The sequence below is a fragment of the Zingiber officinale genome, chromosome 3B (assembly GCF_018446385.1).
Source record: "Zingiber officinale cultivar Zhangliang chromosome 3B, Zo_v1.1, whole genome shotgun sequence".
Lineage (NCBI taxonomy): Eukaryota > Viridiplantae > Streptophyta > Magnoliopsida > Zingiberales > Zingiberaceae > Zingiber > Zingiber officinale.
In genome coordinates this window covers 119219406-119291494 of record NC_055991.1, presented here as the reverse complement: position 1 = coordinate 119291494, position 72089 = coordinate 119219406, and the positions used below count along the sequence as shown (strand labels likewise).

Here is a 72089-nt window from a genome sequence, read left to right as displayed (position 1 = left end):
CTAGCATCCCTTGGAGCTTGGTTGGTGACCGAAGTTCTTCATCTCTAGGAGATTGTTGGTGGCCGAAACTTGCAAGGAGAAGAAGGAGGCTTGGGTGGATTCTCATCTCGATAGATCGTCGCCCACACAACGTCCGAGATAAGAAGAGGAATACGATAGAAGATCGTGAGATCTATAAGCTACAAAAGGTATAGCTAGTTATTAGTTTCCGCATCATAACTAGTTCATCTTTTTGTTTATATCTTGAAATACCAAACACAAGAGGCTAACGTTTCAGATTTATGATTTGAATTTGTGTTTCTTTTGTTCTTTCAATTTTGTGATTTGATTGTTCTTATTGGTTAAACCTAGGGTTACTATAAGGAGATTAAATATTGAGTTTCGTTGAAATGCTTTGTCTAGGAAGTGGTGGATGCTCCCATAACCAAGAAGGTCTAGTGTCTCGCCATGTTTAACTTGGAAGTCGATCTCTAAAATAAATATTTAATCAAATTTGTAACATAGGTGGATTTGGATTAATAATGTTAAGTATCGTTTGTGATCCAAGTCTAAACTTTTAAGAACAAATAAATTGAATTTGGAATAAATAATGTTAAGTTCTGTTTGCGATTCCAAATTTAATTTCTAAGGAACACAATAGGTTGTTAGGAATGGTTTAGGACTTGTACAAAATTTTTGTACAGGGAAACCAGTACGATATTCCGAGTAGCAACCAACATCTTTCATATCGACATATCTTCCAAGATTAGAGACATACCCATCTGGAAATTTCAAAGATTTCAACCATTCACATAGGACGTGTCGCTGATCCTTATTTAATGTATAAACTACCTTTGGCTTTGGTCCCCTACTATTTTCATCGACAATCAAGAGTGGGTCTTTTACAAATGAGTTACATATCTTTTCGTGCATTAAGATTGTCTTTTGTTTTTCCATTGATATCCATGACTGTATTTATTAGATTATCAAAAACATTCTTCTCAATATGCATTACATCGAGATTATGATGTATCAAATGACTAAACCAATATGGCAAATCCCAAAATATATTTCGTTTAGTCCATTTATGTGTACTCTCATATTCATATGTTGTACCATGTGACTTTTCAATAACAGATGGAAAGTGAAACATTCTGTACCAAATATCTAGACCTATCAATCTCAATGGCGGAAGTGTTCTTTCAATCTTATTTTTAGTGAATTCATCTTTATTCTTTCTGAAATTATGATATATTGGTAAAAATTATCTATGACAATCAAAATAACTCGGCTTCTTCCCATGTTTCAATCTGATTGACTTTGATCTCTCCATACATATGGGGCATCCGAAGATCCCAGCAATACTCCAACCTGATAGCATATCGTAAGCTAGAAAGTCATTTATGATCCAAAGAAGAGCTGCCTTGATTACAAACATCTTATTAGTATGAACATCGTATGTAGGAACACCTTCATCCCATAGTTGTTTCAATTCTGCTATCAGGGGTTGCATATAAATATCTATTAACTTCTTCAGATTTTGTGGACCAGACACAACCAATGTTAAAAACATATAAGGTGTTTTCATGCACATCCCAGGTGGAAGATTATACAGAGTTAAAATAATTAGCTAATAAGAATAAGCTCTTCTTGATTTACTAAATGGCGCAAATCCATCAGCACATAAACATAATCTAATATTTTGAATCTCCTTTGTAAAATCCGGATAAGTTCTATCAAAAATTTTCCATGCATCTGCATCTGATGAATGATACATTAGCCCTTCTTCTATTTGATGAGTTGCATGCCAAGTCATGTGTTCAGCAGTTGCCTTTAATACATAAAGTCTTTATAACCTAGGAGTTAAAGGCAAATAAAACAATTAACTGTATGATTTACATCGTTGTTGACTTCTTCTGGTAGGCTTGTACCTATCTTGATTACAAAATTTACAAACATCTAGATCTGCATCATCTCCCCAATATAACATACAACCATCTCTGCAAACATTAATTCTTTCCACCGGAAGACCTAATTCTTTCACCAATTTTTTCATACTGTAAAAATTAGGAGGCAAAATTTGATCACGTGGCAATGAGTCGTCAAAAGCTTGAACAAAAGCATCAAAGCAATCTTGAGCACATTATGATCTGCCTTTATATTTAATAGTCTTGTGGTGAGAGATAATCTAGTTTGACTGTCACAACCGGTCCATAATGGTTTATCTGCAACACTTAACACTTCTTGAAATTTGTGATAAGTTTCATCAACACCTAGTACTTCTAACTCCTCCAATGATGATGTATAAGTAGTAAACAATTGTTCATCTGTTAGAGGGAAACTAGAACTTGCACCAATTATTTCGGGAATGAAATTCTGACCTGTTGCATCAATTACCATCCTCTGATATGGATTTAATTGTTCATAATAACTCTAATTCCCACTAACAGAGAATTAGATATTCTGTCCATAATCCTCATCAGATATAAATGGTTCACCATGACATGTCCAATTATAGTAATTTAGGGTAAAGTCAAATCTACAAAGATGTTCTTCAACTTTATCAGTGGCTAAAAATTTATCATTATGACACTTTCTACATGGACACCTTGTCTTATTGACATCCATATACTTAACTTGACTAGATGCAAAATTCAAAAATTGCTGCAAGCCAGTGATAAACTCATCAGTTAAACCCTGACGATTAGACAAATTCTTGTTATACATCCAACTTCTTTCATTTTGTATTTTGCCTGTATTTATATATTTAAATATGATTAAAACTTACTACATATAAATCTTACCAATGAAGACAAATTAACAAAGAACACCATATCAAAATAAAGGAACACACACATATATAAAATATTACTGGAAGACATTTTGAATGAATTAATACCAGTACTGTTGGTTGCTACTCGGAAAACCTATAGGTTCCACTGTACAAAAATTTTGTACAAAGGTCTGAACCTTTTCCTAGCTACCATGTGTTCTTTTAAATTAAATTTTGGATCGCCTGCGGAACTTAACACGTTTGATCCAAAACTTAACCTATTTGTTCTTTTAGGTTTTGACTTGGATCTCCTGCGGAACTTAACACGTTCGACCCAAGTCTCCTTAAGTTATTAATTCCATTAAATATTAATTTCCATAATTGGTTCCCAGTACTGAATTGGCGAGGCACATGGCCTTCTTGGATATGGGAGCAACAACCACCGACTAGACAAAACCTTTTATAGAAATCTAATATTTAATTTCCTAAAATAACTTTAGGTTAACCAAAGAGAATAATCAAATCACAAGGAAAAAAAAACAAAAGAACACAATATCGAAAAACATATTCGAAATTCTAGAACGTAAGCCTCTTGTATTTGGTATTATTTTCATAAATAACTAGCATGATGCGGAAAGAAAAATTACTAGTTATACCTTGTAGAAAAACCTCTTGATCTTCTACCGTATTCCTCTTCTAACCTCAGACGTTGTGTGGGCAACGATCTTCCGAGATGAGAAACCACCAACCACCTTCTCCTCCTATCTAGGTTCGGCCACAAAGGAAAAGCTTCACCAAGGAAGAAAATTAAAACACTAACCAAGCTCCAAGAGATGCTAGCTTTCTCTCCTTCTTCTTCTTCTTCTCCGAGTAGTATCCGGCCACCACAAGAGCTCCAATAGAAGAGGGAGATTCGGCCACCACAAGAGAAAAAGAGGGAGAGGATGGCCGGCCACACCAAGGAACAAAAGAGGGAGAGAAATAATAGATGTTGTGTCTCTTGAAGGCACCCTCACCCCTTCTTTTATATTCCTTGGCCTAGGCAAATTAGGAAATTTAATTACAATAAAATTTCCTCAATTTCCTTGACATGATTTAATTGAGAAAAATAAAATAAAATTTCCCAATTAAATCTACATTGGTCGGCCACACCATTGGAGAACAAATTGGACAAGTTTCAATCAACAATTAAAACTTCCTAATTTGTTTCCGGAAATTTTAAAAAATAAAATTTCTCTTTAAAAATCTCTACATGGTTAATAAAAGAAATTTCTATAATTTTAATTTTATCAACATGTGAATAATTTTTAAAGAGAAAATAAAATATCTCACCAATCTACAAATAAGGAAAGAGATCTAATCTCTTCCTTTAATCTTTTGTAAATTTTACAAGAGAGATAATTTAATTTTAATTCTCTTTAATAAATTATTTCTTCCACATAATAAAAATTAAAATTAAAATTATTTTTAATTTATTTTGGCCGGCCCTACTAGCTTGGGTTCAAGCTAGGGCCGGCCACCCAATCTTATTCCTAGGCCGGCCCTAGCTTGTTTCCCAAGCTAGCTTGGCCGGCCCCTATTGGGTGGGTATAGAAGGTGGGTATAGGTGGGTATAGAACTCTACAAATAAGAGGCTACGATAGGGACCGAGAGGAGGAATTGGTTTTGGTCTCCCGATAAAATTAAGCATCTCGTGTTCACCCCGAACACACAACTTAATTTTATCAATAATAATTCATTCCACTAGAGAACTATTATTGAACTACCGCACCAATCCCAAATTACATTTTTGGGCTCCTTCTTATTATGAGCGTGTTAGTCTCGCTGTGTTTAAGATATCGAATGTCCACTAATTAAGTGAGTTACTGACAACTCATTTAATTAATATCTAAGTCCAAGAGTAGTACCACTCAACCTTATCGTCATGTCGGACTAAGTCCACCTGCAGGGTTTAACATGACAATCCTTATGAGCTCCTCTTGGGGACATTATCAACCTAGTATCTCTAGGACACAGTTTCCTTCTATAATCAACAACACACACTATAAGTGATATCATTTCCCAACTTATCGGGCTTATTGATTCATCGAACTAAATCTCACCCATTGATAAATTAAAGAAATAAATATCAAATATATGTGCTTGTTATTATATTAGGATTAAGAGCACACACTTCCATAATAACTGAGGTCATTGTTCCTTTATAAAGTCAGTATAAAAGAAACGACCTCAAATGGTCCTACTCAATACACTCTGAGTGTACTAGTGTAATTATATAGTCAAGATAAACTAAAACCTAATTACACTACGACCTTCTAATGGTTTGTTCCTTTCCATTTTAGTCGTGAGCAACTGTTTATAATTTATAAGGTACTGATAACATCATCTTCTGCATGTGACACCACATACTATGTTATCTATAATATAAATTATATGAACAACTACAAACAAAGGTAGATAATTTGACCAAATGTGATTCTTTATTCAAAACAAATGTTTACAAAAGCTTAGGCTTTCAGTATACACTCCAACAATCTCCCACTTATACTAATGACTAAGCTGTCATATCTTCTACCATACATCTGATTCTCATTCCTTCCACATGCCGATCGAAAGCTTTTGCCGGAAGGGCCTTAGTGAAAGGATCTGCCAGGTTATCCGCTGATGTAATCTTGGCGATGACAACTTCTCCTCGCTTCACGATATCTCGTATCAGGTGGTACTTGCGCTCTATATGTTTACTTGCCTTATGGGCTCGTGGTTCCTTCGAGTTTGCAACTGCACCACTATTATCACAATAAATTGTGATGATTTTGGGCAAACCAGGAATTACATCTAAGTCCATTAGAAAATTCCTGAGCCATACTGCTTCTTTAGCTGCCTCAGAGGCTGTTACATACTCAGCTTCCATGGTTGAGTCCGAAACGCATTTCTGCTTAACACTCCTCCATGAAATGGCTCCACCTCCTAAAGTAAACACATAGCTGATTGTAGATTATATCCATCTCGATTGGAAATCGAATCCGTGTAACCCACGGGGAGCAGATCGTCCGCTTGGTAAACTAGCATATAATCTCTAGTCCTTCTCGGTACTTTAATATATGCTTTACCGCGATCCAATATCCTTGTCGAGGTTACTCGATATCTGCGACCATGCCCGGCAAAGCGGATATCGGTCTCGTATAGCATTGCATACATTAGGCTTCCTACGGTCCAAGCAAAGGAACTGCTTTCATGTCCTCTATCTCTTTCGACGTCTTTGGAGACATCTCTTTAGATAGAGCTACTCCATGTCTAAAAGGTAAGAAACCTTTCTTGGAATCCTGCATGCTAAAACGAGCAAGGATTGTATCTATATATGAAGCTTGGGACAGACACAACATTCTTTTCTTACGATCCCTTATAACTTTGATCCCAAGAATGTGTGCACAATCTCCTAAGTCCTTCATATCAAATTGTTTGGACAATCATACCCTTACGTCTGATAATACCTTGACATTGTTGCCAATTAACAAAATATCATCTACGTATAGTACAAGAAATACCACCACGTTTCCGTTACACTTCTTATATACACAAGACTCATCCGGACTTTGAATAAATCCATATGACTGGATTACTTCATTAAACCGGATGTTCCAAGATCTTGAAGCTTGCTTTAGTCCATAAATGGACCGATTGAGCTTGCACACTAGATGCTCTTTGCCTTTTTCAATGAACCCTTCTGGTTGCTTCATATGGATGTTCTCTTCAAGACTTCCATTAAGGAAAGCTGTCTTGACATCCATTTGCCAAATCTCATAATCCATATGAGCAGCAATGGATAAGAGTATCCGGATAGACTTAAGCATGGCTACCGGTGAAAAAGTCTCCTCATAATCGATTCCCTCTTTTTGAGTGTACCCTTTTGCAACAAGCCTAGCTTTGAAGGTTTCTACCTTCCCGTCTGTCCCTCTTTTCCTTTTGTAGATCCACTTGCATCCAACGGCTTTTACACCATCAGGTGGTTCTACAAGCTCCCAGACTTTATTAGAGTACATAGACTCTATTTGAATTCATTGCCTTTTGCCAAGATCTTGTGCATCTATATCTTGAAGTGCTTCGTCATATGTTCGTGGATCGGGTTCATGTTTACCGGGATCAAGTCCAAGACTCTCCCAAAACATGAATCTTTCAAGTTCCCTCACTACGACGAGGCACCGTCCGTGGTTGTGTATCATGTGTGACACGTGTTGCGTCTCTTGTGGTACTTCATCTTGTCCTGTTGGTACTGAAGTAGACATGTCCTCTCTAAGTTCTTCCAAAACAACTTTGCTATTGGGCTTGTGATCCATTATATAATCTTCTTCTAAAAACGGGCGTTGGTGCTAACAATGACCTTACGGTCTTTAGGACTATAAAATAAACCACCTTCGTTCCTTTGGGATATCCTCCAAACACGCGAACTTCAGACGGATTCTAACTTATCAGCATCTTCAGCACATGTCTTGGACTACCCCAAATTCGAATATGTCTTAGACGGGTTTTCGCCCATTCCACAATTCTATGGGAGTAGAAGAAACTGATTTAGAAGGTACTAAGTTCGGAACATATCGCCGTTTCAGAGCATATCCCCAAAACGAATTTGGTAATTTCGAATAACTCATCATCGATCTAACCATCTCCATAAGAGTCCTGTTCCTTCGCTCGCTACACCATTCTATTGGGGTGTTCCAGTGCGAACAATTGGGATTGAATCTCGGCCTCGATAAGTAATTCCTAAACTCTCCTAAGAGGTATTCGCCACCACGATCGGATCCGTAGTGTCTTGATACTTTACCTAGTCGTTTCTCCACATCGACCTTGTATTCTTTGAACTTATCAAAGCACTCGGACTTGCGCATTAGGTAAATGTATCCATATCTTGAATAATCGCTCATGAAAGAGACAAAATATTCAAAACCTCCTCTTGCACGGACGGACATAGGACCACACAAATCGAGTGAACCAATTCTAACACTTCTTTGGCTCTATACCCTTGGCCTTGAACGGCCTTTTGGTCATTTTACCTTCTAAGCGGGATTCACAAGTTGGAAAATTTTCCAACTCTAATGAACTCAAAGTCCATCGGCTATAAGCCTCTGAATCCTACTTAAGTTAATATGACCAAGCCTTAGATGCCAAAGATATGCTTGGTTCATTTCCGAAGGTTCTTTTCTCTTATTAGAATTAGAAGATGAGTTATAAATTTCCATGTATTGCTTTGTGGAAGAAATTGGATTTAAAGTATACAAATTGCCAACTAATGCACCAGAACAGATAATCACTTTATTTCTTTTAATAACTACATCGTTACTAAAGGAAACTGAATATCCATCTAAAAATAGTTTAGAAACTGAAATTAAATTCTTTCTAAAACTGGGTACATAAAGACAATTTCTTAAAATCAAATTTCTATTTCTACTAAAAGATAAGTAGACGTCTCCCACTGCAACAGCTGCCACTTTAGTAGCATTGCCCATGTAGACGGTAATTTCTCCTTCAGATAGTCGTCGGGTTTCCTGGAACCCCTGCAAGGAATTGCAGACATGATCAGTGGCTCCCGTATCTACACACCAGGTGCTGGTAGATAACACCGCTAAACATGTTTCAACAACTAGAGCATGAGATATACCTTTGTTTTGGTTCCTACGAGGACAATCCGCCTTCCAATGTCCTGCCTGCTTGCAGATGAAGCACTTGCCCTTGGGCTTCTTCACTCCAGCTTTAAATCCCGTACTCTGAGATTTATTCACTTTCTTTGCTGAGCTAGCTTGTTTTTCTTCTTCTTTCCTTTCGGTTTAGAAGTAGAACCATTTTCAGCATAGTAAATTTGAGAATTGTGACGGAATAATCCTTCTACTGCTTGAAGTTCTATCAGTAGTTCCCCTAATGAATAAATCCTTTTATTCATATTATAGTTCAGGCGGAACTGCTCAAAACTTCTAGGTAGCGTTTGGAGGATCATATCGATCTGGGTTTCCCCATCAATTTCTCCTCCAAGGATCTGTATCTCGTTCAGATAAGCCATCATCTTTAGGATATGATCCCTTACAGGAGTACCCTCTTGCATGGTGACTGTCATTATCTTTCTCATAGCTTCTTGTCTAGAAGCCCTATCCTGATGACCAAAGAGTTCCTTGAGATTGTTCATAATATCATAAGTTGTTGGTAAATCTTGATGCTGATGTTGCAATACATTTGACATTGAAGCCAAAATGTAACACCGCGCCATCTCATCTGCCTTTACCCATTTCTTATGATATTCAATCTCCTCTTGGGTAGATTCACCAGTGGGTGCATCAGGACAAGGATTCAGTACAAATTTATAGCTTTCAGCAGTCAGAACAATGTCCAGGTTCCTTTTCCAATCTATGTAATTAGGTCCAGTAAGTCTATTTTGTTGAAGTATGATGGACAGTGGGTTGAAAGTCATCCTAAGAATCACAAATAACTTTTGGTCAGAACTCTAAATTTAGAATAATATTGATTCCTCAAACAATACTATTTTAAATTAACCAACACCTCATAACACCGTGAATTTTGTATGCCACGTTAGTGTGGACGTATACAAATTCAACATTTGTAAAAGGAGGGTTTTAACCCATTAATTTTATTATCTTGTCAACCTAATTTTTGACAAATAAAATTAATAGTTGGTATTATTTGGTCACACAAATAATAGCAGTGACTCCATTGGGGAGGATACTATTAGATGTGTCTAAGTGTATACCATTACTTGACACTAAGTCCATTAATAAGATTATGCCCCTTCCGTTGGGGAAGATCACACGCTCTTAATTAACTTCCTATAGTCATCCAAAAATGGAAGTCTGTTCTAGTGATCCGCAAACAAGCTCATCCGTTATGGAGGAAGGCACTCAGAGCCAACGCGCAAGCTTGTTTGCATCACTTACAAACCAGTAATGGAGACCATGGGATTTATTTAAAAATCCCTCTCCCACTTAGTTATTTATAAATGAGGAATTTTAACTATGCTAGCCTATTTTACTTGTAAACTAACATGCACACATAGCACAATATAAAAGCAATAAATAGAAAATCTAATTTCAACTATTATGGCTTTTATCTCTAGTTGTCCTCTGTGTATTGTCATCCCAAGCTGCTACCATATTTGGCCACCGCCACCGGATCTAGTTGTCGCATCCATCTTGCTCCTAGTTCCGCTGCGCCTCTGGTCCTTAGAAGGTTCCACGCTTTGCAAGATTCGATCCGCGACATAAATAGAATTTTACATTTTTGATCCTATATTCCATAAAAGGAATGTACATGTATCTAGATCAAAAATAAAATCCTAATAAAACTAAATACAGCTCCTGCTGTATTTTAATACAATCATGCACACACATATAAATGCCCTTGACATGTCCAAGGGTCTAATCACACACATAATAACTAAAAGCCATAATAGTTGGATCCTGCATCTACAAAGTTAGCACATCCTACTATTAACCTGCCTAAATTATGTATGACATGTGCATAATTAACCTAATACCAAATACACAGAGGCAAAACCCTAGCTCTGATACCAATTGTTGGTTGCTACTCGGAAAACCTATAGGTTCCACTGTACAAAAATTTTGTACAAAGGTCTGAACCTTTTCCTAGCTACCATGTGTTCTTTTAAATTAAATTTTGGATCGCCTGCGGAACTTAACACGTTTGATCCAAAACTTAATCTATTTGTTCTTTTAGGTTTTGACTTGGATCTCCTGCGGAACTTAACACGTTCGACCCAAGTCTCCTTAAGTTATTAATTCCATTAAATATTAATTTCCATAATTGGTTCCCAGTACTGACGTGGCGAGGCACATGGCCTTCTTGGATATGGGAGCAACCACCACCGACTAGACAAAACCTTTTATAGAAATCTAATATTTAATTTCCTAAAATAACTTTAGGTTAACCAAAGAGAACAATCAAATCACAAGGAAAAAAAAAAGAACACAACATCGAAAAACATATTCGAAATTCTAGAACGTAAGCCTCTTGTATTTGGTATTATTTCCATAAATAACTAGCATGATGCGGAAAGAAAAATTACTAGTTATACCTTGTAGAAAAATCTCTTGATCTTCTACCGTATTCCTCTTCTAACCTCAGACGTTGTGTGGGCAACGATCTTCCGAGATCAGAAACCACCAACCACCTTCTCCTCCTAGCTAGGTTTGGCCACAAAGGAAAAGCTTCACCAAGGAAGAAAATTAAAACACTAACCAAGCTCCAAGAGATGCTAGCTTTCTCTCCTTCTTCTTCTTCTTCTCCGAGTAGTATCCGGCCACCACAAGAGCTCCAATAGAAGAGGGAGATTCGGCCACCACAAGAGGAAGAGAGGGAGAGGATGGCCGGCCACACCAAGGAACAAAAGAGGGAGAGAAATAATAGATGTTGTGTCTCTTGAAGGCACCCTCACCCCTTCTTTTATATTCCTTGGCCTAGGCAAATTAGGAAATTTAATTACAATAAAATTTCCTCAATTTCCTTGACATAATTTAATTGAGAAAAATAAAATAAAATTTCCCAATTAAATCTACATTGGCCGGCCATACCATTGGAGAACAAATTGGACAAGTTTCAATCAACAATTAAAACTTCCTAATTTGTTTCCGGAAATTTTAAAAAATAAAATTTCTCTTTAAAAATCTCTACATGGTAATAAAAGAAATTTCTATAATTTTAATTTTATCAACATGTGAATAATTTTTAAAGAGAAAATAAAATATCTCACCAATCTACAAATAAGGAAAGAGATCTAATCTCTTCCTTTAATCTTTTGTAAATTTTACAAGAGAGATAATTTAATTTTAATTCTCTTTAATAAATTATTTCTTCCACATAATAAAAATTAAAATTAAAATTATTTTTAATTTATTTTGGCCGGCCCTACTAGCTTGGGTTCAAGCTAGGGCCGACCACCCAATCTTATTCCTAGGCCGGCCCTAGCTTGTTTCCCAAGCTAGCTTGGCCGACCCCTATTGGGTGGGTATAGAAGGTGGGTATAGGTGGATATAGAACTCTACAAATAAGAGGCTACGATAGGGACCGAGAGCAGGAATTGGTTTTGGTCTCCCGATAAAATTAAGCATTTCGTGTTCACCCCGAACACACAACTTAATTTTATCAATAATAATTCATTCCACTAGAGAACTATTATTGAACTACCGCACCAATCCCAAATTACATTTTTGGGCTCCTTCTTATTATGAGCGTGTTAGTCTCGCTGTGTTTAAGATATCGAATGTCCACTAATTAAGTGAGTTACTGACAACTCATTTAATTAATATCTAAGTCCAAGAGTAGTACCACTCAACCTTATCGTCATGTCGGACTAAGTCCACCTGCAGGGTTTAACATGACAATCCTTATGAGCTCCTCTTGGGGACATTATCAACCTAGTATCTCTAGGACACAGTTTCCTTCTATAATCAACAACACACACTATAAGTGATATCATTTCCCAACTTATCGGGCTTATTGATTCATCGAACTAAATCTCACCCATTGATAAATTAAAGAAATAAATATCAAATATATGTGCTTGTTATTATATTAGGATTAAGAGCACACACTTCCATAATAACTGAGGTCATTGTTCCTTTATAAAGTCAGTATAAAAGAAACGACCTCAAATGGTCCTACTCAATACACTCTGAGTGTACTAGTGTAATTATATAGTCAAGATAAACTAAAACCTAATTACACTACGACCTTCTAATGGTTTGTTCCTTTCCATTTTAGTCGTGAGCAACTGTTTATAATTTATAAGGTACTGATAACATCATCTTCTGCATGTGACACCACATACTATGTTATCTACAATATAAATTATATGAACAACTACAAACAAATGTAGATAATTTGACCAAATGTGATTCTTTATTCAAAACAAATGTTTACAAAAGCTTAGGCTTTCAGTATACACTCCAACAAGTACTAGCTAGAATGTCACGGGGAAGATCTACAGCAAATTGAGACATGCACAAACAACATTACAAATTTAGTCAATACTTTAGCATAACAAATCAAGAATAAAATTAATTTATATAAGACATCTACAGCCGCCGGGGGTAGCCGCGACCACCAAGGGCAGCCGCGGCCACCGGGGGCGGCAGCCGCGGCCACCGGCCACTGACCCTAAGCCCCTCACCTCACCCTCACCAAGTTCCACTAGTTCTTGAGCTCCAAGGAAAGACAAAGAAGAGGGAGTAGGTAGCTAAAGATTGAAGGCATGTTCCCTGCTTAATTTATACTTTAGTTAGTTTCTATAATTAGTGAAAACTTGGATCTTATAGTGTGATGTTTATGGCTATTTTTGGGAGAATGATTCCCTAGTTTAGGTTGTTTTCCTAAGCCCAAAATGGTTTGTATGAATAGAGGATTTCAGATTTCTTGAAGAGATGGTTTCCTCACTAAATTTTAAAGGTTGTCCTTTATCATGCTCTTCCTTTACAAGTTTGTGCATGTTCTTTATCTTCTAGTTGCTTTAAATCCCTCTTATAATATGTAAAATTAGGGAACTCATGGTTAATGTATAGAGAATATTTTAGGTGAATTGATCTGAATTTAATGTTATTTAATTACTGGTGAAAATGTTTAGGATTCTTTACACTTCATGAAATCGGATTATTGTTTGTAGTTTTAATATTTCATATAGTTTCTTCATTCTTTTGATGCATACAATGACCCTTAAAATTAGGGATCTCGTGGTTAATGTATAGAGAATATTTTAGGTGAATTAGTCTAAATTTAATTTCATTTAATTAATGGTGAAAACGTTTAGGATTCTTTATACTTCATGAAATCGGGTCATTATTTGTAGTTTTAATATTTCATGTAATTTCTGTTGGTGCAATTTGCATTGATGATCTTACTCAGATTTTGATGAATGATAAGTAGATTAAAGTTAGAGTATTTTGTGATCTAATTGCTTTACCAAGTGTGCAGGAGTTGACGGGTCTGAAGGACCTGACATTAAGATGAAATTTCGCTAGGTCCACAGAACTCGATAGCTAGTGAGAAGTCCAGATAGGTCCACGAGTAGAGCCGTTAATTTGGATTGGGTCCATCGGATTGACCTGCCCCGCTAAACAATTTAAGTCGGTTGGGTTAGAATTTTATCAACCCAAGTCCGTCGCAGGCCGACCCGCCTAGGCCGCAACTCGCGCGGGTCAGCCCGCGACGGGCTTGGGTTGGCTCGTGGGTTAAGAAACACATGTAAGCTAAATTTTTTATCAATTTATTATCTTTTTTGTTATAATTTTGAAATAAAATAGTACTTTTTATCCCACAAAAGTACTCATTTGTGTTTATTTATATTTAAAATACATGTTTATGGATACATTTGGTTGATGAAACATTTTCGAAGTAAAACGTAGAAAATATGAAATGTTTTTAAATTTTTTAAAAAGAAATTGATGGGTCCGCGGGTTGGCCCGCCAAACCCGCAACCCGCCTTAGATTGGGTTGGGTTGAAAATTTCCCAACCCGTCAAGTTGACGGGTCAGCCCGCCCCACCCCGCCAAATGGTTGGCTCGCCACGGGTCGACCCGTCCAGCCACGAGTTGGCTCGTTTGATAGCTTTATCCACGAGGCCGGATATCTAACAGAAAGTCTGGTTGGGTCCATGAGACCTGACAACCGGTCGAAGTCCAGTCGGGCCCGTGAGACCTGACAACTGGCAGGAAGACCTAGTGGGTCAAAGGTAAGTCAAGCGATTACAAGTGGTAAGTGAAGGTAAGCAACTAGAGGAGAGATCCAGTGAGAACGTGTTGTTGGATCGAGTAATTCGCTAGAGGGGGGTGAATAGAGATTTAGAAATTCGAGTAGAAAAATCGAGTACGCAGTGGAAAGATAAAATCGAAACAAAACAATGCTAACACAAGTAATTTTTTACTTGGTTCGGAGCCTTCGAAGACTCCTACTCCAAAGCCCACTCGTCGAGTGCTTTCGTTGAACAATCAACTAGCATTTCGAAAATATGATTACAAAAATTAAAGTACAAGAACTTTGGAAAAGAAATACCAACAACAGTAAAGGAAATAAAATATAGCACATTGTCGGAGACGCTTCGCAGCGTCGCAGGAGCACAGCACAGCAAAGCAAGCATTGGAAGATCTTGTCGTGAGTTGTTCTTTGCTCCAGGGCTCACCCTCCTTATATAAGAGGCTCCGGGCGCCTGGAGTGTTAGAGTGTATACTAAAAGCTTAGCTTTTGTAAACATTTATTTTAAAATAAAGAATCACATTGGTAAAAAAAATGTCTACATTTATATGCTAAGTGTAGTTATTCAATTAATTTATATTGTAGATAACATGGTGTGTGGTGTCACACACAGAAAATCATGTTATCAGTTCCTTATAAATTATAAACAGTAGCTCACGACCGAGATGGAAAGGAACAAATCATCAGAACAGTCGTAGTGTAATTGGATATTAGTTTATCTTGACTATATAATTACACTAGTACACTTAGAGTGTATTGAGTAGGACCATTGAGGCAGTTTCTTTTTATACTAACTAAATAAAAGAACAAGACCTCGGTTATTATGGAAGTGTGTGCTCTTAATCTTAATATAATGACAAGCACATATATTTAATATTTATTTCTTTAACTTATCAAAGGGTGAGATTTAGTTCGATAAATCAAAAGACCTGATAAGTTGGGAAATGATATTACTTATAGTGTGTGTTGTTGATTATAGAAGGAAACTGTGTCCTAGTAATCTAGGTTGATAATGTCCCCAAGAGGAGCTCATAAGGATTGTCATGTTAAACCCTGCAGGTGGACTTAGTCCGATATGACGATATGGTTGAGTGGTACTACTCTTAGACTAAGACATTAATTAAAATGAGTTGTCAGTAACTCAATTAATTAGTGGACATCCGATATCTTAAACACAGGGAGATTAACACACTCATGATAAGAAGGAGCCCATAATGTAATTTGGGATTGGTGCGGTAGTGCAATAATAACTCTCTAGTGGAATGAGTTATTATTGATGAACTTGAGTTGTGTGTTCGGGGCGAACACAGGATACTCGAGCTCGTCGGGAGGCCAAAACCAATTTCTCCTCTAGGTCCCTATCGTAGCCTCATTAATGCCTCATATCCACTCATGGAAAGCTCATCTTGGTGTCCAAGCGGGGGTCGGCCCATGGCTTGGTGACCAAGCCATGGGGCCGGCCACTTCCTTCTCAAAGGGGTCGGCCTCTTGCTTGGTGCCCAAGCAAGAAGGGGGCCAACCACATAATTCAAAGTATGAGGGGTGTTTTGAATTTTTAAAATCTTCTCTTTGTAGATATCTAAAAGTTTTAAAAAGAGAGATTTTAAAATTATAAAACTTTCCTTATTTGAATTAGGCCACATGGTTTAAAAGTAAGTTTTAAAACTTTTCTTTTTTAACCATCCACATGGTTTTTAAAAAGAGAGTTTTAAATTTAAAACTTTCCTTTTTTGTAACCATGTTAAAAAAAAAAAAAAATTTAAATGAGAAGTTTTGAATCTTAAAACTTGTATTAAAATTTTCCTTTTTTAAAACATCCACATTAGGAAATTAAAAGAGAGCTTGTAAAAGTTTATAAGAGCTTTTCTTCTTTGCTTATAAAATTTTTACAAGATATATTTTTCTTCTTTTAAGGGTCGGCCACCCTTGCTTGGTTCCCAAGCAAGGGGCCGACCATTAAATCAATTAAGAGGAGAAAAAGGAATTAAAAAGGAGGAAAGGAAAACAAGAGGAAGATTTTAATTTTTTGTAAAAATCTTTCTTTATTTGCCTTGGGCAAGTATTATAAAAGAAGGGGAGGAGAGGCTTCATGATGGATCAATTCTTATTCTCTTGCTTGTTCTCTCTCTTGTGGCCGGCCCTCTCCCCTTTCCTTTCCCCTTGCTCTCTTTTTTTCCTTGGTGGTGGTTGTGGCCGAAACTTAGAGAAGGAGGAGGGGCTTTTGGGTGGTGTTCATCTTGGAGGTTCATCGCCCACACGACGTCCAAGAGGAGGCGAGGAATACGGCAGAAGATCAAGAGGTCGTTGCATACAAAGAAAGGTATAACTAGTAATTATTTTCCGCATCATGCTAGTTTTTCTTTGTATGAATTCCAAACACAAGAGGCATATGATTCTAGAGTTTCGAATTTGTGATTCGAGTTTGTGTTTTTTTTTATTTTTTGAAGTTGTGATTTGATTGTTCTTTTTGGTTAAACCTAGAGTTATATAAGGAAATTAAATAGTATATTTCTTTAAAAGGCTTTGTCTAGGCGGTGGTGGATGATCTCATACCCAAGAAGGACTAGTGCCTCGTCATGCAGTCCTGAAAGCTAATTTTAGAAATTAATATTTAATTGAATTTATAACATAGGTGGATTTGGATCAATAATATTAAGCATCGTTTGCGATCCAAATCTAAACCATTAAGAACAGATAAGTTAAATTTGGAATCAATAATGTTAAGTTTCGTTTGCGATTCCTAATTTAATTTCTAAAGAACACAATAGGTTGTTTAGGAAACGTTCGACACTTGGACCAACCAACATGGAGTATGACGTAGCCCAGCCAACCATGAAGCTCCACGTGGCGAAGCGGCGATGAGGATAACTTTTGCATTCCGGGCTCCCGGATCCCTTTCGGCCGCCCGAACCTCTATTTTCCAATGACCTGCAAGAAAAAGTTAGTCCGAGGTAAAATGCAAAACTACCCTGCAAAATAAAGTGTTAGCATAGTACAGTTATAATAATAAACAAAATATTAATTAGATTCCATCTCACTGAGACCGGAATCTAGTCAAGATCTTAACTTAGAGTTCCGAAATGATTCTAAGTTGGATCGGCACCTAAGTTCCCTTCCCGGGAACGCGTCCTCATAGTCACTCCCTTCCAGTGACTAACCTTAACTTACCTGCTAGACATTCGATCAACCCTTTGACCTATCTGGATTTCGTGTCAGCTACCTAGTCAGCCCGTCGACCTAGCTGAACTTCCCTGCAACACTGAGTTAGCACAATAGATAAAAAAAGTGTTAACAGGATTCAAGTACAACCTAGGGTTACCTCCTAGGGTTGCCTAGCTTCACTCAATAGGACTTCCATTGCCTAGCTTCACTCACCAGGACTTCCTCCACCTAGCTTCACTCACTAGGATCCGGCTTCACTCACCGGGACTTCCACCACCTAGCTTCACTCACTAGGGCCCGGCTTCACTCATCGGGACTTCCATCACCTAGCTTCACTCACTAGAACCCGACTTCATTCACCAGGACTTCCACTACCTAGCTTCACTCACTAGGGCCCGATTTCACTCACCGGGACTTCCATTTTGCCTAACTTTTTGTTAGAACTTACCTTTGCAAGTCATCTAGTCCTGACTAGACTTCTCTCTCCCAAACATCAAGTCCTATTTGGGTCAACCCTTGGTCATATTGTCAAACATCGAAACCCTAGAAGTCGACTGCACCAACACGTGTTCCCCGTTGAGAGAACTGTAGGCGTCGATCCAGCTTAGGTCCATTTGAAAAATCTAAGCTGAGACCTTGACTAGATCCTGGTCTCGAGGAGACAGGATCTAATTACTACTCCTATTGTATTAATATTGTGCTAACTCTGTTTTACAGGATAAATATATTTTCTGTTGTTTGGACTAACTCTTTTTGTAGGAAAGAAGCTGCTGAAAAAAGGGAGTCCGGGCTCCCAGAAGGGATCTAGGCGTTCGGAGTTTATCCAAGCCCCTGGACCAGAAAATTTATCCAGGAGCTAAGTTGGAGTGTGTCGACTGGCCAAGCCATGTCAACATGGTCTAGACACCCGGAGGGGTTCTAGGCATCCAGAATAGGCTATATAAGGATCTTCGACCAGCAGCTTCAGAAGATCATCGGCTACAACTTTCATATTCAAGTGTTGCTCCGAAAAGGCTCTGACGACACCGAAAGACTACTCTGAAGTTCGAGGAACGAGAGACTTAATTTTCCTTTCTGTTTGTTGGTAACAAGTTTTATTTTCAGTTCTTGTACTCAATCTCTATAATCCATTACGAACTGATAGTGATTGCCCAATAAAAGCGATTGATGATTGTGGGCCTTGGAGTAGAAGTCGTCACAGGCTCCGAACCAAGTAAAACTTGACATTGTTAGCGTTGTCTTTTTGTTTTCCTTTTCCGCTGTATAACTCATTTTAACTCGTTATTTTCGACAAATACTATTCACTCCCCCTCTAGTGTATTTATGATCTTACAGTTTCTTCATTCTTTTGATACATACAATGACCTTAAAATTAGGGAACTCGTGGTTAATGTATAGAGAACATTTTAGGTGAATTAATCTGAATTTAATGTCATTTAATTATAGGTGAAAATGTTTAGAATTCTTTATACTTCATGAAATCGGATCATTGTTTGTAGTTTTAATATTTCATGTAGTTTCTTAATTTTTTTTATGCATACAATGACCCTTAAAATTAGAGAATTCATGGTTAATGTATTGAGAATATGTTAAGATGGCCTATTAGAATTTAAGGTCCTTTAAATACTGTGAGAATAATCAGGGATCTTCACATTTCATGTAGTAGGACCATTGAAAATGATGGTGTTGATGTGCTAGTTTGTTTGATATCACATGTTATAGTTTAGTTTTGGTTTGGATCATGATAAATGTTAGGAAATCAGTAACCTTAACAACTCATCAAAGAGATAATAGTTTTGGATCCTTAGGGCTTAACAAATTAGGTCATAGAACATGTCCTTGATGACCTTTCATTGTATAACGTTGTTGATAAGTTAGTTCATTTGATATGTACCAATTAAATTTTAGTTTACATCGTTTCAAATGCTATGAAATCAGAAACCTTATTAACTCATTAATGGGATGAGTTAAAAGTTTAGGATCTTTAGAGTTTAACAGGTTAAGTTATAAATCATGTCTTTCTCTTACATTTATGTTTAAGTTGCTATGCATGCTCATGTTATATTGATGCACAAGTCTATACTTAAGCTTATATTATAAATATGCATACTTATGTTTGGATTTATATTTATGTTTCATGCTTATGTAGTGACCACATGTTTAGGCACATGATCATGTTATATACATGTCTATATATGTTTATGTTCATGCTTATGTAATTATGTGGTGGAGTGTGACCGGTGACCTTAGATCGAGAGCTCGCCAAATCTTATGTGGTAGAGTGTGACAATGTCCTTAGCTCGGGAGTTCACCAAATCTATGTGGTTGAGTATGATCGGTGTCCTTAGCCCGGAAGCTCACAAAATCCATTTTATTGAGTGTGACCGGTGTCCTTAGCCCGGGAGCTCACCAGACCTTCGATAGTTGAGTGTGACCGGTGACCTTAGCCCAGGAGATGACCAACCCTACGTGGTTATATTTATTGTTGCATGTGTACTTGCTCATGATTAAGTCTATTCTTATGTGTATGTTTATGTCATGCAACTATGCTTATGTCTATGCTTATGTATATGCTCATGATTATGTTTATTTTATGCTTAGTTACTTACATGCTTATGCTTATGCTTATGCTTATGTTTATACTCGTATGCCTATGTCGACACCTCTACTTATGCCCATGATATGCTAGTAGGTAAGTCCTAAGTTACCTAGCCCGTGTATCCCTTAGTACACTAAATTATAGATACTAATTATTGCATAATACAGTTCTGAATATGATGAATCTCTCTACTAACATATTATAATCATTTTTTTCAAGTAATGAGATGAATGAGGCAGGAGGCAATGACCAGTGAGCCAGCTCGGGACGATGGCAGTATAACCCGAAGACTTTCCAATTTAGTTTTCGCATAGCTAAATGTTTCCTTTTGTAGAATAAGTTCTGGGACCATATGATCAGTACAAAATGTTACTAGTAGTTATTTATTTTAAGTAATTTAGTTAAATTAAGAATATGTGTGGTTGTAAGTGCAAATTATGATTCAGGACTGAAGGATCAAAATGAAGCGATAGAGGAAGGGAGGGTGAATATCGCTCATTTAAAACTTTTTCTTTTATCGAAATAAACATATTAAAGTAAAGCAGCAGAAATAAAAGAAAACTCAAGTGGTTACTTGGTTTGGAGTCTATGTTGACTCCTACTCCAAGACCCCCAATCCTTGATTATACAGATAAGTAATCCACTATAACTCTTCTTTCCAAAATCATTCAGAAAGAAGTAATTCATAGAAATACAAAGTATAAGATTGTAACAGCCTACCATGTTATTTAAAATTAAGTATAGTACAAACTAAATTAAAGTATACCGAAAATGAATAAAGCTGAAGATCGTCGACACTTTGTTGGAGCAGTAGTTTGTTTGAAGATAATTAGCAGAGCAGCACGAACGACAACTTTTACATAGAGTGAATTGGAATTCGATTATGGAGTTGCCTTGGCTCGGATCTCGTGCTCCTCTTTTATAAGGCTCGTTCGGACAACCTAAAAGCCGTTTAGTTGACTAATCCTTTCAGTCGACCGGTCTCCCTATTAGTCGACTGAACACCTGGATTTCCTTCTTCTTCGAGATCCAATCTTTGCTACATTAAGTGCATTAATTGTTCGATCGATCAATCACCTTGTTCGAATGACCGAACAGAGTACTTTCCCTATTCGTCTTGATTCACCATTAATTCTTCATTAAAGCTTTTATTGTTCGATCGATCGATCCCTGAGTTTGATCAACCGATCAGCTTGGCTTTCATTTTTCACTTTAGCTCAATCTGATAACTATTTATGTCAACTTGGTTCGGTTGACCGTTCCATGGGTTCGGTCGACCGATCATGTTGGTTCCTGCAAAAAGTGTTAAACAAAATATCCCTGCAAAATAAAGTTAGGACACTAATATAAGATGCATGAGTAGTAAATGACAATAAAACTGTCTTGATCTCAACTTGGAAACTTTCCCGATTTCTTCAGTTACATTAGTGACCTAGGACTTGTTCCTTTCTAGAACACGACCTCACTGTCGCTCTTCTCCAGTTGTTTACCTCAACATACCTACCAAACATTGGTCCTCCTAACCTATTTGGACTTTCTCTACTCAATGTCTAATCGGCTGATCTACTAAGGCTTTTCTTGCAACACTATATTATCCAGCAGCAATAATAGTAATGCAAAACACTATGATAATATTAAATTTAGATTTACTAAGATCCGCTGGTCCGGTCGGCGACACGATCAACCTTGCTTGAAGTTCACTCTTCCAAGACTTCCTATTACCTAAGGTTACCTCCCCCTAGGATTTTCTCCATCTAGCTTCACTCACAAGAACCTAGATTACCTCCCTCTATGGTTTTCTCCACCTGGCTTCTCTCACCAAGACTCAGCATTAGATCGACCCACTATAAATTCAATATCGGGTCCTCCAGACCTACCGAATCCTTCTACATGGGTCCACTATCTGCCGAGATTTTCCTTGCCTAGCCATAACTGGGACTAGTCACTTGGTTGACTTCTCACCCTTGCCTAGCCGCGACTAGGACTTCCTTTAATCCAGCTCTATTAAACATATTTGTCAAATATTAAAACCTTAGAGGTCGATTGCACCAACAATTTTTCCTTTTCGATGTTTGATAAATATATTTAAGTTAAGGGAATTACTAATTTAGATTTCTAACTTAAACCCTTTTTCTCTTCCTTTTGTCACTCATCAAAAAAAACCCTTCATAAATATCTTTAATATCTAAGGTATTCCTTAATTTTTTGCATCAACAATGATGTAATATCTCCCTCCAGAAAGATAATTTTAGTTGTCATAGTTTGAAAAAGCAAAAAAATATATATATTTTGAAAGACTCATTTTAAAAATATTTTTAGGCTTTCTTGTAAAAATATATTTAAGATATTTTAAAAAAATTTAAGACATAAAATATTTTTGCACAGATAGGATATAGAAGAATTAATGCTTTCAAAATCTTATAAGTAATTTTGTAAAAGTTATTTTCAAAAATATTTGTCAAGCAATAAGAAAAATATTTGCAAAGAGTATGTATTAAACATCTTCTTCAAGGAGTTTTTCAAAGTAAGAAACATAAATTTTCAAAATATATTTTTTTAAAATTAAGTATGATTTTGAAGAATATTTTAAAGAATATTGAAACTATGTTTAAAAGAGAATATTTGAAGTTAGAACTTTTCAAACCCTTTTTGAAGATATAGAAATAATTTTTAAAAAAAAATCATTTTAAACCTCTTATATCTTTCAATAGAGTCTCTCCTTTTTAACCAGCCACCCCTTAAACTATCCTTGTTGCTCATATATGTTTCTAAGAGTTTTGAGATATCATGATTAACTTTAGAATCTAGGATCGTAGGTGTTGGTCAATAATTTTTTTATATAATACACTCAATCAATCATCAATCAAAATTTTTAAAAATATTTTTAAGAAAATTGATTTATAAATTTTTAAAATATTTTTAATTTTAATTTTCTTAGCATCTCACCTATTCTAAATTTCTAAATATGGTTATCTTATAGTTGTGTGAGACGACTTTATTGATTTTGAGTTTGTTATAATTTAAATTGAATTGAATTTGAATCTTGGATTATTTTAAGTTAATTTTAAGTTAAATTAGATTATTTAAATTAAGATTAACCAAGTCAATATTAATGATAACAATAATAATGTTATCATTAATATATATATTTTTAGAATTAATATTGTTTGTTAATTTATTAATTTATGTTTAGTTTAGAATTTTTAAGGTTAATTGTTAAATATAATTAATTAATTAAGGATTAATTTAAGGTTAATTAAGTTCATTTCTAATTTAATGATTATTAATTAAATTAAGAATTAATTGTGAATTAATTTTAATTGAAATAGTAAATTTATATAGGTTGATTTTTAGATTAATGATTATTTGAGTTAAACTTAGTTAGTTTCACTGGATTAAATTTATTAATTATTATTATTTTGAGTTAAATTTGTTTATAATTATCATGATTATTTTATTTTAGTTTATTTTTAATTAATTAAGGATTAAAAGTATACTTTATATTTGTTAGATTAATTATTACTTATTTCAATTAAGGTTGATTATTATTTTAATTATTGATTAAAGTTTTATAATTAATTAGTTATGGGTTAATTGATTATGAATTATTATTAATGATTAATTTAATTAGTTTATTAGAAATTAATTAGGTAAAGATTTAAGAATTAGTTTTATTAATTTTGAAAATTTGATTTTATTTAAGGTTAAAGTACTTTATGTGTTGATTAAAGTTAAGATTTTAAGTTGAAATTTATTAAGGATTAATTACGTGTATTAAGTTAAATTTTAAAGTTAATGATTAATTTAATTAAGTTAAACTTATTAATTATTGATTTCAAATTTAATTGGATTGATTAGTAATTAATTTAATTTTAATTTAAAGTTGATTTAGTTTGCCTTCAAATTACACTCGAGTTAATTTAATCTAAGTTTAAGTTTTAATTAATTAATTAAGTTTTAATTTTAGTTATTAAGTTAAGTTAAGTTTTAATTAAGTTATAATTGATTTTAATTTAAATTAGGTTTAATTTGTTAAAAAAATTATTAATTTCAAAAAAAAAATTTATTTTAATTAAATTGTAATATATTATTGATTAATTAATTATGAATTAACTTTAAATTGGATTTTGAGTTCAGATTTAGAGTTTTAGTTAATTAATCAGTTTTAGATTTAATTATACAATAGGATTATTTGATTAAAGTTTATATTGATTTAACAATTTATCAAAAAGGTTGTTTAACCATGTTAGATTCAAACTTAATTTTAGGTTAATCAAGCAAACTTCCTAAGAGTAAGTTTTCAATCAGTGGTGAAGCATATGACCTTCTTATGTATCAACGGTAGACCACTTTCTGAATACTTCCCAAAATAGTTTTGCCCAAAGAACTTAATATTGTAGGACCGCTGGCGGCCATCTAAAGGGAGGTGAATAGCTCTGACAAATAAAAAGAATCTTTCTCGAATTTACGGCTTAATTAATCTAACACTTGCATAAATAAAGTAAATGTCTGAATGAAAAGAGGCACGAAAGGGTTACTTAGTTACAACCAGAGAGATTATTAATCCAAAGAAGTTGGAGCTCAGTAAACAATCTCCTTCAGGTAGAGAAGCCTCTTATAATAGTTGAAGTACTCAATTACAAAATAAAACAAAACTAGAATGAGTTGCAAGTGTTGTTCTGAACCTCTTGGACTAAGACTGTATTTATAGCCTTGGTCGGGTGCCTGGAAGAATTCCAGACATCTGGAATGGGATAGAATTCTATCCCTGATGCAATGATTAAATGTCACGTCGATTTGGGTAAAGTTTGGATTTCGAGCACCCTGATGGTCTGGCGCCCGGATGGTCCGAGCGCCCCAGACTGGTTTCGAGCGCCCCCAACCAGGTCCGAGCACCCCGACCAGGTCCGAGCGCCCCGACCAGGAAAGTTAACACAGTTGACTTTTTTCATCTAGGTCTTCCACTTCGGTTCCGCTCCTCTAGGTCCGGGTCTTCCGCTCCAGCTCCGCTCGCTTGGGTGATTTCGGCCATCTAAAATAGGGCTCACTCGAACCCAACTTCCGGCCTCCTCGAGCAACCTTCCGTTCCGGCTTCTCGTCCCTCGGAAACGTCACGCGCCTCCTTCTCGTCCGTCCGTGTACTCTTCCGCAGCACCTCGTCCCTCAGACACACCGAGCCTGCCAACTCTCTCCTGTATCGTCCTTCTCACTAGCTGCGTCTTTTGCTCGACTTCCTGTGCTCCAAGGTTCCTGCACATTTAGACACAATGTTAAACCCAACAGAACCTAACCTAACCTTTTGATCACATCAAAACTACCTTGGGGTTCCAACAATCGCCCTCTTTTTGATGTGAGTAACCCAAGTTAAGTTTGGGTAAACCAACATAAGGTAAAAGTAATAAATTTGCTATTAATTTTAAGCTACCTCCCTCTAAGTAAAAGTAATAAATTTGCTATTAATTTTAAGCTACCTCTCCCTAGGTAAAAATAATAAATTTGCTATTAATTTTAAGCTACCTCCCCCTAGACTTAATTTTTCCTTCTCCCTCTTTAATCACATAAAAAATAGGGTACCTTAAAAGTCTAAGGGAAAAAAAATTTGAGTTGATAAAGTTTTAAAAAACTTTGAGATAGATAAAAAACTTTAAGTTTTGCAGAAAAAATTTTCTAAGTTAAAAAAATGCAAGAAAAGAATGTTTAAGTAATTTTGACAACTATTTAAAGCATTATTAATTACAAGTAAATGTTTTATCAGTTAGTCAATTAAATATTTTATTTCATTAATTAACTTCCAGGCTGTGGCGAGGCACTAGGCCTTCTTGGTTATTGGAGGAACAACCACTTTCTAGACAAAACCTCTTAAGGAAATCAAACATTTAATCCACTCTCTGAAAGCCCAAAATTTAAAGATCTAATTCAAATATGATTTTGGAACATAATATAGATTCCTTCCAACTGGGTTAATCAGAATTTCTTAAATACATATTTTCTTGACAGTTTTCTGATTTTGCTCTTATGAAATCTAAGGTGTCAATTTAAATCATTATATCTTTTAATATGTGTGCATGTACGATTTTTCAGCTCTTCTATTTCAGTTTTCAATTTTTTATTTTCCAATTTCACTTTTTCAAAATCTTCTAATCGACAAGAAACAGCTAATATTGATTTTAACTTCTTATTTTCTACTTCTAATTTATGAGATGTTTTAGTCATAAACTTTATAAATTTAAATAGCTTATCAGGCGATAAGGATCGTACCTAACTTACCTTGTCGATTTCATCATCTGATACTCCCCCTGTAGAGCTGCTCTCTTCTGATGTTGCTCCCCCTTCATCAATGCTCTTGATGTTCATTGCGGAAGAGCTTGCTTCGTCCTCTCTGTTAGGCCTCGATTTCTTATTCTGATGAGATTTCGTCCCACGTTACCTTTAGGTCATTGTGTCTTTTTTGGGTTGGTCTCCAGTCTGTGCTTGTATCCTTATGCTTGTCCTTGCTTTTCAATTTTGGGCAGTTATCTTTTACGTGCCCTTTTTCATTGCAGTGGTAGCATTTTACCTTTCTTTTTCGTCTCTTACCTTGCACTTGATTAAACTTATTGGATTTAAACAATTTTTTAAATCTCTTTACCATTAAAATAGTTTCATCATCGTCAAGTGATGTCTCGGAATCTGGTTCGTCCACTTTTGCTTTTAAAGCAACATTTTACCTTGATTCTTTCTTTAGATCTGCACATCTTGACTCATGAATTTCAAAAGTTGGAAAACATTCTTCTAAGGTGCTTACCTCTAAATCCTTAGAGATGAAATATGTATCTACTAAGGTTGACCATTCTGGAGTCTTAGGAAATGCGTTAAGTACGTACCTTAGCGAATTTCGGTTGGATACCTTTTCTCCGAGATTCGTGAGTCCGGTGATTAGCTCCTTGATTCTTGAATGGAGGTGTGCGACGGTTTCGCCTTCTTCTAGCCGAAAGTTGCTGATCTGATTCCGAAGAAGGTCCCGTCTTGCTAGTTTTGCCTCTGAGGTCCCTTCGTGTAGTTCTAGGAATTTCTCCCAGAGCTTCTTGGCTGACTCGTAGGCTTCAATACAGTGGACTTCTTGAGGTGGTAAAACACTAAGCAGCTGAAATTCTGCTTTACCATTTGCCATGAAATCGGCTTGCTCCTTCTTTGTCCACTAATATTCTTCTTTGTCTTTCGGGGCTACAAAACCATATTTCATAATGATTAATAATTCAAAGTCTATTTAAAAAAAATACCTCCATTTTTTCCAGTTCGTGAATTCTCCCTCAAACTTCATTAGATGGATGCTCGATCCGGCCATCTCGTGTGCTTCATTCGGCGGTTAGTCCTTTTGAAGCAAATCCGCTCTGATACCACTTGTAGGACCGTTGGCGGCTAGCTAGAGAGAGGTGAATAGCCCTGACGAATAAAAGAACCTTGCTCAAATTTACGGCTTAATTAATCTAACACTTGTATAAATAAAGTAAATGACTGAAAGAAAAGAGGCATGAAAGGGTTACTTGGTTACAACCAGAGAGGTTGTTAATCCAAGGAAGTTGGAGCTCAGTAAACAATCTCCTTCAGACGGAGAAGCCTCTTACAGCAGTTGAAGTACTCAATTACAGAACAAAACAAAACTACAATGAGTCACAAGTGTTGTTCTAAACCTCTTGGACCAGAGCTATATTTGTAGCCCTGGTCAGGGTGTCTGGAAGGATTCCAGGTGCCTGGAATGGGATAACCCGATGTAATGGTTAAACGCCACATCGATTTGGGTAAAGTTTGGATTTCGGACGCCAGGATAGTCTGGGCGCCTCAGACTGGTTCCGGGCGCCCCGACCAAGTCCAAGCGCCCGGACTAGGAAAGTTAACACAGTTGACTTTTTTTGTCCGGGTCTTCCACTTTGGTTCCGCTCGCCTCGGTCCTGGTCTTCCGCTCCAGCTCCGCTCTCTTGGGTGATTTCGGCCATCCGAAATAGGGCTCACTCAAACCCAACTTCCGACTCCTCGAGCAACCTTCCACTCTGACTTCTCGTCCCTCGGAAACGTCACACGTCTCCTTCTCGTCTGTCTGCGTACTCTTCCGCAGCACCTCGTCCCTCAGACGCACCGAGCTCGCCAGCTCTCTCCCGTGCCGTCCTTCTCGCTAGCTGCGTCTTTATCTCGACTTCCTGTGCTCTTAAGTTCCTGCACACTTAGACACAAGGTTAAACCCAACATGACCTAACCTAACTTGTTTAATCACATCAAAACTACCTTGGGGTTCCAACCAAAACTAGCTAAGTTTTGGTCAAACTATCTCATGTTTGATTGGGGTAATTTCGGCCAGATTCACTTGGTCTAGTGCACCAGGTAGAATACACATGATTCAGTCTAGACATGCTTTCGACAAAATTTCCTTAACGTACTATCATCCTAATCCATTCCGATGTTATATTATTACGGTTTGTTAAATCTTTTGTGACTAATTATTCTAAACTAATAGCATAAGGATAAAATGCATGACATGATGTATAACAAGTAATTTATACATGATCGTAATAAGTCAATCAATTTAAATCAGTCATAATAATAATAATAATAATATTATTATTATTATTATTATTATTTTATAGTTAAAATATACTTGATTATAATATAAGATTCACAAAGTTTTTACCTTATTAAATATACTTGTTTAGTTTCCTTTGGGAATTACTTGTTTACCTTTTTCAACATTTTTAAAGTTTTCTAAGACCCCTATAATGATCAGATACCTGCTATTCAATCATAAGTATTACTGATAGCATAGAGTGGATCATAGTTCACCTATGCGATAATCTCGCCTAACCAAATGGAAAAAAAGAGATACGTTTATGAGATGGTCCTCTTCTTTACAAGTTTATGTATATACTACAACCTCTAAATGCACCTCCTAAGCTTTGAACACTTCATTGGGGATAAATTCACAGCTCTAACCATTGCAATGAAAATCATGTCAAAACCATAAATAAAAACTCAAAATGTGATTTCTTTGGCACTTGGACCATAAATAGGTTTGTTGTCCCAACATGTTGCTGAACCCAACACTCACATTATCGACCAACATTCAAAATAATAAAAGCTTTGGCAGTTCAAAAGGGGATCTCAAATTAGCATCCTGATGCAGGCTGAAGCATGCATCAGTGCATGCATAAAGGTTGGGCATAGTGACCAGCTATGGCACATATATGTGTTCAGTAAATCAAACTTTTGCAGTAAGTTGAGTACTCAAATTAGAATGTGTTTGTTGAACTTGTTCACCTAATAAAATTGTTCTGGTTGTTTAATTAATTTGGTAGACGCAAATCTGTTTCATATGATTAACAGAAATAATTATGATGAATAAAGAGATGTCAAAATGGGCATTCTCACCGACTCTTACATTTCCAGGAATTTAACAAGAAAGGGATGTAAACATAGTTTGTTGTGACTCCAATTAATTGCTTAAAATTGTATTGGTCCAACTGCTAAATATTTCTATATGGGCTTCCTGAATTAAACCTTGAAACAACAGAAAAACAAAGAGCTTGCATTGACAAAGAGTAGTCAAAATGAAAATAACATTGTTTTGAGATGGCAGCTGCAAAACTAGAGTTTCTGTGTGCTCTTCTCGTATATCCATAGTGGTGTTTCTAGACTATTTTTTATTTTGTTTCCCATTTCATTGGGTAGTTAACATCCTTAATGAGCATTCATTGGTCTCCACAACCACAAGCATCAAAAGGTTCATAGAAGCCTTCCAAAGGTGTGGCAATGTATGATTTGGTATGACTGCCATACAAGTAAAGTGCTCAAAGTAAGCCCCACTGATTATCAAAGCTGCCACTGCTTGCATACCAATAGGCCTTCAAAAGCGTAATTTGTTGGTGAGATTCCAGGACACCAGATGCTGCACAGTAGTTGCCTCGAATGCCCCGTGCTGTTTGGCATGGAGAGGGCTAACAACTTGGTATGTGTTTTTGTTTTGTCCATTCACCAAACTGATCGGATCAATCAAGTAATGCAACTCGAAAAACTTAGAAGTGTTTGTTTTGTTTATATATATATGCAATGCCTTTGAAGATATATATATATATACTAATATCGTTGATGTGTCTGGATAAAATCTATCTAGGCATCTGGATCAGGGATTTAGGCGTCTAGGCGTCAGGCGTTAAGCGTCTGGATTGAATCCACATGTCTATATTTTTTAAATCAACATATTCTTAAAAAAAAAAAAAAATTATACTTTGTAAATATTTAAAAATTTTAATTTTGAACACTATAAATCAAAATAGAAACATAAATTCTAAAGGAAAAATTTTATTAACTTAAATTCATTATTATCCAACCCTTAAATCTTAAAATCTTAAACCTTAAATACATATAATATACTATGTGAGTATCTTAAATTTTTAATTTTGAACACCATAACCCAAGAGGAAAGTCTTAATCTCCTAGAGAGAAAATCTTATTGACTCAAACCTTTTATAGCTCAACTCCTAAATCTTATAATTTTAAACCCTAAATACATATAATATACCTTATTTTAAAAAATAAAATAAAAAAAAACTTTTTGCTTGAATTTAGGTACCTTGATTGAATTCAACCTTGGGCATCTAGATTCAACCCAGACGCCCAAGGTCTATATATATATATATACTCCTAATGAATCTCCTTTCATCAACACGTGACCGTCAGTAGGGGATCGATACTGTGAGGGTGAATACAGGTATTTTAGAGATATGAGATGCCCTTTTAAATATATTTTTAAATAGAAAAATATTATATGGAATAAGGGTATATGAAAAATGTTGTGTATTTAGGTAAAATGATAAATATCTATCATGAGTATTGATACGGTGTATAATGGTGGGGGTCTGATAAAGTCAGACAGTCAGAAGTCAATGAGACGTGACAATCAACAGTAAAGAGAACGTAGCAATTAGTAACTAGGGAAATAAGCGGCAGGACCGTCTGATATCGTCAGACGTATAATGCCCGGTTAGGTTCTCACAGACTAGGACCCCCGATCTGAGACACCTAGGTCTGAGACATGGTGGGCAGTCGGGGTGATGCCTGACCTGCTCTGACTGGTCGGATTTCCACAGCTCGGCTATAGTCAGGCCTAGTCCTCCCAGTAGGCCAACTACCGACCATCTCGAGATTCTTCTATTCATACCCGGCCGGGACAAAGGGTGCTGCTACATGACAATAAGGTCAGGGAATCGTAACCGTCTGTCAAAAAATAACTGTTATATGTCAGGGAATATTCTAACAGTCTACGATCCTCTACGAATAGAACCTTTTTCTAGCCCACAAAAGGGTGTCACGCGTCCTCCATCACCAGACAAGTTCTGACATCCGACATTCTTTGACATCAGTCAGGCTCCGGAGGTATGCACTGTCATATAAAAAGAGAGGTCCTCTCCCTTACGTAGGTACGTTCTCTCGCACATTCACACTTGTCTTCTACTTTTCTTTCTCCTTCGTACACTATTTTTCTGGGAAAAAAAGTACCTGACTTGAGCGTCGGAGGGTCTGTTCCGGAGACTTTTCTCTGTTTTCTGGCCTCTAACGTCCTGTGTGTTTGTCTGAGTATTCGCAGAGCTCAAGTACCGCCGGTTTCTTCATCGTCGTCTATCAGCACCACGTGAGAGTCCATTCTTATAGGCACATATGAGAATGATGTCCTAGTCATCTCTCTATCAACGCTAATAACAACTCATTCAGTCTTCATCTCACTCGTATTCTGGACATGATCCAGTATAATATGAGAATGGATATTATATATTTACATATTTACATGACTAATAATTTAAATTTAATAGATAATATAATTTTGTTAGGCATTTCACCATTTAATTATTCCATAGGCGCAATATTATATTTTATTTTTTCTGTTTAAGATATTATTAAGAGATTAGGTTCGGGTTTCACGAAAGGATACGTATGCGTCTAGAACAGGAAGAGTAATTTTACTCGTCATCCATTGGTTTTCCCGTCAGCTGACTTATTGGCAGGCCCCTAGTGCAGTTGCCTGTCCTGATTGACACAGAAGATCCTCCCATCCTCAACAGTCAGTTACGCATGGCTGGCCCGCAAGGTATAGTTCTGGGTGACATTGCCTTCCCCATTTCATTCACTTCTCTGTTATATGCCTCCTTCCTCTCCCTTTCTCTCTCTCTCTCTCTCTCTCCCCCTCTCTCTCTTCCTCCTCCGCCGGGAGAAGAAATCGGTCTTCTAGGCTCGAATCCCTTCTACGGCGCCGATCGCCGGCACTGATCTCTATCCTATCCCTCCGGTTCTCGTGTATGCTTCTCCGTCCGTAAGTTTGTCTTTCAACAAGGAATTTTAATTATCTTCTGATTCATGTTAACCCTAATGGCATTTCGGTTGGCGTCGGAGTCGTCAGCCTAGATTTTGAACGGATATCTTCAGATTTCTGCTGATATTTTTGGTGACTAACGTCCTCTATGCTTTCTGAGGCTGGTCCCCTTTTGTGATTATTGACAGGGGACAGTACAGAATCAAACTTCTCGCACGCCGCATTTTTTTTCTTTTATTTCTTCGCTTAACGATATGACAACCCGTTTGGCATTACCAGCTTCTTGCAACTTGTATTCGATCTGGGTTCGTCGTGGGTCGTAAGAGGCTAAATTAGCCGGAAGTTTTGCATATATAAACCAAGGAACTGATTCATTTTAGTAGATAAGGATACTTGTTCAGCGAACCTCCTGGAATGAGTTTGGAGAATGAGGATCCGTTACTTGAAAGAAGCTCTGATACTAGGTGAGCAGCTTTTAGAGCTTCTTGTTATGCATCGATGTTGTTGTCTGTACCTTATACTTTACCTTCTTGCCCTGTGTCTAGGAAAACTAAAGTATGCTATACAAGAGATGAACTTTTATCTTTTAGCAAACTTTGCAACAAATTGCCTAATGGATTTGATGCTTCAGTCTTGAGGTAATTTATGGTGAAATATAATCTTATTTATCCTTTTTTCTGGGGCCTTATATAGATAATTTTGTCTGACTTGCTGTTTTTTTTTAAATCAAGCAGTGAATTGGATGAAGCATCTTATACTTTAAACGAAAGGCAAAGAGGTTTTGGAGGCTCAAGTTTTCAGAGCACGAAGCGCAGCGATTATACATCTCCACCACCAAACAGGTCAGAAGTTGCAGGCAGTTATTCTCGTGCAAGCTCTGGGAGGTGGGATGTACGATTAAATAATAGAGATGGAGACCTCCAATCTAATCGTGAAACAAATACACAAGGTTTGTTGTTCAGAGTGAACAAAAACAGAAAATGCTAGTCATTTTGATGCTTGATTTATTAGTTAAGCTTTGCCTTGTCTATTTTTCATTCTGGCAGCTGTTATTTGTCACTTTCACTACATGCATATTTACTTTTGCAAACTAGTGTTATGGCTTAATGGAGGATAATCCATGAACTTGTCCTGCCATAATTGAATACAACCTTTTGCTTTTCTTTGCCGTGTGACCTAGAGGTCACTTGTTCTAGTCGCGGAAACCGTCTCTTGCAATGTAGGGTAAGATTCCGACACAATGTGGTCCGACCCTTCCTCGGGACCCGCATTGGTGGGAGTTTCATGCATCGGGCTGTTCGTTTTTTTGTTCGATGAAGATTGGAATCTTAATTCCTATTCAACACCAATGGTATTACTAGTTATATATATTTTGTTCATTTCTAATTTCTGTAAAGTTGCCTTGGCGCAACGGTAAAGTTGTTGCCATGTGACCAAAAGGTCACGGGTTCGAATCCGGGAAACAGCCTCTTGCAAAAAGCAGGGTAAGGCTGCGTACAATGGATCTTTCCTCGGGACCCCGCATGGCGGGAGCTTCGTGCACCGGGCTGCCCTTTTTTTTTTTTTTTTTTTTTTTTTCTAATTTCTGCCATAACATTTCCAAACAAAAGATTGAATCCTAGATGCCCATGTCTTCTACACCAAATAATACAGGGTTATGTGCTGCTGAGTTCATGACATTAATCTATTTCCTTTCGCCATTGTTAGAAAGGCTATTCCAAAACTCGAAGCTTCATGCATTAAAATAGTCGCGCCATCTTGGATTTTGCAACAATCATCAATATATCTAATGGATATATTTTTAAATTCATAGCATCAGAATCTGATTGCCCAATTATGCATTTTGATGCTCATCATCATTAAATACAGATTATTTCTCTTAAAGATTGTGATCCATCTATAGTTCTAACAGTCATATAAATCTTTTGTATCATTGACACTATTCTGGATTGATTTTGCCACTTGCATCATATATGAAATGTCAGATATTGGACAACGATTTGGAACACAATCAAGACGTTACTCTCAGCATGCTGAGCATGATGGACTTTTGGGAAGTGGTGCTTTTCCAAGACCTTCAGGTTGTGAAGGACCATCAACAGCAAAATCTAGGGCAGCTAGTCAATTTACACTCAATAAGACTTCTGGACCCTATCAGCCTCCACGACCTTATAAGGTTAGACAATTGGAAAGTATTAAAACACATGTCTCTGTTGCAACAAAGGCTTTGTTGGTTTTCATCATTATAGTAATATTCATTCTGAGAGTAGTGTTATAAAAATTCTGCTTTTTGGTTCAGGCTTTGCCTTTTCAGCGAAAGGATGATAGAGATTCATGTAATGATGAAACATTTGGGTCAACTGATTATTCAAGTGAGGACAGAGCTGAAGAACAAAGGAGAAGAGGTACGCTATTTGGTTACTAGCTGTATTTATGATTGTGTGTCTATTGTAGTCTCTCTTTTTTTCCCTTGTTTCCTGTGGTTCTACTTTCTTTGGTATGTGAATGCAGATTCCTTTGAGCTAATGAGAAGAGAACAACGGAAAGCACTGCAAGAAAAGCAAAATAATCATAAACATAATCCTAATGCTGATAGTATTGCATTGCTTGAGAATTCAGCTGATAAGAAAAGAATAATCAGCAAAACTGACAAAGCAGATGACTCTTCACTATCTGAAGTTGAATCTCCTAGATCTTCTACTATGCATGCACCTCTATCTCGGCCACTTGTACCACCTGGGTTTGCTAGTGCAGCGGACAAAATCCTTCCTGTTCAATCTAATTACATTGCATCTGAGGTATTGGCATACAATATTATTTTAGTATCATTAATCATGAAATATTTTTCTCTGAGAAATGGATATTCTTACAAAAATTTCTCTTCAGTTATAGCTATCAGAATGCACGATCAATTAAATTCTTAGCAGCTCTTATCCTTTGATGTTTATTTGCTTTGAGGTTTACCTTATGGTTTTTAAATTGACCAATCCTGATCTGGATTAGGCGAGTTGTTTTGGGATGGACTGGTTTTTGCCTGATTTCTTGGGTAAAATCATAATTGATTTTAAAAAATCTGTCATGATTGAAATTGAAGAAAAATAGGTCAAACGATTGAAAATGTGAAGGATATTGGATGAAATGAAACAAAATAATCAATTAATAGACTTCTGCTTCTACACAATAAAAAGTAAAAGATGCATGAGAGATGGACTAGAAACAGTACACATGAAGACATTATAGATGCATTTCAATGGTGAGGAAGAGCTTCTTCGTTGTCGTCATCTTCAACACTTTACCTCCATAGAGTTGACTCCATTTTGATGTAATGTTGTAATGTATGCACTATGAAATAAGCTGGAGGCAGCTGTAATCAAGGTTACTAATTTAATTAAACTACATTTGATATATATATATATATATATATATATATATAGTATTTCAATGCATAGTATTTATATCAATATCATTAAAATTATTCATACATTTCAATTTTGAAAAATGGAGTACAATCCATAGTATTTCATCTTTATATAGCAAGTAGCAATTTCTATAAGATGGATGAAATGACAATAACCAAAAAAGATTCTTCTAGTTATGATTCTTCTACTTATGAGTAAACAAAATCTTATGACTGGAAAAAATATTTGCAACAATAAATGTGAATTTTTAAAATGTCTAACAGTCTATTTGGGAGGAGGTGAGAGAAGGGTAAGTAAAGGGTTGGTAACTTTTAACCTTGTTTGGGACGGAGGTGAGGGAAGGGGGTGAGGGGAGGGAAGGGGAACTTCTACCCTCCCTTACCCCTCAAATGGCCTATTTCCTTACACCCCGATTTGGGGTGTAAGGAAGTTACCCTCCCTTCCCCTCACTTCCCTTCCCTTCCCTTCCCTTCCCTTTCCATTAATGAGCCTCTCCTCACCCTATCCAAACATAGGGTAAGTTGATGTAAATATATTTTATCTAGTTAAGGATATTGGGAGCTAGATTCTATGGAGGAACAATAAGTAGACCTAGGATTGGACCATAGGTTTGCAAAATCTAGCCCAATTTAGATCCTAAGATCCTGATCTCAATCTTGGTACATGGCTGTTATAAAGATGAACATGGTGAAAGAGAAGTCAGTGACAGCTATAGTCATATATTTTGTTTGAAACATTAACCTTTACCTTCTATGTTGAGGCTAATAATGCATGAGCAAAACTAGCTGTTTTAAACTATATTATAGAACAGTAAAATAACAAAATTTAAATTGAAGAATATTTATGATATAACCAATTACAAATTGAGTATGAAAGACAATATTAAAACATACCAAAAAGAGGAACATTATGTTAAAATGAATATCCAGACATGTATAAATAAAACAGTAAATACAGAAAATAATTTTGGTGATTTGCAGAAACAATTTAAGGTAAACTAACTTCCATTTTTTAAGCACAATCGGATTGTATTCATAATTATGAAATTGCTTAGATAAGAACACCAAAACACTCCTAACAAATGTCAGCCTATTAAAAGCCATTAAAATTTGATATAAAAATGAAAAATGAAACAATAAAGTTAAAACAATAATAAAACTAAAAATATATCCTATAATAAACACTGAATGTAAGTGTACTTAAAATATGTTTTAAGCATGATACTAACTTATGAAGTAAAAATGATAAATACATCACTGGACAATGAGGAATAGATATGTCTAAGATAATAGTTTGGATTTTTGATAAAAAAATAATTAGTATTAATATCCACAATATAGTTCCAAATGATGTAATGGATAAATTGATCATGCTTATCAATAGATAAAAGTTTTACCAATTGAGTACTAAAATCATAAAAAGAAATCTAATTTTACATTAGAAAATTTCATTTTAACAAATTCTTTGTTGTTTTTAAATTATTAAAAGTTCATATTCTGTTGTATTGAATTTCTCTTACATTCTTTTCTGTTTGCTTAAATTTAAAATTATCATTAGAATTTATTTTCTGGTGCATTTAATTTTTCTCTTATGTGTTTTTACCTTTTACTCAAATTTAAGATTATCCATTTTCTGATTCCTACTTTATTGATCTGACCATCTGATACAGTTATTGAGATTACTTACCAGCCGATCCTGACACCAATATAGATATGCAAACTATGCCTTACATCAGATTAGCATGTGCTGAATTACCAATGTTGTTTCAAATACTTAATTTATATTTTTGAAACAAATTCCATTTATTGTCAACTTTTTGTTCTTTGACCTTTAGGACTTGTTTGGATACTAATTAATCACGTGAAAAAGGAAAGTGAAAGAGGGGAAGTATCTTTGTTTGATTTTTACTTCATGATTGGCCATGGCATGTGTTACATTAGTTAATATGGCAGCCTTACTATTCCAGCTATCGGTTGATAGCAGGTATCATAATCCAATCTTAAATCTTGTCAGCCTCCATCCATGCCCTTGCATAATGCATATGCTTCACTCAATTACCTGAGTGCATGTCATCTGCATAGATACCAATTTGCTGCTAAAAAGCTCATGGAGCTATGGAAGTCCAACACAAGGTTTAAAATCTCGACCCGTACCGAGGTTTTGGTCTTAGACCGGAATGATACAGTTTCGGTATCATATCGTGTCATGCCGATAAGGTTTCGGTATTTTTAAAATTAAACTTGAAATAATTTTCTAATAATAATAATAATTTAACTATCTCAATTTAGAATGATTATAGGGGTACAAGATTATAAGTGTTTTATTATGAATCATAAACTTAAGAGACCGTTATCAAAATTTTTTAAATAAAGGACATATAATATTTCCTAAGCAGATTAGTAGAGGCATTCTAAGATAAAAATATATGTTTTATATGTTCAGGAAATAAGAATTTTAAAAGTAAAAAAGTTAAACATCTTAATTTTTATATATCTAAATTTTAAATTGATTCTATATTTTTTCTATAATAAGTATATAAATTAATTAAAAAAATACTATGTTAGGTATAATAATTGTATAAATTAACTATTTTTTTATTTAAATTAATTATTATTTTAAATACTATATATTTAAAATGATTAAAAAAATTAAAATATTAATTAAATAGTAAAACTGAAAAAAATATAAAATAGTTAAAAAATATCATAATATTAATCTCATTTATTAGATTTTTTATTTTTTTATAATTTTTTTAGAATTTCTAAATAAAATTTAAATTAGTAAAATTAATTTTCAGAATATTAATTAATATTTTTTTTAAAAAAAAAATTAAATATATTTATATTTTATTGGGATAATTTAATTAGGCTTTATAAAAGCCTTTTTGAAATATCCCACTTACCTTAGGAAATGTTTGAATTAATTAAATCAAAATATTTAATTTTTAAAGCCTAAATTCGAGAAATCGCTGCACGCTCCTCCGGTGGCGTCGGAGGGTCGCAAGGGACACCTTCGGCGTCACCGGAGGAGTCGCAAGACTCCTTCGGGGTCGTTAGAGGAGTCCCGCGACTCCTCCGGCGCCACTCCTCCAGGGCCGTTGGAGGAGTTGTGTGATGCCTCCGCCACCGTTGGAGGAGTCCCGCAACTCCTCCGACGCAGCTGGAGGAGTCCCGCAACTCATCCAGCAATGTCGGTCATTATGGAATCGCGACAGGCCTTTTGTCGCGCTACGAGCATGCCTGATTGTTGCGCGACGACGAGCGCGCGTGATTCCTCTGTCGTGTGCACGCAATGACATCGCACGAAATTGTAGCTATATTGGTGCCGGTTTTGGTGCGTGGGTGGAACGGTAAGTTTCGCCCGTCCCGCCCGGCACAACACGAAATTTTCAACACTGGTCCACCATAGCAACCCCAAATCAACCAACTTTAGTCTTTAAATTCTCAACATGGAAAACATTGGGAAGATAAAAACTAACTTCTCACAGACACAAAGCAAATTGGCTCAAGGGCAGTAGTAATTTTGATATTTTAAAAAAGTTTCAGATCTCAGAAATGGCATAATGGATCAAAATAAAATTGGAAACTAGAATCTGGCAACATAATCCAATCCATCCACTTGACTTCTCAGTCAGTAGAGTGATTCCAAAAAAAAAAAAAAATGATTAACCAAGCCCATGGAAGTTTCACACCGGCTACTAGGGTAAATCGGGAAGCACATGCGGCAGACGTCCCAGAAGCCCAACATCCCTTAATTGCAAGTTCTATTTGGAGGAAAAATTTCTGCAAATACGCCGTAGCGGGAATTGCACCGTGGGTGCTTGGGAGACAACTGAGCGCCCTAATCGCTGCACCATAGCCCCGGGGCCAGTAGGGTGATTCCAAGGGGATATCTTAGGTGGATTGAAACAATTTGGCAGCAATTTGGATCACTCGAGATTGAGTCATTCTAAGAACTAACTTTCAAACAAAGTGGGCTATGAAAGCAGAAAGGAAGTTCTCCACCAATGCTAGAGAGGAGAGGAAAGGGTCATGGAATCCATAGGAGAGCTGCAAGTTTTGCTGTGGCTGTGCATGGAGGGATTCATAAGCAAGGAGGGATCAGAAAAACTATTATTCTGACACAAGCCCAACTTTTTTGAAATTTTGATAGCATCCCCCTACATTTAAAGGGATGCCTTTATGATTTTTAAAATTAAGATATAGCACATGCCCTAATGTGTCCACCACTGGAAGTGATGTCACATATTTTCCATGTTGGACCTTCCAAGCGCCAAGCAATAATGACTGTGCAGGTCGTATAATATTGTCCTGCTGATATTTTTTTTAAGTGATATATTTCCCAATGCAAATCCTGCTTGAGCTAAATCATATTGAACAAAACAATAAAACTCCCATCAATGTGATGAACAAAAGCTAAATCTATGTTCATTTACTTGACATGCGCATTTGGTGATCACCTTGTTTTTTTTTGCCACACTTTCTGTCATCTCAGGCTAGTATTGCTGGTATTGTTGACAACAAACATCTTGATAGCACCCATACTGATAAGGAAAAGAGACAACAATTAGATGTCTGCTTCAATGACAGCGTTAGAAAACATGAAATTGAAAGCCTTTCGTCTACAGCATCTGATCTTCAAAATGTCAATGAAATTCGGGTAGAGGCCATAATGAATGATCTTGACAAGAAAAAAGAGAAGTTTGATGGTACAAATTCATTTGTACACGACAGTTCTGTCTCCATTCTGGAAAAGTTGCTCGGTGGTTCTTTACATATTTCTGGTACCTCATCCACTTCCTCTACTTCCTCTTCGGTAAGTGTTATCTATAAACTAGTCCCATTTTTATTCCAAAAAATCTTCTCTTCTTTTTGTTATTGATTTGTCTTGTTATCTCAGTAAATCTATCCATCTTTTAGGTTTATTTGTGATTAGTTCTCACAGCAGATTAAACCATATGGAAGACACTGAAACTATAGTTTTACATTCTTAGCACTCTCATAGGAGCTTAGCAGGGGTGACTGAACTAGACTAAGTCCAGCATTTGGATTGATTTAATTGAGGACATGCTGTTTAGTCACTCCCACTGAGAGATTTTGAACATAGGACTTTCTATTTTGTAAGTTTGGTTGGTTGTCGATTATGGACATAAGATTCTTGTTTAAAACTTGTAAGACCCTGATACACCAGTTACACAATTTCTGTTCTTTTTCTCAGACTCTGGGGCTTAAAAAGGACAAAGAACCATGGACTTCTTCAGTTTCTGTATCTTCTAAGTTTGCTAGTTGGTTTCTTGAAGAAGGTAAACCTGGAAATTATTACTTGAACTTTTTTTGCTTTACTTGAGGGATAAGCTAATAGATTTTTTATGTGCACACAGAAAATAAGCCTTCAGATGATTTCTCATCAAAGAATCTCCTTTCGTTGATTGTGAATAATGATAAAGTTGTCTCATCTGAATCGATAGTTTCTCATGATAAAGTATTTGAACATGAGGAACTGGACAGTACTGATATTAGTAATGCTACACAGAAATTTGATGTGTCTCCTACAACTACTTTGACAATTGGGATCTCTGAACAATATCATCAAGTTGATAAGTTAGATTCAAGTCCTGCTGTTCTTACATGTGAGGACCTTGAGCAGTCAATCTTGGCTGACATCAAAGGGGGGCCAAGTCACCAGCATATGATGGTACAGGGACCTGAGACAAGAACAGACGAAAATAAGGAACTCAAGAAATCTGATATCAACAAGCATGCATCACAACATCTTCTTTCTTTGTTACATAAAGGAACAAAAAATGAGGAGATGACAACTGGAACTGGTCTGGATGTTGAGTTCTTTCATCAATCATCTTTAACTGATAAAAAAAGTTCTTTGAATTTTCCAATTCCTGAGAATTCCACTGAGACAATGTCCAGTGCAGATAAGACCTTGACTCTCGAAGCATTATTTGGAGCTGCATTTATGAATGAGCTTCAATCGGCTCAAGCTCCTGTTTCTTCACAGAGAGTGCCAGATGGTGGAACCAACACTAATGCCTTTCCATCATCGGCTGGATTGCCTTTTCCAAACCCTGATGCTAGTTTCTTTTCTTCTAGGTCCAGTGAATATCAACCAAACAAGCCTGGTTATCACAGTGACACAGTACCTCTGGGCACTGTTGGTTCCGGAGAGAAAATACTTGATTTTCACTTGCCAGATGAGCAGAGTTTGATCATTGATAGTGATGCTCTGGAATCGGCAATCTCAGATCCTATACCCTTTGCTAATACAGGTAAAGAGGAGCTGTTTTCCAAAATGAATGCCGAGCGTCTTAATAATAATTTGCTTAATGCCATTCCAAGAAGTGCAGAAGACATTCAAAACCCTGGTTCTTTTCAGAGCCCCCATGACTTGGTAAATACTGGTGCTTTTCATCATCCTTCACAGGGAAGGGCATCATTTCATACTGTCAACAATGCAATGCCTCTACACGCATTGTTGGATCATCTCACTAATGGGAATCAACAAATGAACCATATTAGGCCTGAACAAAATTTTCATGACCCTCAAAATTTTCTTGAAAATCTTGTTCCTCATGATGCTTACCATGCTAATGCACCTCACATGGATCCTACTTCCTATCACTTGATGTTACAGCAGTTGTCAACTCCAGGAAACTTCCCGCAGCAATTGCCCCATCCAGGCTTTCCAAGAGTTATGCAATTACCTCATCAGATAAATCACATGCAAGGGTTTGTACCAGAAACAAATAATATGCATAACATTGCATTACAGCCTCAGCGGTCTAACTATGGTAGCTTTGGAATGGGAATGCCAGGTAAATTCCACTCTCATTCTTGTGTTCACTGGATAGACAGATTCCTCAATTTATTTGCTACTTGAAATTTATAAGTTATATCATTCATGTTCCGCTTATCAACTCCACAGTCCCACTTCATAACTTGAATCGGTATTTTGATGAAATTTAGAAAATTCAGGCAAATTAACATTCATAATTTACATAATTTCTTTCAAATTTTTGTGCATGACAATGCGTTTATTATATTTAAAATTTGTCTTGTAGTAAAGACACCCAAAATGCACATGTAGAGCTTGTTACTGCTCAAAGCCTTTCTGTTTGTTGCTTAGATCTAAGTAGTGTGGCAATGCTGTAATCCTCTATAGCTAAGATTTACATTCTTGTATTATTATTGGTTTCAGATTCCATAATGATTCTAAATTTTTATATCCAAAATCAGGAGCGTTTGTTGGTGGCAGCAGCATCAGTCATCCAGATGCATTTCAAAGACTGTTGGAGATGGAGATGAGAGCCAAGGAAAAGCATGCCCACCCTGCAGCTGCTGGTCACATTCCCAGTATGTATGGTCCGGAATTTGACATGAGCTTCCGGTACCGATGACTCTCCAGATCTTTCCGATTAGTTTGGTGGTGGTGTTGCCTTGGTTTGTGTTGTTTTTTTTTTAATTTCCTTGCTTTGGGCCATATCGACAATATCTCAAATATCTTCAGCCCAAGGTCTCGGGGTGAATGCAGACGAGCTTGGAGAAACAGAGAGACTTCCATGTGTATAGGTGACCCAGGGGTTTCTCTATTCTTAATTAGTTCCCACTCAGTGTCCGCTAAAACCTGGAGTTTCAGAAGCTGCTCACTCATGTAACATGTAGACGTGCTGTGCCTGAACTTTTGTCAGAGATTACTGCTCAATCACTTTAATATTTTTCGCTTGTTTGTTTATTGTATCTGATTATCTCATGCCATTCTGGTCTGTCTATTATTTGATAGTTTCTCTGTGCTCTCAAACTATTAAATAGGTTAAACAGGTTTTGGGCTGCCCATGATTGTGAAGCTATGTGCCTGATTTGTGCTTCGTGGCCAGACTGTCTCTCTTCGACCTCTTTCGGGTTAAATTGGTAGGGTGTTGCTTTCAAGTAAGATTTGGATTTAGATGGTTTTGATCAGATAATTTTTAGAGGTTGAAGGGCCAACTGGACATTGAAATTTGATCGATTGACCATAGAAGAGCATGATTGGAAGTATTCCACGTTTACTTGTTATTTAAACTAGCAAGGACTGACTATATGTGACCTGATCTAACCAGACATTCTCATCATATCTGAAGATTTATCCAGCGTGGGGATTCTCTATCGCGAATTTGTCAGATAGTGTAACGGCTGATGGGTGCATTCTACCTTACGTCCGTCTACTTACTAGGGTCATCTTGTACTTAAGCTTAACAACAAAAAAACGTCCCTGTCTACATACTATGGTCATCTTGTACTTAAGCTTAACAACAAAAAAATGCATGCTGTCGTCCACACCGGGCGTCTCAGGTTGTTAGAGGCCTAGGTAAGTTTTTTTTTATAAAAAAAAAAATACTCAACCTTTTCCATTCGGACGGATTTAATTTTTTTTTAAAATAAAATATTATATTTTAAAAAAATATTTTTATACAAAATTTAATTTTTTTTAGCGGTTTGAGATGATAAATTGAATAAAGAGTCCAATATTCTAGCAGTCAGCTAAGCCAAAAAGATAAAATAACACTCATAAACAACACAATCAAAGTCACGGTGTTATTAAAGACTTCACGAAAATTAAAAAAAAATAACATTTCAAACCACTAATATTTTAGGGATAATTTCTTCTGTATTTGATGGAGAATTCAACATATGACCTTAATAGAAAAGATTATGGAGAAAATTTCCAGATCAGATTAAATAATTAGGTATTAGATATGAATATTTTTTAGTTTAGAAATGAAGACGGATATGATAAAATTTTATCTATATCCTATTTAATATATAAGTCTCATTTTTTATTGTAAAAGAAAAAAATTTAGTTTGCCGCTTTATTTAATCATCAATAAATACATCAACTTCTTTTCCATGGAAAATTCTCACCCAATCGAAGGAGGGGAAAAAACAGACGTGTACAAAAATTAAGAATTTAATAAATATTCATATATTCATTGAAATAATTTAATTTTTAAAAAATAATTATAAGTAGTAATAGGATGATGGATAGAATATGAATATGTAATCTTCTGATGGGTATAAGAATAAGGATGAAAGTTAAATACTTTATGAGTATGGAGATGAGTATGAGAATGAATATAATAGATAGGGATGAAAATTGATAATATAAAATCTGACCTATTGTTATTCCTATTAGTATTATATTTTTCTTTGTATGATAAAAAGCTCTAATTCATGTTTTTACCGAGGAAGAAAAAGCAAGAATAGAAAAGAACGAACTTTGAAAGTATCACCACCACTAAAGAATATACAGTTAATACAGAGAAGAAAGATATGGAGCATTGATAAAAGCAAAAAATTATGAGATCATCTACAATTATGATTTTTTTAAGAAAATGAAAGAGTGATTAGATCTTACATTATATAATTAAAAATAATAATTATAAAAAATACAATAAATGATATTAAAAATCAATACTAAAAATTAAATATTTTCTTTAAAATAAATTTAAAATGTTAAAAATTATGGTCAAGGTTTTTTAAAAAAAAATTGAATAAAAATAAATATAAAATATGAAAAATAATGGCCCCAATTTTATGGACCCCAATAAAATTGAGGCATAGGCATAGGTTATGCGTGGAAGCAGGTTAAGAGATGCTCTAGAACTCAAATGAAGGTTTTTAGTTCCATTAGGCATATGTAGTTCGTCCATTCCGGTTTAAGTTGTCGGAAGTGCCTATCCATTCATCATATTTATTTTCCTTTTTCATTTCAAAATATATAAATTATTCCACGATTATAGAAAAACAGATACATTTTCTACAGGGATTTATAATTATTTTTTTGTATAGTCTTACTTTACAAAATAATGTGCTCGAAATTTAAAAATGCATTTTGACAAAAATAAATAAATAAATAAATTCTATACGTCCGGCTGCAGTCTGCATCCTTCCCCCACCCCACTCCCCGATTCTTTCGCCACGTGTCCATCTCCTCCGCCAACCATTTCTCTGCACTCGGACGCGAGCCAACCAACCGAAACAGTGACCGGCCACATACATAGCAGAAGAGGACTCCGTCGCCCTGCCACCGGCCTCCGCCATCGAGTACGCAGTCCGCGTTCTTCTTCTTTGCCCGATCACCTGTCCTTCTTATGGTGTCTGCTCAACCCGGCGCACCCGATGGTGGAGGCGGCAGCGGTAACAGAAGAGGAGCAACGGAGGATGCGCCCCTCGTCAGTCGTCTTCTTCCCCACCGACCTCCTCCACTCAAGTCACTCCCCCGAGCCTCCACCGACGACCCCAGCAAGAAGATCCGCAAGCCTTACACCATCACCAAGTCCCGCGAGAGCTGGACCGAGCAGGAGCACGACAAGTTCCTCGAAGCCCTCCATCTGTAAGGAAAAAGAATCCCTCCTTTCATATGGATTTGCTGTTCGGTTTTCCTTTTCTTCGATTTTGGCTCGGGAAGGTATGACTTTTTCGAGTATTTGGGGCCAAATCCGCTGCTCGATTTGTATTCCTTCGAAGCATATCTGGTGCCATGAATGCGCTACTTCTTTCTGAAATCGGCATTCTCTTAGTCGCTTTCAGGCCGATTGCAGAATTAGGCATTACTGGCCATGCCCTGTGCAAGAAACATACACACACAAAAAAGAGAGGGGTTATATGGCATTTCTCTTAAATCTCTCCCAGAGTTCGACTACTACTCTGTACTCTCTTGATCGAAATTTTACGTGTATGCTCGATATGATCTAATCAAATCTCTTCTTTTCAATTCAGTGGGTCTCAACAACTGTTTAGACAGCATGATTGTTCAATTAAAATGTAAGAACTTTGGTTGTTTGGATGCCTATAAACCACACCACACGGTTTCCTCTCATACAAACATATTATATATCAATTCTTCCCTTCTGTAGCAGTGTAGATAATCTCATGTGCCATGGCCTCTCTCATCCGCAGAGTGTTGTACTTTATTGGGCATTATGCATTTCATAGCATCTCTAATGTGTATAAGTGCCATTTGGTACGATGATAATAACTATTCTTTTTCCTTGAGTTTAGGCTTTACGAGGATAATGACATTTATCTTCCTGATCTTGCAGTTTCGATCGGGACTGGAAAAAGATAGAAGCATTTGTTGGCTCGAAGACGGCTATTCAGGTGAGTTAGAGACTTGTAGCAGTAAGGAGTTCGTGCAAAAATACCGAGACAGTAGACAAAGTAGTGGATGACTAATGCAGTAAAATGTGAATTTCATTCTAGAAATTATCTTGCAACCTTTCTTATTTAAAGGGCTTCCTAAACAACCACACACATGCATTACTGGGTGTGGAAGAACTGAGATGTCAAATTAAGAAAAATTTGAGATGTTGCGTATCATGAAATTCGACGCTGTTAAAGGATGCCCTTGCAGATAAGGAGCCATGCACAGAAGTATTTCCTTAAGGTCCAGAAGAATGGTACAAGTGAACATGTACCTCCACCTCGACCCAAGCGGAAAGCAGCTCATCCATATCCTCATAAAGGCCCTAAAAATGGTGAGACTTGTTCATACTAATTCTCAGATTTCATGTAGTATTCTAACTATTTTTTTTTCCTCAAGGCACTGCCTCTGTCCAGCTTTCCTGTTTACTTGAACCAGGTGATGCCCTCGCGGTAGACATTTCTTCTACACCTGGAAACTCTACCTCGAAAGCGCAAATGCATTCCAAGGGTCACAGTTGTCTCCAGCCAGTTACTGCATCTCACCAAACAGCAGGTTTGGCATTCTACCTTCAGTAGTTTGATCGTTGTCATTTTTTTCCGCTGACTTAGTTGTTAGCTTTGCAGCTGATACAAGGCCTGCGGGAGTGTCAACGACAAATAATTGTTCTACTAGCACAATCTGCCTTACAACCTGGCCAACTTCCGAAACCGCTGATCGAGAAAAGCTTACCATGGATCCTCGTGGTGAGCCCTTATTTCTGCTACATAAAGGGTCTTTGTTATCTAGTTTGTCCAATTGATGAGGAAGAGACAACATCCACTCTAGCTCACTATTTGGTTGCAAGAACAAATCAATGTTAATATAAGGGAAAAATATTTTATACAACTGTTATAGTATTTACTGGTATTCCAGGTATTGCATATGCCCATCTTTGACTGAAATATTGACTAATAGTATCTCTTATTCAAACTTAGTTTAATATAAGATGATATGGTAAATAGATCGAGGAACTTTGTTTATGTGCGTTCCAAATCTTCTACGAATGAAATGTTATGATTCTGCTATTTTCTTGTTACTTCTTGTATAGATTTAAGGTGTGACCTTACCTTCTGCTTGATTACTTTCTTGTCTTTGACTTCGGATTTCAAATGGTTATGCCAGATTTTGCTAAAGTCTACAGCTTTCTCGGAAGTGTCTTTGAGCCTGGCAGTACTGGTCATTTGGAAAAACTAAAGGAGATGGATCCAATTGATGTTGAAACAGTATGCTATCTTCCACAACCAGAGCCTTTTACAAATGTTGCTCGTCTTGCAGAATGCCTTATGCTTAGTTTTTCTAGCAAGGAAGTTATTCTTATCTTTAATCTTGAAATGCTCCAACATAATGCTATTTTAATGCAGTTGCTGCTTAACTGTTTTCAATTTGGTTCTTGCCTTCGTGTGACCAACTAGCGGTCTTATGCTACTGTAGTGTGTAATTACCTTTTTCATCTTGTTCAGTTCTTATAGGGTTTGAGGAAGATAAAGAACACATTTTACTTCTTTCATTCCTGTAATGTTTGAGTTTCTAATTAGTTTATGAGCATCTGCTCAATAAAGGTGTCTTCTATCTAGTATTATTGATGGAGAGCACAGCAGTTCAGGCAGTGCCTTCTACAATATCTTGTGAAATTTATAGTGTTTATCCAGCTATTTTGGATTTGTACACCTTCAATTCTAATCATTTTGACTCTTCTAACTATAGAATTCACATTCATTTTTGAACATACCCATGCCATTTCAATCTATTTTATTCATTTTATTACTTGGAGTTGGATATGCACTGAGGATGTAAACAACTATCGTTGTTGAGGTGCAGACCTCACAACTCTCATAACCCTATCCTGAATATACATTTCAATCCTGTGCCGACATGTCCACCTCATCAATTGCTGGAACAGAACTTTTGTTGCTAAGTACCTAAGCCTGGCCAAGGCCAATGCTATATACTTACTCGTGTGTACTGTTTCCAATCTTAGTTTTCTACTGTATCATATAGACAAATTTCTTTGTTTCTGGAAAATTCTTGTTCCACATTCATCAATAATATGCTTATCAAAAATACTATCGCATGAGATTCTTATCTCACTGTGTCACCTACATGTCTTTTATGCATGTGCTTTTCGATTTACCTACAGAAAAGTGATGCTGTCTAAAATACTTGTGCAGGTGCTGCTTCTGATGAGGAACTTAGCCTTGAACTTGATTAGTCCAGACTATGAATCCCATGTGAGTGCACCTGACCTTTTGCCTTAGAAATTACTTCAAATCACTTATTCAAGGTGGTTGGTTTGTAAGTTTCGCAATCAAATTTTGTCCATGTGGCATTTCTCATTACATGATTGGATGCTATGCACATAGATGATACTTCAATATCTTTTAGTGAGCACCAAAAACAGATTGCTAATACCCAATTGTTCGACACCATGGCTATGAACCATGGTGTTGATTTATGCTGCTACTATTCATTCTTCTTTTCTGAAATATATTTGCTCACGCAGATAAGGTTACTCTCATCATCAGCGGACGTGAAATTCGCTATCACAAATAACATTTTCAGTGCATGTTGAACTGCTGCTCCTTTCATGTAGGTTCTTCAATTTGTAATCGAAAGATTACCTAAACTTGTTCCATCTTTCATCCCAATCGACGGAACACACATTATGAATTCCAGGGTTAACCTACTGCAGATGCTGCCCTGTAACAATGAGAGTCATTGAGATGCAGAGGGCGGGCAATAATAAATTCAAGGGCGGCAAGGGAGGGTGTTTAAGGTAACGAGTGGAGAGGTGGAAGTGATATGCAGTCCTTTAAGCTGCCACTAGCCATCGATGATCGACTGATCAATGTCAGCTACCAGTTGGAGATGCTAGCTTGCAGCAATCAGCAAGACTTAACTGTGATCATGGTAAAGAATCATAATCCATTGCGACTCTGTTGTAGAGAGTATTATAAAGAGATCTCTATATAATTTATATTAATGTTCTTTTTTAAAAAAAAAATCAGATCAGCAAGCTGAATGAGTAAACAGTCTAATTTCAGTAATGCTTTCGAGCTAACTGAACGATCGGTCACTACATAAACTATTTTATCATATAACGAGAGGCAAATCATAGCATAATGTTTGTCAAGGAGGATAATCTCTACATCACAAACTTAAGAGTCATTTGAAAGTCATCTCTTGCTGAAAAGTATTTAAGATATTAGTCACTTTACAGAGCCATAAAAATCCAAACAAAAAAAAACAAATTTTCCTAAACATGTAAATTATTTTCTCCGAAAGGGTAAAATGGACTTGTCATTGAATGAATCAATACAAAAATTTAGCAGCACAACTCGCATCTTTTGGGTAATATAAAGAGAACATGGTTCACAATGATGATCTGCCCATTTGATTGCTAGGTGACTCGACATTTCAGTAGATAAGAGAGAGCAACAAAGCTGTGACCTTTAGTAAGAAGATCTCCACATCTAGCTCGCTTATTAATACTCCAGGCCATTGTTGATGAGAACTTCAGAATTTGATCAACCATGGAACCTTTTTCCATCAACTAGAGAAGAGACCTCATTATGCATTCAAGCAAAATGCATCATGAATGAATCAAACTTTAGTGAACATTCATTGCATCCAAATATAGCATCTTCCGAAAAATGATAATGTCAAAGGCTGAACAAGTTTTTGGTTGATTATGGAAGTAATCCAGTCCACTAAAATCATTCACCTATGTCTCTGCCATGAATGAACCAAATGCGAGCAAATTTTAAAAGCATACTGTATAATATATCACGACGACTGAAGCATGTCCCGACAAATGCTAATAACAAAGTTGGAACAAGTTCTTGGTTAATTAAGAGAGGAGGAAGTCAGCAAGTGCGCTGAAATCATCTACTGTTCTATTTCCATCACGAATGAATAAAACTTGGGTAAAGTTCATTGCTTCAAAATGAAACCATATGTATGCCATGACAACTTCTAGAGTATGGCTGTGTGGAAAAACTCTAGCAAAGAAATCCAAACAGGTGTTCCCAGATCAACTATGAGGATATAGTCATCAAGGGCACTAAAATTGTCACCATTGTGTTTCTGTAATGAATGAATCAAACTGGAGAAATGTTTCATTTGTTCCTAATAATGCAATATGTATATCATGACAACCGCACCAAAAAACACTAATGTTGAAGTTCAAACAGGTGTTCTCGCTGACAGTGATATCATTAACAATTGTGCTGCAGTCATGAATGAATCAAATATGAGTAAATGTTGATTGCTTCCAAATGGTACCATATATCGCGACAACATCTAGACCATGTCCAGGATAACACTAATGAGAGGAGAGAGTTATTGATTGCACTAAAAACATACCATTGTCATTCAGTCTGAGTTCCAACTTTTTGCCTGATTATGCAGGCATACTTTAGCATCTCTTCCCATAAGCAGAATGCCGACATATGTGATTCATAACATTAGATCCCAATAAGATTGACTATTGTTCAAATCTGATTTTACTCACACCACTGAAATAATGCATAATCCATTGCTTTATATCTGAGTTTGCAGATCCTGACAGGAAAAGCTGAATGATTTAGTACATGAAAAATTCTCAAAAAGCTTTATCTAATTAAAGTGAGTTCAAATTGGGAGGGGAGCAGTGTTTGAACAGAGGGCCAACAACAGATTTGGCCGTCTCTGACTGCAAGATTGATTGGTACGAAAATGGGTAAAATGAATGAAAAAAAACAGTTATAAAATCTTGAGTATAATGAAATATTACCATGCACACCCATCTGTGAGCAACCCGTGTTAATATTTTTTAGAATTTAGGGTTTCATATTTAGACTAAAAGAAGTGAAAATTGAAAAAAAAAAAAAAAAATTAACACTAGGTACTCATGGATTGCTCACAGATGGGTGTACAAAGTAACAAATCTCTCTCTCTCTCTCTCTCTCTCTCTCTCTCTCTCTATATATATATATATATAAGATTTTATTACACATATTTGATTAGGTTTAACAATATATAAGTTTAAATAATTCCTCATTAATTTACACATTTATTAAATTCATAAGAAATATTATATATATTTAAAAGTATAAATTATTTTCTTACCAGTCAAAAGTTTTTAATATAGTCAATTTTATCATTGTTTATCATTTATCACCATCTTTATTAACCTCATAAAAATATATTATAAGCATAAAAGTATACATTATTTTCCTCTTAATCAACTAGATGTACTCGCCAACTAACCAGTAGACTTCCCAGTTCCATCTACAGTTCAATTCGCAAAGCATTGATTGGGAGCTATATTTGTGGTGAATGAATTATTGTAGTGTTGTTACCCATGAATGTGTTATACAAGGAACTCTCGCCTAATTGAGCCATGCTTTACATTATATGGAGACAAGGGTATCCTTATCGCCAAAGATCAGGACTACATTATCCCGTGGGACTGGCACAACCCAAAACATAAGTCTTTTTATCTTCTGGATACTCAGATTTATTTTTAGAATTGAAAGAGCAACATGAAAACTTATAAGCTTATCAAGAACAACAAGAATAACAAAAGGTCGTAGACTAATAATTATGAATGAAAGTAGCATCGGTGAACAGCAAACAAAAAGAAATGTGCAGAATATCACCTCTGCAATGCTAATAATTATGACTAGTAATACAAGAAATGATAAACTTATCAACAGCAACCAAATATTGAACAGAAATGCGTACAGGTGTCTCTAGGATAGTCAACCAGAATATCACAAGCACTCGCCTGTAAAAAAATTTGAAGCAACATATGAGAGACTCCGTTCTCTATATTTCAGGATGGAGGATATGAGAGAAACCATTTGCATTTAACCTGACAAGACACAAGTTGGGTGAAGGTAACAACTTAAACAATTCAAAAAATTTGCAGGGCAGACAAGTAACTTTTCTCTGAAATTTGTCGAGGTTTGTTGATAAGTGGACCATTTGATTGGCTGTGAATATACAAAAAAGAAATTGTACCAGCAACTAAAACAATTTGCTTTCCATAGAAGCGTGCAGAATCTAAGAAACTTCCAAAATTCTGTATTTAAAGCTAGAGTTGCATCAAAGTTTCAAGCATGCACAAGAGAAATGTGTAATTTTACAGAAATAATTTGATTGAATGTCAAGTTTTATTTAGTGGACTGAAGAATTGTGTAAGCTAAAATTTAGGGGTAACAGGATGAGAAATGCATGCCAGACAGTGTGTGGGAGAGAGGATTATAGACATTTATGACCATTACCTTACATTGTGGAAGCCAGCGCCACCAGTCATTTGTAGTTCCATAACCCAAGGGTTGTAGACCGCAATCTTATTCAATTACATTCATTAAACTGCAACCGCCAAACAAACTGTGGCAGCTCTGAAGATTAGACTCTGTGAACGAAAAAATCATCATGAACACAGATCATCAAGATGTTAATGACAGTTGTGATAACCCAAGCACAGCTATCACCCTTTGTCATTAGAGATAGCATCGCCTCTTCTGCTAGGAATGATACCCTTTCTCCTCATATCATTTCGCAGATCCTCAACCTCATTCATGTTTCCCAACTTATGGTACTTGTTTATAAGACAATTATAAACCACTTCATCAGGAAGAATATTATTATTTATCATCTCCGTTAGTGTGCTTCTTGCTTCCTCCATTTGACCATTGTCACAATACCCCCATATAAGAGACGTATAAGCATGAAGGTCAAGCTCAAGACCGCTATCTAGCATTTTGTTTTTGACAATGAAGGCTTCTTGATAATTTCCCTTCTTAAAATACCCATCCATTAGAGATGTGTAAGTGATCTTGTCTGGAGATATGCCATTCGCCACCATTTCTTCAAAGAGTTGGGCGGCTTCTTCTAAGAAACCATTTTTGCAAAGGCCATCAATAAGTGCAGTGTAAGCCAAAATATTAGGTTGCAAGCCTGACAGTTTCATTCTTTCAAAATGGTACCTTGCTTCAGTAACTGATCTTTCTTTACATAAACCATCAATTAATGTGCAATATGTAACTATGCTGGGTAGTATACCAGAATCATGCATTTTGTGAAGCACGTCAAGGGCCTCTGAGGCCTTACCTGACCTGAAGCAAGCATTCATTATAGTTGTGTAAATAACATGATTTGGCTGTAAGCCAGAATCATCCATGCTGTTAAGCAAAAGCTTAGCTTCCTCAATTTTTCCATCATCACAAAGACCCCAAATAATGGTACCATACAGTGAGATATCAGGTTTGATCTCTCTCTCTCTCATCTCAGTCAGCAAATCCATTGCTCTCTCCCTGTTCTTATTCCTGAAATGCCCATGAACAAGAGCAGTGTACATAAGTTTATTGGGAACAACACCTATTCCAACCATAGCTCGGAAAACCTCTTCTGCTTCAACAACCTTCCCCTCTTTACACAGTCCATCCACTAGAGCTGTGTATGTTACAATATTTAACTCCACTGATTCACTCGCCATCTCCTCAACCAACATACGGGCTTCCTTGAGATTCCCAGCCTTGCAGTTCCCATCAATTAGAGAAGTGTAAGTGAATTCATTAGGCTGTATTCCTCTCACTCTCATATCAATAAAAAACTTGTGTGCCTCTTGCATCATACCCTCCTTGCAGAAAGCATCAATAAAAGTGCTGAATGTGACCACATTGGGCATGATACCTTTCTTCCTCATCTCCCTAAGAAGCTCAAAAGCTTTCAGTAGCTTACCAAACTTACAAAAACAGTTAATGAGAGCATTATATGTTATCAAGTCAGGCTCACAGCCAGATTCTCTCATCTCACAAACAAGTTGTTCAGCTTCTTCCAGTCCCCCCCACTTACCATGGCCATCGATGAGCGAGTTGTATGTGACCACGTCCGGCAAACAACCTACCTCTTTCATTCGCTGAAATAACGCCTTTGCTACATTCAAGTCCCCCTCCTTGCACAAGTAGTTGATCATAATATTGAAAGTGAACACTGAAGGAGCCATATTTGAGCCGTCTATATCATCAAAAAACTTCCTCGACAACTCCTTTTTGCCTGCTCTCACAAGCCGCTCAAGCAAGTGATTGCAGGATCGCAACTTTGGCAGAATCCTAAAACTTCTCATCCTAATGAAGCAATCATTGGCCTCCTCGAGCATGCCCAAGTCAGTGAGAACTCCAAAGAGTGCGTCAAATACACCATATCCAGGTTTCCCAACGAATCTCGCAGTCGCCCGTAGCACATCTACGATGCTCTCCGACGCAGGCAACTTCCGGGTCAACAAGGCGAGATCTTTGAGGACTTGTTGCGCCTCGGAGTACCACCGGCACCTGAAGAGTATATGGGCAACAACGCACCGGGATTCCACTGTATGCTGGAAGCCACTCTGCTTCCCTGCCCAAAGATAGAACCGAAAGGCCGACCTTGGGTCCTCTCGCAGCTCCCGCAGAACTCCGCAGACGCTGAGGGGGGCCGAGGCGGAGGAGATGATTCCAGAGAGGCGGGGGTCTTCCCACTTACCCTCTGCCACGATCCTGGATACGGCGGCGATGTCGGGGGCGTCGAGAGGTTTACCGTCGGCGGCAGAAAACGGGAGGCTCCGGGAGGCGCAGAGGAGAGCAGGACGGGGAAGGTAGTAGTGCCGGAAATAAGGGAAGGCGCGGGAGAGGATGAGCATCCTTCAGCGCTACCAGCCGGGAGACGACGAGCGGAGAGGCGGAAAGCCGCTCCTTTTCGTCCATGGGGCGGGAGGAGTCTGGGTTTAGGGTTTTGCCTCTTGTTCGCCATGGACTTGGGCTTGACTTTTGGGCTTTGGAATAAACTAGTGGCCATTGATCCACTTTAGTTCAATTTTAAGTATTCTATTTTTTTTATCCATTTTTTTTTAAAAAAATTGTATTAATGATTTTGATAAAAACTATTATATTAATATTGTTTTAAAATGATATTAAATCATTTTGATTAAATTAAAATATTTTTAATTATAATTGATCCTGTTCGAAAAGTCGATGAAATAGAAAGCTGGGGATGAGGCGCTCCCGTTGACTATCTGTAGACTCTGCTCAGACCTGCAACACAAATTACGTCAGTGCTGAGCCAGAGAAGGGATCCTCGGTGTTGGCCCTCCGACGCTCAAGTCAGTCACCGGTGATGAGGTAGAAGGCGGAGTAAGAATGAACAGTAGCGAGAACAGTGTATTGCGTATTGCGTACCTCTGCCGATGCTTAACCCCCTTTTATATAGAGCTCCTGTAGCACGCGTGTACATTTCCCAAGGTAAGCACGCTTCCCCAAATTTTTCCTGAAAAGACTTATCAGTAAAACGTCTCTGACACAATACCTTAATAGGCCAAACATATCTCTAAAGTGACAGTGGAAGCTTCCACCGTCCGATCTTCTGGTTGTCCATGCCTGGTGTCGGCGACACTAACTTCCAATGGGATATCGATGGATACCGGAGAGAGCATGTTGCGCTCGGCCGGAACCTCGTTGTTCCTGTATCTCGTCCGCTCGGTCGGAACTCCACTATGTTTGTGTCGCGTCCGCTTGGCCGACATTCCACTCTGCTTGTGCCACATCCTGTTGCCTGGCCGAACGGGGTAGCCGCTCAGCCCGGCTTCTGCACATCGTCTCCTTCTCCGTCTGACATCCCCTACTCCATTGAGTGTCGGTCGTTTGACACCTCCTCGTGTTAAAGGCGGGATTGGACTGGGACCTTCTCCCCCCGGTCGGGGCATGCTCGCCCGACCGGCCGATGCTATCTGTGCGTTGGCCAACTTAACTTTGACCTCCACCGTGACCACTATCCTCCGCAGGGTGGGGCCTCTCTTTTTCACCGCATCACATGCCTCCCCCTCAAGTCTAGTCGAAGGAGACTGCAAGTCCAACTGACTAGACAATTGTCTATGAAGTTTTCCACCCGATCGACCTTCGACACTCCTTGGTTTCTAATCGGACTATCATGGCGCAACGGTCGGCTATGTGATCGCTCATTGCCGGTCAGCCTATTGAAGCTTGTCGTTCGACCCTAGGTCTGCTCCCTTAAGCCGATCGGCACAACGAACATTTATACTTGTGAAATCTTTTCTTGGGCTGTCTTGGGCAAGCACGATCCGGGCTTACGTCGCCCATATTTCTGGGAAATCATACAAATCCCTGCGCATTATGGCTGAGCACACCCCCATGCCTTTTAATTGTCTTCATTAAATGTCAGCCCATGGTAAGACGCCACGTGTCTCACCCGCTGCCACCGCCCGCTTGATGTGACAGGCGGATATTCACTGGTGATGTGACGTTTGGCGGTTCAAATTCAATGGTCTAATTTCTGCCTGGGTTTCTGCGACCTACATCGGACGGCTCCGGCCGGCCTGCCCCGTGGTTTATAAACAACGTCTGCTCTGTCTTCTTCACTTTACTTCGTCGTCTCTACCTACAAGCCTCTCGGTGACACCGCGCTTTGCTCCATTACCTTCCTTTTCCGGCAATCTCTACGATCTCTCTAGTAAGCCCTCGTCTTTCTTTGATTGAAGTTGTTCGTTGCTCGTAGGATCCTCTTTTTCGAGTCGCATTTCTTCCCTATTTTTTGTTAAGCTTTAGTTTCGATGGCAAGCTCTTCACAGCCTCCCGTCGACGTCCGTGTGCTTTGGTACACCTCTACCGAGTTCAGGTTTGACACCGACGACACTGTGAGTTTGACTGCCGCCTTTAAGTTTTCTTCTGGATACAAATTGCTCGTCCTTCTTCTTCCAATCGGTCAAACTCTCTGTCGCGCGGTTGTCTTACCTTCTTTAGGGATTAGTTTACCGTTGGTCTACGGTTTCCTATTCATTCCTTCTTTCCCGCCGTTTGCAAATACTTTCGCATCTCCCTTCACCAATTAGTGTCAAACTCCTTTTGGTTGTTGTGTGAGGTAGTTGTTCTGTTCTACTTGCACGACATTCCTCTCACTATCCGGATCTTCCACTATTTTTATTACCCGAAATTGTCCGAATCGGGGATTTTTCTTTTCCAAGCCTGAGTGGGTTTAGTTTTATTTGGCAAATGCCGACTTCCAACAAATATTGGAAGGAATATTACTTTTTTGTACGCTTTCTTGAGTAGTCAGACTTCCTCCCCCCCCATTGGTAGCTCGAAGTGGTAAATCAACCTCCCTTGAAACAGTACAAGAGCCGATCGGACTACCTCAACACAGCTTCAATATTGGTCGGTCAGAAGTATGACATCCACATGTTGATATTGGAGGGTGTCCTCTACATTTTCGGTCTGAGTCCGATTCGCACCTGGCTTCCGTCCAACCTAGGTATGCAACTTCTTCACTCCTTCCTTTTATGCTAACTGATTTTTCTTTCTCTCTTACAGCCGAAGTCATGATACGTGCACGTCTTGTTGGTGCGGTTAGCACTAACGGTCTAACTCAGGTTTTGATGAATGAAAAATCAGGTTAAGTTAGGTTCGTCGTTATCTAACACTCTGATCGAGTGTGCAGGATAAGTCCAGACAGGTCGACGGGCTGACCGGATGTCTGGCACGAAGTCCAGCTAGGTCGACGGGCTGACCGGATAGCTGGCGAGAAGTCCAAACGGGTCGACGGGCTGACCGGACGCTTGGCAAGAAGTCCAGCTAGGTCGACGGGCTGACCGGATAGCTGGCGAGAAGTCCAGACGGGTCGAAGGGCTGACCGGACGTCTGGCAGGTAAGTCACTAGAGGGGAGTGACTGCGAGGACGCGTTCCCGGGAAGGGAACATTAGGCGTCGATCCTGTAAAATACCGAAAATAGGCGAATATTAATAAGAGAATTTTCCGAAATTTTTTGGGAATTTTTCGGAACTCGTATGGACAAATTAAAGGGGATAAAAATGAGGCCCGGAAAAGCCTGTTTAGTCTACCCGATTTAAGCGAGGGAAAGATTATATTTATATATCCTTTTCCTTTTTATTTTCTTTATTTCTTTTCGTTTTCTTTTGTCGCCGAACCCGAGCCATCCCCCGCATCTCTTCCCTTTTCTCCTCGACGCCGCCGCACCCTCTCTGAGCCCTAACCGCCGGAGCACCAACCGCCTCTCCCACTCGTGCATAAGCCCGGACCAAGGGAGAAGCCGACCTTTTTCTTCTCTCTGTGTTTCTTCTCTCTGTGCTTGTGCCGTGCGACACCGCCGATCCCTTGTCGCTGCCTTCTCTGGACCGAAGCAGCGTCGGTCATCGTCGGCCACCTTGTGCCCTAGTGCCGATCTCCTGCGGTGCTCTCTTTTCCTCCACTCACTCTCCGCCGCGCCTATCTCCGATTGCCAGCCGTCCGAGCAGCGCAGATCAAGCCGAGGTTTCCTCAGCCCTAGCATCGACCTCTCCTCCTTCTACTCGAGCCGTCTCCTGTGCCCTAGACGAGCCTCCTTCCCGCACGAAGCCAGCACAGCAGTGTCAGCCGATCGCCGAGTTCCTCTGTGCTTGTGCCTTAGTGTCACCTCCCGTGCCCTAGACTCAGTATTGGGGCGATCTTTTCCGTCCACTAGTTGCCGACAGGGGGAAAGAAGGGCACAGGTTCAGGTAATTGCAGTAGGTTGGTTTATTGATCACAGTTCTAGGGCTGCAGAATTCAATGCCTCTGATTTGGGTGATGCCTTGTTGCAGTGACCTTTGCTGGAGCAAGTTTTAACTGCGACAAGCACTATTAACCACCAGGTTCTATAGTGCCACCATCCTGTTTTTCTTTTGGTTCTGACCGGGTTGCAGATTTGGAATTTCCTCAATTCCAGCCATCCCATTGCTGTTTGGGTCTGTTGCCATTACAGAACGGCTGAAGAAGAATTGAGGTGAGAAGTAGAGAGTTGTATTCGTGTTGTAGATTGAGTTGGAATTAAGAAATAGATTGGTGATGTTAATTAGGGCTTTCCCTGATATTAGTTTCGTGGATTTTATTAAGCTATTTAAATTCATTTGAATTGTAGCTAAATAAAATATATCTATATGTTCGACACAGGACTTTGATTCGGGACGGTATCTCGACGAGTATCTTGATTACCGGATTGGACCACTTTATTGGAGGCGGGTACTTTGACTTATGTCTTTTGATATGCATAATAAAGTGTTTAACATATAGCAATGATTGTGTTATCCTTTTGATTCGGTTGGTCACTACATGATCTGTTACATGTTGTTTGTTTATTTATTATGCACTGCATGTTATTATTGACCTGACCATACATGCTTTCGGTAGTGACCCAACCATATGATACATCATGTTCAGGACCTAGGGTTTATATGATACCCTATCTGTTTGTGTACCTTCCATCTGATACATTGACTTGTGGTACACCTTTTATTTATGTATGGATCTTGCTATGCTATTCATGAGATTGCCATGCTTAGTATCATGCATCATGTTTGCATGCTGTGCGATTGTCGGCTCCACTATGGTTGAGCCCATCGCCAGTTACATATATTGCACACACCACCACCACCCATGGATTAGTGGTATATCAGGCAGGTGTGTGGCGGTTCTGCTGTTTGGCTCTGTTGGTCTGAGGACTCAGTGTGGTAGCCGGCAGTCAGTTCTGCTCTGTTTGGCTCCGTTGGCATTTAGTGTAGCAGCGTGGTAGCCGGCAGATGGTGGACTCTGTTTGGCTCCGTTGGTCAGGAGACTCAGCGTGGTAGCCGGCAGAGATTTTTCCTTTCCGTCATTGTGTACCGGGAGATGAGAGCATTGAGCTCCCCCATTTATGATTTGGGGACAGAGGACAGGAGTACTCCGATAGCATTCCGTCCACTCAGTCACTGTCAGGAGCAGTGATGTCCGAGTGCACGGTCACCATATGCATTTATTGCATTTTATTATTGTGATTGCTGCACTTATATGCTGCATTTGTATGGATGCATTTGATTGACATGCATACAGGATTATGATTTCTTCGGTCTGACGACCTGTTACCTTTGTACCTTGATTCCGGTTAGTACAGTTATCTCCTGATTTCATTTCAGTTGCATTTATTCCTTCTCGTATTCAGGAGACTGTACGCATGATTAGTGTTGTCTGTTATTTGTTTTATTATGCATATCAGTTGTACCTGCTGAGTGTTGGACTCACCCCGCCTCCATTGTTGATATTTTCAGTTGAAGCTGTCAGGAGCGAGTTCCAGTCGCTATCCCCTGCAGAGCCTACTAGTTCGTTATTTGTTTTTATTTGGCCTTTTTCTATATCAGACTTTGTTTTAGTATTGTCTTTGGATTTTTCCTATGGATATTGTATGGAGTGATACCTTTTGATGGATTTTTGATATGATATTGGATTTCATTCTACTACGTGCCTGCCTGGACGGCAGAAGAGGTGAGTTCGTTGGATTTGAGCTTTACGAGTGTAGTGGAATATGGTGGATTTCGAGTCAGAGTCCTATTGTTATTGATTACTATTATTAACTGCGTGGTTGTGACAGCCAGAGGCTGAATATCTTTATAAACTGCGTGGTGTTTGTTTTAATTTGTGTTATTATTCCAGCCGCATGTGGCTGAGGTGTATAGTGCTTGTAGAAAAGTTTCAGATTGTCCGCCGTACAGGGGAGATGCTGCCAAAATTTCTTCGGACAGAGACTCCTCCGGGGCGTGATAGATCCGGCTTAGATCCATTTCGGATGTCTAAGTCGAGATCGTGACTAGATTCCGGTCTCGAAAAGACGGAATCTAAGTCATACTATTTGTGCAAATTCATAAATGTGCTAACAATATATTTTGCAGGATATATATTGCCTCGGACTAACTTTATTTTGCAGGAAAAGGGAGTTTTCTGGAACAAGGTGGTCAGGGCGCCCGGAGGTCCGGGCGCCCGGAAAGCAAATTATATCCAGGCCAAGTCGTCGCCACGTGGAGCATCTCGGTTTGAGCAGCTACGTCACATTCCAGGCGCCCGGAGCAACATATAAAAGAAGCCCCAGGCAGGAGCTTCAGAATCATCTTTCACATCTGAGAACGCTGAGATTACTCACTCTGCTGCTCTACGCTCCAACGACGATCACAGAGCTCCGACGACACGATCCCGCTCTTTTAAATTCCTTGTCTGTCGGTACAGCTTTGTTTTTCTTTTCATTAGCATCTTTTTGTACTTAAATTGTAATTATCCGAATTGCTAGTGAATTGCCCAACGAAAGTACTCAAGGAGTACGAGCCTTCGAGTAGGAGTCGTCACAGGCTCCGAACGAAGTAAAAAAAACACTGTGTGTACTTTACTTTTCCGCTGCGCTTATAGTCGATATTTTCGAATCGATATTCACCCCCCCCCTCTATCGAATCTAACGATCCAACAAGTGGTATCAGAGCCCGTACCGCTCTGATTTGGTGCAACCACCAATCAGATTGGGGGTGAAATTTTTTTTTCTTTCTTCAGTTTTACACTTAACTCCAAACCGGTTTATCAATTTTTTTACATTTTTTTTGCAATTAAATCTAAGTTGGTGCAACACCAATCTAGATTTTTCTACTATTTTCTCTTCCCGCACTACTAATCCAAGACCAAGTCTTGGGATATTTTTCTTGGTTATTTACTTGTATACAGGATGTCCCAACAAGAAGGATTCAGTACAGTACGACCTCTACTCTTCAATGGGGACGATTTTCCGTACTGGAAGAAGCGCATGGAGGTCTACCTCAAAACATACTTCGACCAGTGGATGAGCGTTATGAGACCCTATAAAATTCCAGCTGATAACTCCGGGAATATACTGGATCCTGAAGACTGGACAGCAGATTTGAAGAAGAAGGCGTCAACAAAAAATAAAGCAATCAACACTCTATAGTGCGGATTAACAAGAGAAGAACTAAACAGAGTCGGTCCACACAAAAATGCTAAAGAGCTGTGGGACAAATTGATCGAGCTGCACGAGGGAACGAGCGACGCCAAGGTAACCAAACGAGACCTGCTCTTAAATAAAATTTTTAATATAAAAATGTAGGAAGGTGAAACGGCGAATCAGCTCCACGCGAGGATCAAGGACATCCTCAACGGGCTTCATGCGATAGGCCACCAGATGGAAAATAGAGACTTAATAAGTTACGCATTAAATGCTTTTCCACGTAATAGTTTGTGGGCATCAATCGTAGATGCCTACAAAATCTCAAAAAATCTTTCTAAATTAAAATTAGACGAGCTCTTCTGTGAATTAGAATTACATGAACAAACTAATGCTGGAGCCGAGAAAGGTATAGCCTCATTTGCAGGTTCCTCCAAAGAAAAGAAGAGCAAACCTGAATATGAAGAAGATTCCAACCAAGACTCCGAAGACGAAGAAAACCTGGTGAACTTGGTAAGAAAAATGTTCACCAGGAGAAAAAGGAGCTTCAGCAAAAAGGACCTTCAAAAGATCAGTTCTCCCTCAGAACAAAAGAACGTGACTTGCTACGGCTGCAACAAAAAGGGACACTACAAGAACGAATGCCCGAAACTGAAGCTCGACAAACCGAAGCCAACCAAAAAGAAGGCCCTCAAAGCAATGTGGGACGACTCCTCGGACGAATCGGAGGAAGAAGAGCAGAAACATCAGAGCCACCTCGCACTGATGGCCCGCGAAGATGAAACAAAAGACGAGTCGAAAGATGAAGACGGGTCTGAACCCGAAACAAGCCACGAGTCTGTACTCGTTTCCGAAGGCCCGAATGAGGTAGATTTTAATTTAAACAAATTTTTTTTTAGAATTATTTCCTGTTTAAATAGTGATTAAACTAGAAAACGAAAACAAATCACTTCTTGAGGAAAATCAAAACCTCAAGGAACAAAAAGAAAATACAAATCCAACTCAAGATCTAACACTTGAGGAGGAAAATTTATCATTAAAAAATGAGATTAACAATTTAAAAGAAATGTTAGAAAAATTCACAACAAGATCAAAAAATCTAGACTTAATCCTAAATAATCAAAAAGCATGCTATAATAAAATCGGACTAGGATATAAGTCGAATTCAAATAAAACCTTCAAATCATTAATAACCCAATACAAATCAACCAATCTAGCTTGGGTTCCGAAAGCGTGCTTAACCACGCAAATAGGACTTAATCAATATTATATACCTAAAGAAAAAATTCATTATGTAAAGTCGAATAAACCAAACCAAAATCCAAAATACAAACCTAAATCAAAATTTAAACACTTTAAAAATCAACAAAATTATCACCAAGTTAACCATAACTATAAAAGGAATCGACACAAACCTAAAACGAAAATTTAAATTAAAGGTCAATAATTCAGGGGGAGGCTCCAGAATAGCTGGCACCTCCAAAATTAACTAACCCGGCAGGGTAATTAGGATTAGTTAAAAAGAGACCAAGTTTAACTTGAATCATGGTACTGGTGAAGTTTTTGGATGATAGTACGTTAGGGAAGCTTGGGCATCGCATGTCTAGAAAGATATGGTTTCGATCTGGTGCATTTGGCCAAGTGGAACTGACCGAAGCTACCCTTAAATGAACCCTAACCAGTTAGACCAAGATTTAGTACTAAGCTCCGTGGATAGGACTATTCGGAAAACCTCGAAAGGTTGGTTACTTCTAATGACGTCCATGTGACTCACCAAGCTTAGAAGTTTATCCGAAGAATGCCTATTTGTGGAGACCAAAGCTAAATCTGAATCTAACACAAGTTAAACCAAAACTCCATAAGTAAAAATCTAATTTCATCTCACAAAATCATAGGATTTCCTGATTGATAATATAGATCGGGTGAGATGAATAAGATTTCAAAATTTTAATTTTAAACTTAAAAATTAATTTCAAAATTTTAACTTTAAACTTAAAAATTAATTTCAAAATTTTAATTTTAAACTTAAAAATTAATTTCAAAATTTTAATTTTAAACTTAAAAATTAATTTCAAAACTTTAATTTTAAACTTATTAAGTAATTTCAAAATTCTAATTTCAAACTTAAAACTCACTTTAAATTAAAAAAAAAAACTTAACTTAAATAATGCCTGCTCAAAAATAAAAAGACTAATTTTAAATCCTACTTACTGTAGGAAACCAAGTGGATTTTGGACAGTGGTTGCTCCAAACATATGACTGGAGATCACACCAAGTTTACTCAACTCACTTACAAAAGCTTAGGAACAGTTGCCTTTGGAAACAACGGCAAACTCAAGGTAATTGGTATAGGTAATATTGAATTAAAAATAGACTTTATAATTACAAATGTTTTACTTGTTGAAAATTTTAAATATAATCTTCTGAGTATAAGTCAATTGTGTGACACTAGGTATAAGGTTAAATTTCTATCCACAGAGTGTTTAATCAAACATCTAGATAATCCTACCATAAGCCTAAAAGGTTTTAGAAAAGACAACATCTATGCCATCAACTTAACCACTTCTTCCATTAAGTGTTATTTAACACAAAAAGAAGAAACTTAGTTATGGCATAGGCGGATGTCTCACACCAACTTTAGAAATATAAGTAAACTAAATGGATTTGTGAGAGGCTTACCAAAATTACCTAACTTAGATTCAACCATATGTAATGCTTGTCAACAAGGTAAACAAACTAAATCCACTCACAAACAAACAAATCAGCCACAAACTAACTCAATATTAGAACTTCTACATTTAGACCTTTTTGACTCCCATGGAGTCAAATCTATAAATGGAAACTTATATTGTTTAGTAATTATAGATGATTATTCTAGATTTACTTGGGTAAAATTCTTAAAACATAAAGATGAAACTTTTGAAATCTTTATAAACTTCTGCAAACAAATTGAAAACTAAAAAGATATTAAAATTAAAAGAATTAGGAGTGACAATGGGGGAGAATTTAAAAATCATAATTTTAACAAATTCTGTCTTGAAAATGGCTACCATCACGAATTTTCATGTCCTAAAACCCCCCAACAAAATAGAATTGTAGAAAGAAAAAATAGAACCTTACTAGAAGCCTCTAGAACCATGTTAAATGAATATAACCTACCTAAATATTTCTGGGCAGAAGCTGTTAGCACAGCCTGCTATGTACAAAATAGAACAACATTAAATAAAAGACATAATAAAACCCTCTTTGAGATATTTTATAACAAATAACCCAACATAAAATATTTTAAAGTATTTGGGTGTCCAGCCTTCATCCTAAATACTAGAGAACATTTAGGAAAATTCACCTCTAAAGTAGAAAATGGAATTTTTGTAGGATATTCTCTAAATAGTAGGGGTTACAGAATATATAATAAAATTACGCTAAAAATCGAGGAAACCACAAATGTAAAATTTGAAGAAACCCAAGGACAAACTCAACTTCAACCTACTGAGATTAATAATTCTGAAGAAACCAATCAATCCCTAGACTATGAAGAAGATGAACACACTCAAGAAAATGAACACATTAGAACTATAAGAGTAAATCCTAACCATCCAACTGATCAAATAATTGGTGACCCAGACTTGAGAGTTCAAACCAGATCATCCTTTAGAAACCTAAGTCAAATTTCTCTAATTTCAAAAATTGAACCCAACACTGTGGATGAATCCCTACTAGACCCAGACTGGATTATAGCTATGCAAGAAGAACTAGCCCAATTTGAGCGTAATGAAGTTTGGGACCTAGTACCACCACCTAAGAATAAGAAAATAATAGAAACAAAATGGGTATTCAGAAACAAATTAAGTGAAACTGGGGAAATTACTAGAAATAAAGCTAGGCTAGTTGCCAAAGGGTTTAGTCAGGTTGAAGGACTTGACTATGATGAAACCTATGCCCCAGTAGCCATATTAGAATCCATTAGAATGTTACTAAGTTATGCAGCCCACAAGGGATTTAAACTATACCAAATGGATGTTAAGTCTGCCTTTCTTAATGGACTAATTAAAGAAGAAGTTTATGTAGGTCAGCCTCCTGGGTTTGAAAGTCTAGAACACCCTGATTATGTTTTTAAGTTAAAGAAAGCGTTATATGGATTTAAACAAGCACCCAGGGCATGGTATGAAAGGCTAACATCGTACTTAACATCTAAAGGATTCAACCAAGGTCAAATTGACCCAACCTTGTTTGTTAAATCATTAAATACAGACATATTTATTGCACAAATATACGTAGATGATATAATTTTTTGTTCAACAAATTCAGAATTTTTAGAAGAATTTATTAATCTAATGGAAAAAGAATTTGAAATGAGCCTAGTAGGAAAATTAACTTATTTCTTAGGATTGCAAATCAAACAAACAAATGAAGGAAATTATATTTATCAACATAAATACACTAAAGACTTACTGAAAAAATTCGGAATGAAAAATACAAAAGAAATAAAAACACCTATGGCAGTAAACACAATCTTAGACAATGACCCAAGTGGAAAACCAGTTGACTTAAAATATTATAGGAGTGCAATAGGTAGCCTACTATACTTAACTGCAAGCCGACCTGATATTTTATTTGCAGTTAGTATGTGTGCTAGATACCAAACTTGTGCTAAGGAATCCCATCTTACACAAGTCAAAAGAATTTTTAGATACCTTAAGGGAACAACAAATGTAGGAATTTGGTATCCTATGACAAATAATTTTGAACTAATAGGGTATTCTGACTCAGATTATGCTGGATGTAAATTAGACCGCAAAAGTACAAGTGGTGGATGCCAATTATTAGGTTCATCACTTGTCAGCTGGTTTAGTAGAAAGCAATATTGTGTTGCTCTATCTACAACTGAGTCAGAATATATAGCTATAGGCGAATGTGTTGCACAATTATTATGGATGATGCATACTCTAAAAGATTTCAACTTAAATATTACAAATGTAAAAGTATTAATTGACAATATAAGTTCAATTAACTTAACCAAGAACCCTGTGCATCATTCAAGAACCAAACATATTGAAATTAGGCACCACTTTATCAGGGATCATGTTATTAAAGGTGATATTGAACTCAAATACATTGAGTCCAAATCAAATTTAGCTGACATTTTCACAAAACCACTCCCTGAAAGTGAATTTAGCAACTTACGTCGAAAATTAGGGATGTGCTTAATAGACTAGGGTTTCTCAAATTTATTTTCAAAAATAATTGTTTTCAAATTATAAGTTAAAATTGTTTGTTTTCAAAACTTTCCATTTTTAGATTTTCAAAAACAGTTTTGGCCTTAGACTAGCTTTGAATCCTTAGAAAGCATGTACCCATAGGACTAGTTTTTGAGCATCTCATCAACACCTTAGGCTTACCTTGCTTGTGTTTGACAAACATAGAAAGGGGTGAGATGCATAGGCCAACTGTCTGGACTTAAGATGCTTATTTCAGTGCATCAGCATAAGTCTGGACGTTAAATACAAATCAGACAGTAATCAGATTAAGATCATCAGTCAAGTCAAACACTGACTGCTTGTAATCACCTTAATCTGACTAACCAAGTGAAAGCTACTATCTTCTGATAGTTAGTTAGTACCTAATTGGTTAGACAGCTGTTTAATGTTAAGTATCAAGTTCAGGGGGAGAAATTAATTAAAATTTTGTGTGTGTTTGAAAAATGCTTTTGTACATTTTACACGCTTGAAAATTTAAACTTGATTAACTTTAAAATTATACTTTTCAAAATTCAACTTGTCTCCCCCAAGTCAACTTTACTATTTTTAACTTAGTGTTAAAAAATTGTACTTTTATCTTTGAATTTTGAACCAAACTTAGATATTTTTCAAAATTAGCTGTTTTTTATTTTGATTACCTTTTACAGTAACTCTACACTATGATTGTTTACCCTTGCTTATTTTTTTTTTTGATGAATGTCAAAGGGGGAGGTTAGGTGGTTAAGTTAGAGCAACTAAAAGCAAACTTGAAAAACTAACTTAAAACCTTAAAAACCTCGAAAATCATGCTTGATTTTTGCATATATTTATCACTAACTTAACCAGGTTGTCATTCCATCAAAAAGGGGGAGATTGTTGGTGCGGTTAGCACTAACGGTCTAACTCAGGTTTTGATGAATGACAAATCAGGTTAAGTTAGGTTCGTCGTTATCTAACACTCTGATCGAGTGTGCAGGATAAGTCCAGACAGGTCGACGGGCTGACCGGATGTCTGGCACGAAGTCCAGCTAGGTCGACGGGCTGACCGGATAGCTGGCGAGAAGTCCAAGCGGGTCGACGGGCTGACCGGACGCTTGGCAAGAAGTCCAGCTAGGTCGACGGGCTGACCGGATAGCTGGCGAGAAGTCCAGACGGGTCGAAGGGCTGACCGGACGTCTGGCAGGTAAGTGAGGTAAGTCACTAGAGGGGAGTGACTGCGAGGACGCGTTCCCGGGAAGGGAACATTAGGCGTCGATCCGGCTTAGATCCATTTCGGATGTCTAAGTCGAGATCGTGACTAGATTCCGGTCTCGGAAAGACGGAATCTAAGTCATACTATTTGTGCAAATTCATAAATGTGCTAACAATCTATTTTGCAGGATATATATTGCCTCGGACTAACTTTGTTTTGCAGGAAAAGGGAGTTTTCTGGAACAAGGTGGTCCGGGCGCCCGGAGGTCCGGGCGCCCGGAAAGCAAATTATATCCAGGCCAAGTCGTCGCCACGTGGAGCATCTCGGTTTGAGCAGCTACGTCACATTCCAGGCGCCCGGAAGGAATCCAGGCGCCCGGAGCAACATATAAAAGAAGCCCCAGGCAGGAGCTTCAGAATCATCTTTCACATCTGAGAACTCTGAGATTACTCACTCTGCTGCTCTACGCTCCAACGACGATCACAGAGCTCCGACGACACGATCCCGCTCTTTTAAATTCCTTGTCTGTCGGTACAGCTTTGTTTTTCTTTTCATTAGCATCTTTTTGTACTTAAATTGTAATTATCCGAATTGCTAGTGAATTGCCCAACGAAAGTACTCAAGGAGTACGGGCCTTTGAGTAGGAGTCGTCACAGGCTCCGAACGAAGTAAAAAAACACTGTGTCTACTTTACTTTTCCGCTGCGCTTATACTCGATATTTTCGAATCGATATTCACCCCCCCCCCCCTCTATCGAATCTAACGGTCCAACACGTCTGGCTGGCAAGGCTAAACTTGTGAATGTCGGGATCAATGCAGCAGTTGTGGAGGAGTTGGAGAGCCGCGGCCTGGAGCCGGTCGACTCTCAGGAAGACCCCCAAGACGAGAGAGAAGTGGCTAGAGTCTTGATGAATGGTCGAGTGGCTAGTGGATCACCAACTCCCTTCGAACGACATCCGGTCGTTCAAGTTGAGGGGGCATCAGGTTCGACTTCCTCAAGAGAGCCGCTGATCAAGCATAAGAGGCGCTAGGCAGAGCCTTCATCCCGCTCCGCGTCCTTGGTGGTACGGTCAGCCGAACGGGTTGAAACTTCAACCCCCGCTCCAGTTGAGACTGTTGCCCCCACTTCATATGATCAGACGCCACCATTGTCCGGTCTACCGCCAGGGATTGTCTGCGCGTCGCTAGTGGCCTTCATGCCACCACCATCGAAGGTCAAGAAATCGAGCATTCGTTAGGCGTCCTCGTCTCGGCTGTCCAACGTCCTCGTCCTTGCCTTCTAGCCGAGTGACTTCTGCCCAATCAACCCCGAGCGGCCAGCGCCATATAACAGAGGTTCTTCATCTCCTGATTTAAGAATGCCGCCAGTCGACCGACGCTGAATCCCGAGCCCCCGAGCACCAAATAATCATCTAGGGGTCGCTCGCACAGATATCGGCCAACGCCCGAGCCCGTGCATCAATGATGCCTCCAGGGGCGCTTGCGAACAACCATACCCAGATGTCGACTAGTGTAAGTGTTGTGTTTGTTCTTCGTAATTTATCTCCACTCAGCACTCATATTTTCCTGGTTCGCAGTATTGGGTAGAGAGTCTGGCCATGTGCTAGAGGCTCGCATTTTTGGAGGAGAAAGTCAAGAAGCTGAAGGCGTCGAGCGGCCAATCCTCCACCTCTCAAGAGCTGACAAATGCTAAGGTGGCCAAGCTGAGGGCTGATCTATCGAAGAGTACTGCGCTGCTCGAGGCTGAGCGGGGAAAACGCGTAGAGCAGACCGCTCTACTAGCCCGGCTTAACAAGCAGGTCACCACTTTTGACGCCAAGATCGAATCGACCAATGCGAGGAAACTTCGGCCAGTCGAAAACCTCGACCTGAAGAATAAAGAAGCTCGGACCCTCGCTAAGAAGGTCAAAGAAGCCGAAGATATTTTGGTCGCCGAACGGAAGAATCGGTCGGTCAAAGAAACATCCATTCGAGGCCAACTCGCGACAAAAAATAATGAGTTGCCCACTGCGAAGGACGAGCTGGAGGCTCACAAAGGCTTTAAAGACCTATCAAGATGCCGAGCCTAGCTGGTTCAAGACTATGAAGAGGAACTACATCCGCTCAGACACTTTTAATGATAAGGTCGTCGATCGAGCTCTTCGCCTATTTGATCTTGCGATTGAAGGGATGTTCGACCAACTCCAGGTAGGCAACTACCTCTCTACTGCTTTATCAAGTAAGGTTATCAGTCGGGACAAGCTGACTGAATCGCTGCCCGATGATGCCTTGGATTATCTAGAGTGAGCCTCGAGTGAGTGTTTGTAATCCTCCCGCAAGATATTTGTAATCTTTCTGAAGTATTAATGAATGATCGTCCGCTCGACGATCTTTTTATCTTCTTCTAGTATTTATTTTTTCAACTCGTCTGTCAAATACTGCGTAAACTCTTGTCCTCGTAACTCCTCCGATCGGCAACGACTAGTCTTTCCAGTCGATCGATCCGTTTTATTTTTAGAGTTGCTCATTATGATTCTACGACCTTCCGATCGGTGACGCGTATTTTGAAGAATACTCCTGAACGGTCGCTGTACTTTGAAGACTTGGTGCTTTTTCAGTAACTCGTATTCATGGTCGATTGTTCATCGCTCTCGGATTATAAGACCGAC

The 72089-nt window shown here is 37.8% G+C and overlaps 3 protein-coding genes across 17 annotated transcripts; 2 read left to right on the top strand and 1 right to left on the bottom strand.

The window, feature by feature from the left end:
- The first annotated feature begins 32429 nt into the window (after nt 1–32429).
- On the top strand, nt 32430–43771 carry LOC121967435. Of its 6 annotated transcripts, none has more exons than XM_042517666.1 (11): nt 32430–32588; nt 32793–33068; nt 33150–33242; nt 33339–33553; nt 34590–34780; nt 34904–35009; nt 35116–35402; nt 40518–40838; nt 41241–41325; nt 41404–42849; nt 43271–43771. In XM_042517666.1, the coding sequence occupies exons 2-11, from the start codon at nt 33019–33021 to the stop codon at nt 43429–43431; spliced, it is 2955 nt and encodes a 984-aa protein (XP_042373600.1). In that variant the 5' UTR covers nt 32430–32588; nt 32793–33018; the 3' UTR covers nt 43432–43771. The 6 variants fall into 6 exon arrangements, with proteins under 6 accessions (XP_042373600.1, XP_042373597.1, XP_042373598.1 ...); XM_042517663.1 differs by having other exon boundaries at nt 33336–33553; XM_042517664.1 differs by having other exon boundaries at nt 32435–32604; nt 32884–33068; nt 33336–33553.
- A 2224-nt stretch (nt 43772–45995) lies between these two features.
- LOC121967434 (protein REVEILLE 3-like) lies at nt 45996–50229 on the top strand. Of its 7 annotated transcripts, none has more exons than XM_042517658.1 (9): nt 45998–46403; nt 47113–47170; nt 47424–47547; nt 47613–47768; nt 47840–47959; nt 48378–48559; nt 49424–49483; nt 49756–49841; nt 49929–50229. In XM_042517658.1, exons 1-8 carry the CDS (start codon nt 46162–46164, stop codon nt 49822–49824), a joined length of 1011 nt encoding a protein of 336 aa, XP_042373592.1. In that variant the 5' UTR covers nt 45998–46161; the 3' UTR covers nt 49825–49841; nt 49929–50229. The 7 variants fall into 7 exon arrangements, 6 of the variants coding, with proteins under 6 accessions (XP_042373590.1, XP_042373592.1, XP_042373591.1 ...); XM_042517657.1 differs by having other exon boundaries at nt 45999–46403; nt 49945–50229; XM_042517660.1 differs by having other exon boundaries at nt 46004–46403; nt 48378–48478; nt 49945–50229.
- A 181-nt stretch (nt 50230–50410) lies between these two features.
- LOC121967432 (putative pentatricopeptide repeat-containing protein At2g02150) lies at nt 50411–56004 on the bottom strand. Of its 4 annotated transcripts, none has more exons than XM_042517655.1 (4): nt 53522–56004; nt 52980–53109; nt 51618–51815; nt 50411–50805 (listed from the first exon to the last, which is right to left on the bottom strand). In XM_042517655.1, the coding sequence occupies exon 1, from the start codon at nt 55918–55920 to the stop codon at nt 53731–53733; it is 2190 nt and encodes a 729-aa protein (XP_042373589.1). In that variant the 5' UTR covers nt 55921–56004; the 3' UTR covers nt 50411–50805; nt 51618–51815; nt 52980–53109; nt 53522–53730. The 4 variants fall into 4 exon arrangements, with proteins under 4 accessions (XP_042373589.1, XP_042373587.1, XP_042373588.1 ...); XM_042517653.1 differs by having other exon boundaries at nt 50411–50984; nt 53023–53109; XM_042517654.1 differs by having other exon boundaries at nt 50411–51815.
- Nucleotides 56005–72089: the final 16085 nt, after the last annotated feature.

What these genes read in the sequence shown, in the direction of transcription:
- LOC121967435 (XM_042517663.1), top strand. Translation starts at nt 33,019, where the DNA reads ATGAGTTTGGAGAATGAGGATCCGTTACTTGAAAGAAGCTCTGATACT. An exon ending in CTTCCTCTACTTCCTCTTCG is followed by an intron (nt 40,839 to 41,240) that starts GTAAGTGTTATC and finishes TCTTTTTCTCAG; the next exon opens with ACTCTGGGGCTTAAAAAGGA. An exon ending in CTTTGGAATGGGAATGCCAG is followed by an intron (nt 42,850 to 43,270) that starts GTAAATTCCACT and finishes ATCCAAAATCAG; the next exon opens with GAGCGTTTGTTGGTGGCAGC.
- LOC121967434 (XM_042517656.1), top strand. Translation starts at nt 46,162, where the DNA reads ATGGTGTCTGCTCAACCCGGCGCACCCGATGGTGGAGGCGGCAGCGGT. An exon ending in TGCATCTCACCAAACAGCAG is followed by an intron (nt 47,769 to 47,839) that starts GTTTGGCATTCT and finishes TTAGCTTTGCAG; the next exon opens with CTGATACAAGGCCTGCGGGA. An exon ending in TGCTTAGTTTTTCTAGCAAG is followed by an intron (nt 48,560 to 49,423) that starts GAAGTTATTCTT and finishes ATACTTGTGCAG; the next exon opens with GTGCTGCTTCTGATGAGGAA.
- LOC121967432 (XM_042517654.1), bottom strand. Translation starts at nt 55,920, where the DNA reads ATGCTCATCCTCTCCCGCGCCTTCCCTTATTTCCGGCACTACTACCTT.